At 43.9% G+C, this 72,089-nt stretch overlaps 1 protein-coding gene across 1 annotated transcript; it reads left to right on the top strand.

The window, feature by feature from the left end:
* Positions 1 to 49,877: 49,877 nt before the first annotated feature.
* On the top strand, positions 49,878 to 51,149 carry LOC131952172 (fibrous sheath CABYR-binding protein-like). Its single transcript, XM_059314726.1, has 2 exons — positions 49,878 to 50,037; positions 50,101 to 51,149. The coding sequence occupies exons 1-2, from the start codon at positions 49,878 to 49,880 to the stop codon at positions 51,147 to 51,149; spliced, it is 1,209 nt and encodes a 402-aa protein (XP_059170709.1).
* Positions 51,150 to 72,089: the final 20,940 nt, after the last annotated feature.

The following is a 72,089-nucleotide window of genomic DNA, read 5'->3' as shown; positions in this document are numbered from 1 at the left end:
GAAAGGGACATAATTCAGCTTAACAAGCGTGAAAATGGCGGCAAATTTTCTTTCATTAGACGTTTTATGAGATGTAATTGTAAACATAATTATGTATAATTTAAATAGAGAAATTAATTAGTATACGCGGCGGGTGTTAGGGTGTAATTTCAAATGATATTTTTTTTAAACTGTAGTTTTGGGGACTTTGTTAAAAAAAAGGTATTAGTGGTAAAGATAAAATGGTAAGTAGGATGAAAAGAGTTGAGCCACGCCCACTTCCCGAGGGTGACACTCGTGTCAGCTGCACGGGCCAAGTGATTTGAACCTCGCTAAAGTGGGGGGCGGGGGGGGGGGTAAGGTTGCTGTTGCTGGGACCACCGGCATGGTGGTGTGGCGCTGGACCATCGGACTAGCAGACCACCAGAGTAGCAGACGACCAGCCCACCACAAAGCACCACACAACCACACCACCAGACGCCAGACAAAGAGACCCCCACACCATCACAACACCAGAATACTACACCAACCCACACCACCACACCATCGCACCACTACACCAGACCATCACAACACCAGAATATTACACCACCACACACCACCACACCATCGCACCACTACACTAGACCATCACAACACCAGAATATTACACCACCACACACCACCACACCATCGCACCACTACACCAGACCACCACAACACAAGAATACTACACCAACCCACACCACCACACCATCGCACCACTACACCAGACCATCACAACACCAGAATATTACACCACCACACACCACCACACCATCGCACCACTACACCAGACCATCACAACACCAGAATATTACACCACCACACACCACCACACCATCGCACCACTACACCAGACCATCACAACACCAGAATATTACACCACCACACATCACCACACCATCGCACCACTACACCAGACCATCACAACACCAGAATATTACACCACCACACACCACCACACCAAAACACCACTAGACCACTACGCCACAAAAAAACACCACACCATCACACCACCAAAATACCAATCCACAACACCACCATACCACCACATCACCACATCACCACATCACCACACCTCTAAAGACGACAGCGGCTGGAGACAACACAGCATAAACCTTACCAAAATGGTCAGATAAAGCTATTTCTAATGGACGGCTAGATGACGTTTATATCTAATGGACGGCTAGACGATGTTTTAAATTTCTAATGGACGGCTAGACGATGTTTTAAATTTCTAATGGACGGCTAGACGATGTTTTAAATTTCTAATGGACGGCTAGACGATGTTTTAAATTTCTAATGGACGGTCAGACGTTGTTTTATATCTAATGGACGGCTAGACGATGTTCTATATCTAATGGACGGACAGACGATGTTTTAAATTTCTAATGGACGGCTAGACGTTGTTTTATATCTAATGGACGGCCAGACGATGTATTATATTTCTAATGGACGGTCAGACGTTGTTTTATATTTCTAATGGACGGCTAGACAATGTTTTAAATTTCTAACGGACGGCTAGACGATGTTTTATTTTTTTAATGATGGCCATGTAAAGCTATTCCTAATGGACGGTCAACTGGTTTTTTTTTTCAAATGACAGGCAAGCTTATTTTCTGTTGGATGGTCATGTGATATTGGCTAACTTTATCCAATGGACGGCAGTTCAAAGCAGGCTTATTTTGTAATGGACGGCAGTTCAAAGCAGGCTTATTTTATAATGGACAGCAGTTCAAAGCAGGCTTATTTTGTAATGGACGGCAGTTCAAAGCAGGCTTATTTTGTAATGGACGGCAGTTCAAAGCAGGCTTATTTTGTAATGGACGGCAGTTCAAAGCAAGCTTATTTTGTAATGGACGGCAGTTCAAAGCAGGCTTATTTTGTAATGGACGGCAGTTCAAAGCAGGCTTATTTTGTAATGGACGGCAAAGTAAGGCAGGCTTATTTTGTAATGGACGGCCATTCAAAGCAGCAATGTGACTTTTGAAGTTGCCAATACGCAGGGGCCGTAACCAATGATTAGCTGTCTGTTGTTCTGTGGGGTTTGCGGGCAGGACGAGTGAACACCCCTTGATTTCTGCGCCGTCTGCTAGAATTTTAGCGCCATAGCCATGTAATCAAAGCGTTGGTTAGACTAGTTAACGAAGCTAAAAATTAACGATCACAACAACAAATTTTTTATTTTTTTTTAAATCTTCTAACGCGCTCTGTAATCAAGCTGACGATAGCACCACTCCTTAAGTCTGAAATGGACAAAGAAGCGGAAATCTGCCCCCTCCCCCAACCCTCAGCCCCCCCAACCCCCCCCCCCCCCCATACCACAGGAATGTTACGGTACTTCAAAAATTAATCGACAGTACTGAGTCGTTGCACGTAGCTGCCCCTCCTTATGTTCACCCGAAGCACAACTGATCTTTATACATCTGAAACGTATACACGTTGGATCACATTCGAGCTCCGACTTTTACGATGAATAGTTTTAATTTTTTTTTACTCGTGAAATCAAAACATTTGGTCAAACTTTTGGAGGTGCTGACAGTGAGGGCCCCGGGGTGGAGGGAGATGGGGGGAGATAGTTTATCGATGAGTCACGTGACACAAAAAAATAACGGCCATGTTTGATTGGTGAGTCAGAAATAACTGTTGAAACAGCTTGTTTTTTATGCAACTATTTTCTGAGTTATTTCCCATTATTTGTCAACCTGAGTTATATCCCTTAACAAATGTGATGTTTGGCAGAGGTGAATAAACATTGGTTTTAGAGAGTTAATTTTTCTTACCTTGGAGAGTTGACTGTCCGTGTTGGTTTCAAAGATAAAAACTAAAACAATTGGATTTATTAAAGTTAGGTAAATCTTTAAAAAAAATATAATAGCTCAAAATAAAATATTGTTCTTAATCAAACAGTGAGAGAAATGTCTGTCTTAAGATGTGCTACATAATGTTGTATACAACATACTCAGAGTTTCTTCCAGGCATCTCTTCGGGGGTGGGGGGCGAAGCCCCATTTATATAGAAAATATATACTTTTAACAGTGTCCGCGCCCCCCCCCCCGCCCCGAAGAAAGTTTACCGCCCCTCCCCCCGAAAATTTCAAGTGCCCCCCCCCCCCCCCCCCCCCGAAGAAAAAAGTCTGGAAGAAACACTGAACATAATTCATATATCACCAACGATATCATAGACAGGTTATATCAAACGTGTAGTTTTATACCAGTTGCTGGTCCTACTAGCGACTGTTTGGTCCTGCTATAGACTGTTTAGTCCTGCTATAGACTGTTTGGTCCTGCTATAGACTGTTTAGTCCTGCTATAGACTGTTTGGTTCTGCTGTAGACTGTTTGGTCCTGCTAGCGACTGTTTGGTCTTGCTAGCTAGTATCTATTCAGTTTCTCTATGCTATCATTTATTTTAAAAATTATCAGGAAACATAAAGGAAAAAAATACCTGGCAAGTTTTTAAAATTTTATTTTCAATTCACTGTTTCGTGAATCTAATTTTAGCTGTGTTACGGATACTAAAAAAAACAATTGTAAACTACAGAGCCGCTTGATGAAAAAATATAATCGTGCTCCGCTACGGAACAAAAGACTTAGCCACGCGGCGGATGAATAGGGGGTGTGGCGGGAGGGTGGAGGATGGGGTGGCCAGGGTGAAGGGTCAGCTACAAGACCAACAGATGGGTCATCCGATGACGAAATAAAAGAATGACCACAAACAGGTTTGAAGTTGACCTGTGACCCCTTGAACTTTTTTCACGAGCTGCAACTTGACCCCTTGGTCCATCGGCCGTCTAATCTGTTCCTTGGACGGCCAGCTCATCAGGTCAGCCTGATCCGAGGGTTTTATGGCCGGCCTGTCGTCACCTGCGCACCCGGGTCTGACGTCATCAATAGCCGGAAAGCTGAGCCGGACCCGGCTCTATTGTGGCTGGACTTTTCAGAACAATCCATACAAGTGGTGGCAAAAATAGAAATCATGCGGAAACTGAAATATCTGAAGCAATAAAGAACATGAGCGGAGGGAAGGGGGTGGGGGGGGGGAGGAAGGAATATTTTATTTTCATATCAATAGTTGTATTACTACAAACAAAATGACGAATTCTTTATATAACGTATATATATATACAACCAGCCGTATTGTTTATTTACATGGTATTCACGCCGTTACAAATGATTCTATGACGATTCTGCAGAGTTTTTTCCAAGTTTCTCTGATGTTCTCTTGTCCTCGGTTTAATTAGGGTTAGGCCCCGTCCCTTGTCTGCTTTGGTTAGGGTTAGATTGTGTCTATGAACTGCGCTCAACAAATTTTAAAGCCGCCATCATTTGTTACTCAGCTAGACAGGAAACGTTCTTGCCTTGAGAAGAAAATGATTTTTTTAAATAACTTATTTTTACTTAATTAGCCAACAAACACTATGTTATTTATTAAAAGTGTTTTTTTGGGTTGTTAAAACTAAAATTAACCTACTTACATTTTTAAGTGAAAAGTGGGGCCATATGCAATTATGGCTTCCAAAATTCATATATTTCAAGTGATAACACATTTGTCAACTTTTTTCGCCCCACTTGTTTTATGTATTTATATTTCAGCAGAACGCACAAATCGATGGCTTAAATATCTGTTTCATGCTGTGATCAATAGCCAGAGGCGTAGCTAATGGGGGAGTTGGGGGGTGCACCCCCTTTTACAAAAATTAGGGGAGCGGGCAGATTATTGCTACACTGCCACACTCTTCATAGAATTTGTTATTTATTCTAAAAAAAAACTACACCTAAGTTTGAATTAATATTTAAACTGTATTAGTTTTAGACCTTTCCCTCCCTACCATTAAACACACTCTTTACCTGCTACCATCGCCCTCCATCTGACGATGTGACGCCCCCCCCCCCCCCTACCTCCTTCCATTTTACCCTGATTCCGCCCACGACCACTGCATACTTTCACCCCCAGCCTTAAGCTGGTCATCGTGTAGTCGCAGTCAGTCTATTCAAGGCTTAATTACAAAGGGAATTAACCCATTTTTCTATACACGAGTAATGGCCTCTGACACAAAAATTAGTTTCAGGAAGAAAAAGTGCTTTGTTTTTTGTTGAATATCACGTAGGCTGTAATAAGTAAATGAGTAATTTGGTTGTCTTTCAGATGAGTCATCAAATATCATCTTTGTTTAAAATACAAACCAATTATTTTCTCTTTTAAACGAGAGTTACTTCCCGCTGTCATTTGTCAACTGTATAAAGGGACATAACCTACATGTCTGTTGTCCTTGTGTCCTGTGTCCTGTGTCCTAATTTTTCTATTTGTCGTGTAAGTCCTAGTCTGTTGTCCTTGTGTCCTGTGTTCTAATATTTCTATTTGTCGTGTAAGTCCTAGTCTGTTGTCCTTGTGTCCTGTGTCCCAATTGTTTTATTTGTGATGTAAGTCCTAGTCTGTTGTCCTTGTGTCCTGTGTTCTAATTTTTCTATTTGTCATGTAAGTCCTAGTCTGTTGTCCTTGTGTCCTGTGTCCTGTGTCCTAATTTTTCTATTTGTCGTGTAAGTCCTAGTCTGTTGTCCTTGTGTCCTTGTGTCCTGTGTCCTAATTTTTCTATTTGTCATGTAAGTCCTAGTCTGTTGTCCTTGTGTCCTGTGTCTTGTGTCCTGTGTCCTGTGTTCTAATTTTTCTATTTGTGATGTAAGTCCTAGTCTGTTGTCCTTGTGTCCTGTGTCCTAATTTTTCTATTTGTCATGTAAGTCCTAGTCTGTTGTCCTTGTGTCCTTGTGTCCTGTGTCCTAATTTTTCTATTTGTCATGTAAGTCCTAGTCTGTTGTCCTTGTGTCCTGTGTCCTTGTGTCCTGTGTCCTAATTTTTCTATTTGTCGTGTAAGTCCTAGTCTGTTGTCCTTGTGTCCTGTGTCCTAATTTTTCTATTTGCCATGTAAGTCCTAGTCTGTTGTCCTTGTGTCCTTGTGTCCTGTGTCCTAATTTTTCTATTTGTCATGTAAGTCCTAGTCTGTTGTCCTTGTGTCCTGTGTCCTTGTGTCCTGTGTCCTAATTTTTCTATTTGTCGTGTAAGTCCTAGTCTGTTGTCCTTGTGTCCTGTGTCCTAATTTTTCTATTTGCCATGTAAGTCCTAGTCTGTTGTCCTTGTGTCCTGTGTCCTGTGTCCTGTGTTCTAATTTTTCTATTTGTCATGTAAGTCCTTGTCTGTTGTCCTTGTGTCCTGTGTCCTAATTTTTCTATTTATCATGTAAGTCCTAGTCTGTTGTCCTTGTGTCCTATAACACGATAGCCTCACGCTATACCAGGACATCATAGCTTTAGACAAGAGAGCTCGTCTTGACGAGTTGTCTCCCTTAGCACTAAGTCAAGATCCATTCAGACCAAACAGTCCAGTGGCAGGTAGAGTAGAGTCCACCTGTTTTTTTTTCATTACCTTGGCGTAGAAAAAGAAACCGTAGCCCGAACTTTTTACTTTCACCAACTCGAGTTAGGTACCAATTAAAGCTGGATAGACTCTAGGATGTCATACTGACTAAAACCGGATTAACGGAATTCTAGACTTCCAGGTTTGTGTTCGTGTGCATGTAGTTACAAAATATATAAATAAAGAAATCCCAACAAATCATGTGTAAAAACAACGTGATAAGTTTCAACCATTTTCGTTGATAACAAACACTTTTTACAACAAATTCGACTCTTTAAATCTTATGTTTTAATTTTTTTAAATAAAATAACATTGTTATACGATCTTTATATTGTGTTATTTCTCTCTCCAATATTTCTTAATTAAAATACCTTAATTGAAATGCTATAAATAAGTTCTCTTGTTTGTCTATTATCGAAAGTTCTTAAAAATACAATCAAAGGGAAGTAAGTCGAATAATTATTTTGATGAAAAACTACAAGCAAAATTATATTTTTGTTGTTTTTACATACTTCATTGTAAGTTATTTTTTTTTAAATGTGTTCCATTTTTGTAACACGGTTACAAGTTTATTTCTTTTTGTACAATTACATGTACACATTTGCTAGACATTTAATTGTTGATTTTATATTTTAATTTTATGTATGGAGTTATCTCTATAAATGATGCCTCTAATTCTTGCTTTAGATTTTTTGTAACTTCTACGTCGAGTGTGCTGGCACCATCATCATTTAGGGTCGTGCTGCCCGACGGTAGAGTCCCCAATACCTTGGAACGTGATAGGGGGTGAGTGAGTGTAGGTGGGATAGGGTCATTGACCCTTGAAAAACAAACTACACATGCAAGATTTGTTGACAAAAAATATTTTAAATAATGTGTGTACATGGGATCTTGAAACGTTAAAACGACCAAAGAATTAGTTCCATAAGAAAGCTTCAGCAATAGAATGCATTACACCGAATGCAAATGACTACAAGAACAGCAAATTGAAATTATCATGAAGCAAACTTTTGAAGTATTATTTACTTTTTAATTACCTCAATTGCATGTGTTTTTTTTTTTCTTGTTTTTTTTTTTGTCCACTTGCATTGAACCGTAAACAAACCCTCATCACTTTAATTTGATTCTTGTTTTATTTGGCAACATCCACATGAAGGGTTGACTGAGCTCTGTGTCGCTTAGAGCGTCCATACCTTCTAGAACGTCATTCACGTTGGTGGTCTTAGAATAACGTCGTCGTTAGCGACTAGCGGCCTTCTGTGTTGAAATAGCTCGGGTTAAGATTGTTGTTTGGGTTAGGATTAGTGGGGCATTAAGGTTTTATTTTGGAAGTTTCCGTAATATTTGGGGGGAAAAGGTATAGCGCTGGATGAGGCACGAACTAAGAATAATCCAGAAGACATCGCAGGTATGGCGCTAAACTGGACGCCTCAAGGAAAAAGAAAGCAGGGAATGCCAAGGGGAAGCAGCTGACAGAGGTAGGACTGTCATGGGGGTCTGCCAGAAAAATTGTCAGTGACCGACAAAAGTGGAGGGAGCTTTCTGTGGCGGCCCCATGTGTCTTGGGCACAAAAAGGAAAAGATCATGAAGGTTAAGGTTTAGGTCTAAGCTTAGGGTTATAGTTTAGGTCAAGATTAGTTAAGGATTAGGATTAGAGTCGAAGCTAGAATCGGCACTAAGGTTTGAGTTGTAGCGTTGCTGATATGCTTATGATGGCGTCGTTAGCAACGACAAAACATCTGCCTAGGACGTGTACTGGCCACATGTTTTTTTTAACATCAATTTTTTTTTTCTTCATTCTTTTTTTCTTGAATCTTGTTCAATGAACGCATTAAGTGCGACATTGTCTTTCTAATGGAAATAAAACAACACCTCCGACACATCGCGCACCCATCCCAGGGCCAGAAAATCCAGCCATTACTCAACCAAACACCTCCTCCCCTACCCTGACACTGTAACCCTTGACCCACATCCCGGCATCTAGAGTACTCGGCCCTTAACGTAATCAAAACAACAGCTCACATCATTCTGAACGTCATTTTTTTTATATCTGACTCATCGTTTGATAATCGTTCACCAGCCTTGTCTCCCCTCGTGTTTATTTCCCTTTATATTAAACAAAGCCATTGAACAGCAGAATTAGCTAGCACCAAACGGCCCTACCCTGGTCTTAGCGCGTGCTTCTGGGCGGGAAATCCCATATCCGGGTCAGCGAGACATCAGTCTGGGATCGTTCGAAGGAGTGTTTTATTTTAATTAATTTTAATGAGCATGACGTCATTGTTTTAAATGCAACCAGGATGTAATCATTTTTTCCACTCCCTGACCATGCGCGTGACGCGAGGCATGTAATGAGTAAAGGTTCGGGTCATTTAAACATGATACGGTAGATGCAGTAGAGCTCATCTATTTCTGTTAGAGCATCGTGCTCTTTCCGGTTGATTCCCGTCACTCTTATTTCTTCACATTACCTCAACCCCCCCCCCCCCCCCCACCCACCCACCCAACATTCATCTTACCTACATCCTCTCGTTTTCTTTTCCTAGATCACAACTAGACTACAACTGGACCACAACTACGTCACAACTAGACCACAACAAGACCACAAGAAGACCACAACAACATCACAACTAGACCACAACTAGACCACAACTAGACCACAACAAGACCTCTATAGGACATTAATTAGAACTAAACTAAACCAGAACTCAACTGGATCTCAGCTGATATTAACTACCCATATTCATACACACACACACAAACACACACACACACACACACAAACACACAAGCACACATTCAAACACACACAAACACGAACACACACAAACACACACACACACACAAACACACATGTGCACATAAACTAAATCCACGCCCTTTATCTCTCCCCCCCCACCCCCACCCGTCCATTATAACGCCACCCTGATATGGCTGCCTTCTATCATCAACTGCTTCACGTCATGTAGATTTCTCCTATCACAAAAATTATCTCCCCATTAATACAGTATTAACGTGTTTTTTCTTTACAATTTTTTTCTACGCCAATTGAGCGCGGAAACTCCTACAAAAACATATTTTAACGTCTAGTTATTATGCCGATTGACATACATATAAAACATACACATATTGCTCATAAACATGTCTGCTCTATGAGCACTCGTTGGACTAGTCATCGGGGGTTGTCTGGTCAAGACGGTAGAGCGATAGGCATGAGCGTTCAAACCTTTCTTGATACTTTTTTTTAAACAAATCGCTAAAAAAACATCTGGTCCCATACGCCCCACCAAAATATTTGTACCCCTGATACCCATTTTGCGAAAAAAAAAATTAAAATGTGTCTTAATTATTTTTAGTCATTCTTAAAGACCAATCAATTTTTTGTAATTTGTTTAGTTTTTAATATTAAACACTAGATTTAATACTAATACCTTAAAGACATGTTTGTGAAGTGTATAAAATAAATTAATTTCAATTACTTGGATTGAAATATACAACTCAACTTACGTTTTTAATAGCTTCGTCTTCGGGGTAGTAACAAGGGGATCAGGGGATCAGATATTTTATTTCATATACATACAAATATATTTATACATGCGTATACATCTATATCATATATATATATATATATATATATATATATATATATATATATATATATATATATATATATATATATATATATATATATATATATATATGTGATAAACGGGTATATATATGATTAACGGATATAAATTCGCATACTCATGCATATTTACATATTAACTAGACGTATGCAAATCAGCAAGTATGACATTATCGATGACAAATATAAGTGGGCAAAGGGAGACAACTAGATTAAATAAAAAACCATCATCCAATGATTATGGTGAGCGCTGTAAAATCTGCAGTTAGGAGTGTCCGCTATAAGTAAACTGGTCACGGGAGATAACCAAGTTTTGTAGTTGAATGGCGGGTGATGGAAGGGGAAATAATCTCGTATCACAACACTCTAGTACACGTCATCGCTTTGTCATGGCTGGGAATGGAGACAATTGATATTTAGGTACTTTTTGAGGGGTTTTAAGCACGAAATGAAACAACCATAAAAACAGTTATTGATATGTTCATGTTTTTTTTTCTTCTTGTTTTTTTTAAAGATAAATTTATGGGATGTATTAGTCATGTTGAGTTTTGTTGAGAATTATTCCGCATGAATGTGGTGGTATAGGGTGTAATCAGCTATGTGTGTGTGAGGGGGGGGGGGATATGTTTTTGTGCTGCATTCGTATATGTATTTTGGCGATTTTGTTGTGTATGTGTTACTGTTGAAGGTATTTTAAATGCTGTTTTATTTTTATTTATTTTTATTTTCCTATTTATTCCACGTATGAACTAGAGTGAGTTTCCTTTACTGGGGCGGATGGTTGTCATTTATATATATATATATATATATATATATATATATATATATATATATATATATATATATATATATATATATATATATATATATATATATATATATATATATATATATATATATACCCCACTATTATGTTCCACCTCCATTATGTTTATGTTTGTTAAGCCGAAAAGTCCAGAGTTCGAACCAGAGACAGCAACCTATCTAGGAGAGACAACTCAAAAAACAAACAACTGCTGCCTGGTAGTTTGTTCTTGAATGGACAAGGTCTATGTAAGCAAATCCAAAAAGAAAAAATCAGTCTGAAATCGTATCTAACATCATAGCTGTATCTACACCATATGTCATCTGACATAGCTGTACCTACACCATATGTCATCTGACATCATAGCTGTATCTACACCATATGTCATCTGACATCATAGCTGTATCTACACCATATGTCATCTGACATCATAGCTGTATCTACACCATATGTCATCTGACATCATAGCTGTATCTACACCATATGTCATCTGACATCATAGCTGTATCTACACCATATGTCATCTAACATAGCTGTATCTACACCATATGTCATCTAACATAGCTGTGTCTACACCATATGTCATGTAACATCACAGCTGTACCTACACCATATTTCATCTGACATCATAGCTGTTCCTACACCATATGTCATGTAACATCACAGCTGTACCTACACCATATGTCATGTAACATCATAGCTGTACCTACACCATATGTCATGTAACATCACAGCTGTACCTACACCATAAGTCATCTGACATCATAGCTGTACCTACACCATATGTCATCTGACATCATAGCTGTACCTACACCATACCTCTGTCAAGTAGGCTCACCATAATGCTAGGCGACGAAATTGTCATCTACAGGTCCCAACACTTCTCTGTCTAGCGCTAATTCTAGGGGACGCAACAATTATCAGTTGGACACTAATTTTATGGTCCACAACTGTCCACTAAACAACACTTATTTACCTTTACAAGTGAGCATTACTCAGTTAAAATGTTCTACCCAGCCCTACGATTTGTTTCTTGCTAATGACAGACTTTTTTTACTTGGCAATTGATTTTTTTTCCTACCTTAAGTTAAGTCGAACTGTTTAAAATGTCAAGTGAAGGCAGACGGCCTATCAACCAATCACAAAGTGAGTGATTCATCCAAGCTAATATACCAAGCACTCAACATGATGTATCAACCTTACAACTTCATATACCAACCTCACAATCTGATATATAAAAATCAACCTGATACACCAACCCCTAAATAAGATATACTAACCTCACATCCTGATATACGAATACCACAACCTTGATATACCAACCTCACAATCTGATATATAAAAAAATCAACCTGATACACCAACCACTAAACTTCATATACCAACCCCTAAACAAGATACACCAACCTCATAACCTGATATACCAACCTCACATGCTAATATACCAACCTCACATCCTGATACACCAACTTCACATCCTAATATACCAACCTGACAGCCTGATATACGAATACCACAACCTTGATATACCATCCACCCCCAACTAGATGCACGACAACTGCTACAAGAGAAAAACAATCAACGAATATGTCCTGTACTTTTGGCAATCAGAAATAATTTCTAGAATAAAAACAATTTTCACAATAAATAATGGGGTAAAAACAGCGCGCAAGCAATGTGACCTTTTTATTTTTTGTTGGTTTCTCAATCAAGTTCTGTGAGTTTATGTCAAGTGTGGGAGGATGCAATACAAGATTTTTAGGCCAATATTTTTAGGCCAATATTTTTAGGCCAATTTTTTTAGGCCAATTTTTTAGGCCAATTTTTTAGGCCAATATTTTCAGGACAAAATATTTTAGGCCAATATTTTTATTCTTACGATATGTCTGCGTAGATGTGGTTTGTAAGGCACCGAAGAAAAAATCAATTAAAAATTTAAATAACATTATTAATTAAAAATTAGCATTTCGCTTTGGAACTGCTGACTGTATGAGGCAAAGTGGGAAATATATAGGAACAGTAGGTTAGCATGGACCCAAGCTAACAAGGTGGGCATTTTATTTTATGTGGCTCCTTTAAGTTTGTCTGTCAGTCTGTCTCTGACAAAATCACGAGCCATTTTCTAAAAATTGACAACATTCGTATTAAAGGTGTAGTGGCGATAGATTGAAATGTTCCAAAACTTGTTTTGGAAAATCTTTGAAAATGATATATTAAATTATTAATACAAATGCTTAAAAAGACTTTTAAAAAAAGAAAGAATTATTTGCTCACGATAATATTTGTATACATAGTAAATCGACTGATAATGTTAAAATTCTAATCAATGGAAATATTTCTGTATAGACAACATCCTACTGAATGGATATGTGTCTACGTCCATCGACCACATCCTATTGAGTGGACATTCGTTGAAGGATTCGCTTCTTCAACTGCTTGATAAATCTGGGGGAGGGGGAGGGGGGATGGAAAATGTGTCTCTCCTTGTAAGTTAGAACCAAATTATCAACTCTCCCTCGTGACTATGTGGTTCGCGCGTTCATCAAGTTTGATGACGTCACTCGTCCATCAACCCCGATGACGTCACTCGTCCATCACACATGTTGACGTCACTCGTCCATCAAGTTAGATGACGTCACTCGTCCATCAAATTTTATGACGTCAGTCGTCCGTCAACACGCGATGACCTCACTCGTCCATCAACCCCGATGACGTCACTCGTCCATCACACATGTTGACGTCACTCGTCCATCACCACGATGACATCAGCCACCCACCCACCAACATCCTGTAGTTCCCTAATGACTGACTTGTCAAGCCAGGTTACATGGGTCTGTAGACCAGGAGGCCGTTTTCGTGGCACCGTCTACATCATTTAGTGCCAGCGTGTACATCATTTGTTTCGCCAAGAAATGTTTTCTGACGGCCAACTAATGACGTGCTTTTGTATCCACTCAACCACCCGGTCATTATGACGTAGATGCTAAACTTTTAGGAGCTCGGATAACGGGTCGTTAAATCTATAAATGTACAAGGTTTTTAAAAACACTCGCAATTTTAAAGACAACTAGATCTACTGTTTTGGGCTGCGAATATAAATGGGGTTCTAGGTTTTAAAAAATGTTGGGTGCATTTTTTAGTTTAAACTTGTATCGGGTATTGTGGCAGTAAGATTTGTCTACGCTTTACAAATCAAACTGTTTCCGAGAATTAGATTCAACATTATAAAAATAGAACAATTAAAATACAACATGGCATAGAGCACCTTCGCAGCGCAATACCACGATATTTTTTTCTCATTAAAAAAAAACATTCAGTTTGAATATATATATATATATATATATATATATATATATATATATATATATATATATATATATATATATATATATATATATATATATATATATATATATATATATATATATATATATATAAATATATATATATATATATATATATATATATATATATATATATATATATATATATATATATATATATATATATATATATTAATACTAATAGTTTCGCTGTCTCTCTATGTATCTATCTATCTATCTGTCTGACAAGAACGCTCTAGAGAAAACACAAGCAATTTAAAAACATGCATAGTAATTCGAAAAACGAAGTATGACGTCGACACATTTAGCATAGAGTAGAAAATAATCTCAAGCCCAGAGAGTGCTCACAGTTATATGACGTCATTGATTTTCGCGTTAACATTGTATAAAAAGGAAATGTTGTCTAATCTTAATGGTTTGCGTGAAGAGTTTCTTTCATACAATTCTTCGGGTAGGGGCGAAGCCCCACCCCCACGTAAGAACGTCTGAGCCCCCCCCCCCCCTCGGGGAGTGGGCGGACACTGGAAAAAGTATATAATTATATTTCGTTGAATGGGACGGTAGACATGTTTTTTTAGGGGGGTGGGGGGGGGGGGGTGGGGTGTGTGTGGGGGGGGTGGTTTTAATTTAGACTTTTTCCTCCCCGGAGAGGGGTGGGGGTACTTGAAATTTTCGGTGGCGGGGGTAGAATTTTCGGGGAGGGGGCGGACACTGGAAAAAGTATATAATTATATTTCGTTGAATGGGACGGTATACATGTTTTTTGGGGTGTGGGGGGGTGGGGGGGGGGGGGGGTGTGTGGGGGGTGTGTGTGTGGGTGGGGGGTGGTGTGTGTGGGGGTGTGGGGTGGGTGGGGGGGGTGGGGGGTGGGGGGTGGGGGGTGTGGGGGGTGGTTTTAGTTTAGAGAAAAGAGACAGCACTATCAGCCTAGCGCCCGGTGTATCCTTCCTCAACGGGCCATTTTTCTCGTATATATATATCAGCTGTTCTTTTTTTTTTTTTTACAAATTGTGCGCAAAATAAAAAGAAATCAATTAATGTTAAGAAAAAAAAAAGAGTAGGCCTACGTTAGTTTGAATTCATTTGCTAAATATTGGTTTCTAGTTGCTAAAAACATCAGCTTCGCTGTTGTTGTTTTTGTGTTTAGTTTTTTTAAAACAAATTATTGATCTAGGATATTAATTTGCTTTTGCAAATATATTTCTTCCAAAAATAGATTAGGAGGCGTGTGGGAGGACAGTGATTGGCTAGCCGGAAATGAAGCTTGTTGTGTAAACATATCAGGCATTTTTAGCCGTGTCTGCAGAAGTCTGGAGCCGTGACGTGGTGACGTGTCTTGGATGGAGTCGTGACGTGGTGACGTGTCTTGGATGGAGTCGTGACGTGGTGACGTGTCTTGGATGGAGTCGTGACGTGGTGACGTGTCTTGGATGGAGCCGTGACGTGGTGACGTGTCTTGGGTGGAGCCCTGACGTGGTGACGTGTCTTTGATGGGGCCGTGACGTGGTGACGTGTCTTGGATGGAGCCGTGACGTGGTGACGTGTCTTGGGTGGAGCCCTGACGTGGTGACGTGTCTTTGATGGGGCCGTGACGTGGTGACGTGTCTTGGATGGAGCCGTGACGTGGTGACGTGTCTTTGATGGGGCCGTGACGTGGTGACGTGTCTTGGATGGAGCCGTGACGTGGTGACGTGTCTTGGATGGAGCCGTGACGTGGTGACGTGTCTTGGATGGAGCCGTGACGTGGTGACGTGTCTAGGGTGGAGCCGTGACGTGGTGACGTGTCTTTGATGGGGCCGTGACGTGGTGACGTGTCTTGGATGTAGCCGTGACGTGGTGACGTGTCTTGGATGGAGCCGTGACGTGGTGACGTGTCTTGGATGGAGCCGTGACGTGGTGACGTGTCTTGTATGGAGCCGTGACGTGGTGACGTGTCTTGGATGGAGCCGTGACGTGGTGACGTGTCTTGGATGGAGCCGTGACGTGGTGACGTGTCTTGGATGGAGCCGTGACGTGGTGACGTGTCTTGGATGGAGCCGTGACGTGTCTTGGGTGGAGCCGTGACGTGTCTTGGGTGGAGCCGTGACGTGGTGACGTGTCTTGGGTGGAGACGCGACGTGTCATGGGTGGAGCCGTGACGTGGTGACGTGTCTTGGATGGAGACGCGACGTGTCTTGGGTGGAGCCGTGACGTGGTGACGTGTCTTGGATGGAGCCGTGACGTGGTGGCGTGTCTTGGGTGGAGACGCGACGTGTCATGGGTGGAGCCGTGACGTGGTGACGTGTCTTGGGTGGAGACGCGACGTGTCATGGGTGGAGCCGTGACGTGGTGACGTGTCTTGGATGGAGCCGTGACGTGTCTTGGGTGGAGCCGTGACGTGTCTTGGGTGGAGCCGTGACGTGGTGACGTGTCTTGGGTGGAGACGCGACGTGTCATGGGTGGAGCCGTGACGTGGTGACGTGTCTTGGATGGAGACGCGACGTGTCTTGGGTGGAGCCGTGACGTGGTGACGTGTCTTGGATGGAGCCGTGACGTGGTGACGTGTCTTGGGTGGAGACGCGACGTGTCATGGGTGGAGCCGTGACGTGGTGACGTGTCTTGCATAGAACCGTGACGTGGTGACGTGTCTCAGTGCATCTCTCACTATATGACGCTCTTGTTAAGACACGTGATTCACTTAGTATGACGTCACTTATAGAGATTAACCTTTTTTAATTAGACCTTCATTAGACAGTCTAGACCTGTTGGCTAAATCTCATTAGACCCTAGTTATATTTTTACCACTGAAGGCTATTAGACCTACAAAATGAGCTGTAGTTTTAAAATTTGAAGGAACTATTTTTTACCTATTCCCCCCAAGTTGGAAACTACAAATGTTCTCACCACCTAACCTTACTACCGTGGTCATATATTGTAGGGAATTAGTGAATGTGGGTGAATGTTGTTTATACTTTGTACCTTGTCCCGTTCGTCCCTGTTCAATCCTCGTGCTGTGAGTTGTGACAGTCGGTTTGTACTGCCTATGTGTACGTGTATACAAGGTGTGTGAGAACGTGTGTGATTCAGAGGCGTAGCGAGGGGGGGGGGGGAACATATGTCCCAGGGCGCCGACCTTAGGGGGGCGCCAAAATGGGTTGGAAAAAACAAATTTAAAGTTTGAGGGGGGGGGTGCAAATCAAAAGTTCGAGGGGGGTGCAAATCGAAAGTTTGTCCCCGGGCGCCGGGAAGGGTCGCTACGCCTCTGATGTGATTGCATCAGTTTAGTCCAGTTCTCGCACAAGGTTAGTGTAGGTTAGCATCTTAGTTTGTGTTGGTTAGTTCTGTACTGTTAGATAGCCACTGTATCTTAGTTTGTGTTGGCTAGTTCTGTACTGTTAGATAGCCACTGTATCTTAGTTTGTGTTGGCTAGTTCTGTACTGTTAGATAACCACTGTATCTTAGTTTGTGTTGGCTAGTTCTGTACTGTTAGATAGCCAGTGTATCTTAGTTTGTGTTGGCTAGTTCTGTACTGTTAGATAGCCACTGTATCTTAGTTTGTGTTGGCTAATTCTGTACTGTTAGATAGCCACTGTATCTTAGTTTGTGTTGGCTAGTGCTGTACTGTTAGATAGCCACTGTATCTTAGTTTGTGTTGGCTAGTTCTGTACTGTTAGATAGCCACTGTATCTTAGTTTGTGTTGACGAGTTCTGTACTGTTAGATAGCCACTGTATCTTAGTTTGTGTTGGCTAGTTCTGTACTGTTGGATAGCCACTATATTTTAGTTTGTGTACTTACGTTCCTATTTATGTTTAGAATAGTCTGTGTTATGTAGATAGTGTATAAAGTGTTAAACTCTTTAGTTTTAACGAGCCATTGTTTCATTTAGTCTAGTGTTTGTGGTTGTTTATCTCTCTCTATATTTATATGTATATATATATATATATATATATATATATATATATATATATATATATATATATATATATATATATATATGTATATGTATATATTATGTATATATATATATTTATATTTATATATATATATATTTATATATATGTATATATGTATATATATATATATATATATATATATATATATATATATATATATATATATATATATATATATATATATATATTTATTTATTTATATATATATATATATATATATATATATATATATATATATATATATTTATATATATATATACATATATATATATATATATATATATATATATATATATATATATATATATATATATATATATATATATATATATATATATATATATATATATTCTTTTTAAAAGTATATTTCATATATGGGCCTTGCTAACCCGAGTCCGAATCCGGGTTTAAGCCAGTAGAATGTCCCTGGGTCTATTTAACTCTGATAGGTACCTAACTCACGATAGGGAAAACAAAGGCCGAGGTCAGTAAAACAGATGAACTCTACTTCATTTACACCATGTCCCTTGGGCACGAATGGGTGGAGATGATGCTATTTGTGGAGAGGGGCTATGTTTTAAGACATACTTGTACGATATTTTTGTGGGGTGGGTAGCCAAAATATCACATTACGCTGATAGAGTAAGTAACAAAATACTGGCACTTATTATGCCTTCAAGCTTAATTACTAGCTATATCTTCCAGTGTTACCTGAGGTAACTCACTTCCAAACCACAGGTTTTAGTAAGAGCTTTCTGATGTAAACTTCAGACTTTGATCCAGGGGAGACAACTCATGTTTCATTACATTAAGGCCGAGTTACCTCCCCTTATATAAACAACTTAATCACAGGCACAATAAAAGGAAATCTGCTACAAGCGTAAACTGTTCGCTTAATTTGATGTTTATCAAGTTAAATCGATGTCCATGTAGAGTAGTGGGTTCGGATCCTATCAAACCATACTGTTATGCCTTTAATAGCTAGCCTCTCGGGCAATTATAGTTTATACTTGAGTCAACCCAGCTGCGGCGGGTACCTGTCTGAAGGCAGCTAGGCATAGTGCTGACCAGGCTACCCATTTAAAAACTAGTGTGCAATAGACTGCTGACTTTATAACTTGTCTTTACTGGCATTGAACAGTTCTCCCACGGCAAAAGATTATCTGCTCTTTGATTCATTTTAATCGACCTCTGGTAACTTGATTGGAAATTTACAGGAATGAACATATGAACCCCCCCCCCCCCCCCCCCTCCTGCCATTATACACAATATTATAGTCAAAGAAACAGACTCGAATCGGTGAATATGGTAGAGATATGTATTATTAAAAAAAATATATTGTTGTCCGTGTTCCAAATATTTGAGGACAACTTTCATCTGGGGGTCAAGGTATCAAACTTTTAGGACAACTTTCATCTGCTGCTGTGCCTTGTGTGTCAAACATTTTTTTACCAACAACATGCGGATGATTCTACCACATCTCTTTCCATGCTAATATTCCGGTGTTTTTGTTGTTGTCCCTTTCGTTTTTCCTCCAATAAAATTAAGAAGTTCTATCCCCACCCCCGTTTTTCATCCCCCCCCCCCCCCAATTTCACAAACAGTATAACAGAACTACCACACCAACCAAACACGTGATAACATTCCTCTATTAGCAAACCTGTGTTCCATTATGTCATGTAAGACATCAGGCAACTACGACAGCAGATCATAACAGGCACCATCCTACCTACCACTGGCTAACTATCCACATCATGCAATAGGTGCTATGTTTCCTATATACGCCTGCTATCTCCCAATTTGGGTCACCCTCTGATATACGATCAAAAGAGTTGTATGATATATGGTTCGAAGAAAGCTATGACATACGATCAAAAATTTGATATATGATCAAAAGTTGATGATATACGATCAAAAGTTCATGATATACGATCAGAAGTTGATAACACACAATCAGAAGTTTTACGATACACGATCTGACGATTGTACTCCATCAGAAAAAATAAAACTGCATTCGGTAATAAAACACCACTTCCGGTGTCAAGGTTGTCAAATGGCGGGAAACGGCTGTATCAAGCAATCTAGGTCATCGTCCGGACAGAAGTATTCGTACTCGTCCCCGTTGCACTGGTAGAACCGCACGCCCAGGTGACCCAAAAACCCACAGGTCAAAGCCATCATCAGGTAGGTGGCGTGGAACATGCGCAGTCGACCGAACTTCAGGTAAGGTAGTCTGGCACACAGTTCTAGAAATGCGTCAATGCTGAACAGGCGACCTGCAGGGGACATACAAGAGTCATCTGTATGGGGACATACAAGAGTCATCTGTATGGGGACATACAAGAGTCATCTGTATGGGGACATACAAGAGTCTGGTGTATGGGGACATACAAGAGTCATCTGTATGGGGACATACAAGAGTCATCTGTATGGGGACATACAAGAGTCAGCTGTATGGCGACATACAAGAGTAAGTTGTTAGGGGACATACAAGAGTCAGCTGTATGGGGACATAGCTGTATGGGGACATACAAGAGTCATCTCTATGGGGACATACAAGAGTCATCTGTATGGGGACATACAAGAGTCATCTGTATGGGGACATACAAGAGTCATCTGTATGGGGACATACAAGAGTCAGCTGTATGGCGACATACAAGAGTCAGTTGTAAGGGGACATACAAGAGTCAGCTGTATGGGGACATACAAGAGTCATCTGTATGGGGACATACAAGAGTCATCTGTATGGGGACATACAAGAGTCAGCTGTATGGGGACATACAAGAGTCAGTTGTAAGGGGACATACAAGAGTCATCTGTATGGGGACATACAAGAGTCGTCTGTATGGGGACATACAAGTCTGGTGTATGGGGACATACAAGAGTCAGCTCTATGGGGACATACAAGAGTCAGCTGGGGACATACAAGAGTCAGCTGTATGGGGACATAGTCAGCTGTATGGGGACATACAAGAGTCATCTCTATGGGGACAATACAAATCCACATGAAGGGGACAAAATATCACCTGTAGCGGACAAATAACAGTCATATGTTGGGGACAAAAATTGCTTATTGGGGACAAACTAGATTCCTATGGGGACAAAAGCTGATTCTTTACTTTGCAGATCGTTATGTCGTTGTAACATAGTTACAGTTTTACAAGACTGTATGCTGGTCAAATACTACTTTATCCTCTCCGCCAAACTACACGTGAGATGTCACTCTATACTGTCATATATATGTATCCAGATATATGTCAAATGTCACAATATACTGTTATACATGTGTATCCAGCTTTATGTTAAATGTCACTCTAGTAATGTCATACATGTCAATCCAGCTATTCGTCAATATCATTCCATACTGTTATACATGTCCGTTCAGTTATATGTCAAATGTCACACTATACTGTCATAAAAATGTATCTAGGTATATGTCAAATGTCACTCCATAATGTCATACCTATCCATCCAGGTATATGTCAAATCCCACTCTATAATGTTACACGTGTCGGTCCAACTATATGTCAAATGTCATTCTATAATGACATACATGTCCGTCCAGCTATCTCATAAAAATTATAAACGAAGGAGTTTTTTCTTAAACAAAATATCAACTTTCTAAAATTGATGGCAAATTAGCGTATATAGTTGATTTATTATAAAACATTTTACATTTTTTTTAAATAGCAATTAACATAAACAAAATATTATTTCAAATAGAACTGAAATGTGAAATAATTGAGAAATGTTCATGATACATCACACACAATTAATTGAACTCTTCAAAAACAAGTTTTAGAATATCCGAAATTTGGTCCACCTATTAAATCTGCTTTTTATTACTTTCTCGTATATACGAAGTATAGAGAAAGTCTTGTAATCGTGCAAAAAATAAACCGGTAGTGATCTCCCCTAAACTTTCTCGAATATTCTTATATAAAACAACAGGGGATGGTAACTGGGGATATAGTTATGATTTTTAATCCATTTTAAATACTTAAACTTTTAAAAATAGAATAGAATCTCATAAAAAAAACATTGCGCACCAAGCAAACGCCGAATAAAAACGCGTATAATAGTGCGCAATATTATTAGTACTTTAAAAATTTACATTAGTTTTTTGAGAAATCGGAAGTAGCGTAAATTACTACTTCCAGTCAACGGAAATTACTCAAAATTTAACAGAAGGTAGAGAATTAGATCTTTTACTTACATGTGAAATTTCATTTATCTATCTGAAATAGTACTCAAGTTATAGGCTTTTGAAAAATTCAAAGTAGGAAAAGTACCACTTCCGGTTATCGGAAATCGCTCAAAAGTTGATACGGATCTACGATTTTGATAAAATACTTATATATGAAATTTCATCAACCTAGCTGTAACGGTACTCAAGTTATCGTGTTTACACACGGACAGACAGACAGACAGACACACACACACACAGACATACGGACAAGATTGCAAAATTATGTTTTTCCGTATCAGTGAGGTGTAAAACGTCGAGATTTGTAAAAATCTCGATTTTTTTTTTTTTGCACGATTACAATACTTTCTCTATACTACGTATATACGAGAAAGTAAAAAAATCGAGATTTTTATAAATCTCGACGTTTTACACCTCACTGATACGGAAAAACATAATTTTGCAATCTTGTCCGTATGTCTGTGTGTCTGTCTGTGTGATCCGTAGACGGTAGGAAGTCGACACTGCCCTTACACACGATACAGAGTTTCTTTTCGACATTTTTACCGATGGCGCTTCTGAAACTTTCGGAGGGGGGGGGGGGGGGGGGGGGGGAAGGGGTGTGCAGGTAGGGTGTATATTTTTTTTTAAATTATCAGATGGACGGTGAGCATGCTCCGGGTAGGCAGTACCCCTCCCCCTCCCCGTCCCATCCCACCGACCCGTACACCTCCCTCTCCCCGAAAACATGCCTGAAAGAAACTCAGCTTATTCACTAACACCCAGGTCACCGTCGTGATACATCAATGACTCTAGCGGCGTCACACATCAATGACTCTAGCGGCGTCACACATCAGTGACTTGTATTCCGCATGTCATTGACTCTCCAAATGTCATAAGTTCAATTTTGAATCATATATAAGTAATTGTATGAGTGCTAGCTACTTCGTGTCGTTTTATCAAAGTAACCGTTGATGGGTAAACTTCGGTGTACAAGGTAGATGACTAGCCACGTCAAGTAAACATTTCAACAAACAGACGTGGAATTAACATTCTGGAATACTGTAAGCTGACATTTTTAAACTTAAATTTAATGGTTTATTAAATTATTAATTTAATTATTAATTATTAAATAAATTATTTAGTCAAATAAAATGCATAAATTATTAGTAAACGCTTTTGTGATTTTGTTTTCAACGATTTATTTTAACTGCATTTTTGTAATTATATAGTTATATAAAAGGTAAAAAAAAAATAATAATAAAGGTAATGTAAGTGTAAATGGCTGCCTAGAAATGCAACGTGTATAAAGTACAATATATCAAAATTCTACGTTGTATATCACAAGTATAGCAATATAAAAATGTACGTTATGATGGGGTATAGCAACTACAGTGGCTCAACTTTTGATGCCGACTGTTTCTTTCCCAGCTGTTTCTTTCCCAGCTGTTTCCCTGGCTGTTTCCTTCCCAGAGGAGCCCGCGGACAGCTTCTCCCTCCGCTCCTCAAGCTTCTTCTGTATGGCCAGATCCCACTCTGAGATGCCCGTGACGTCATTGGGCGTGCTGAGGGTACTGTAGCCCGAGTCAGCCCAGTCGTAGACGGGCACCCCCTCGTTCCTGTGCTGGTTGATGTTGGAGTGACTGTAACTAGGGTCCACAGACCAGCCAAACCTGCGGGGCGTCTCCTTCAGGACGCTGGTGTTGAATTCTTTCGGCGTCGAGTACACAGAGGCTGAGGACATAGCATCAAATTAGGTTCTAAACACGTTCTAGCTACTCAACAGAAGTTTACTACAAGCTTAAAAATAAACGTTGAACAAAAATCAGACAGAGGTGAATGACCCTTACCTGCGTGCTGAACGCGGGAAGCGATGGCCGGAGGTTCGCCAGCAGAGTACTGAGACTTGTACAGTTCTGAGCCCAGTGGTACCCGTGATTTGTACACGTCGGAGCCAACCGCCGCCCGCGATTGGAACATTTCTGAGCCGGCTTTCGGTGCCCATGATTGAAGCTTCTCGTTCATGCATTGGTTGGGCACGTTCATGCCTTTTGATGGCGGCTGAACGTGGTGTGTTGTGTCTGGGATATTGAACTGCTCCACCTCGTCAGAGAATCGCACGCGGTATAGCCCGGCCCGGGGACTTTTGCTGCTAGCCAGGCTGCTGTGGGGGGTCCGTCTGGAACTTGGGGAGTCGTACGATGGGCTCAGGCTTCTAGTGCGCTGGATGCTCAGCGATTCTTCCCGGGAGGTGTCGGTGTTTGATTCGATGGAGAATTTCCTCTCCGTGATGGGCGAGGTCTGGCACGAGCTTGTCATCTTGTTGAGTTTTGTGGGCGGGACTTGGTAAGGGGACAAACGTTTCGGTAAACCTTGCACTAACCCCTCCCCGCCGGTCTCATCTTCCTCGCTTTGAGAGGAATAATATTCGCTGTCTGACAGCTGAGAAAACTGGTTCGCTCGAAACTTGCCGGAGTCAAACTCCTTCAGCTGTTTGGGCCGCACCGGCTCTTGTCTTTCAGCCAAGAGGCTGCTCCTGTACGGCACTCGTTCCTCAACCTCCCGCGCCGCTCGAGTGTTCAAAAAACTTCCAAAATTTGTTTGCTCTGAGAACCTGTTGCCCAGACCTCTCGGTTTAAACCGGTCATCTTTCTCCAACTCGTTGTCGACATCCCTGTCTAAAACAAATTTCTCTTTTGTTGCTTCGACAAACGGTTTCTCTTTTCGTGTGTCAGCGTATCGGGACTCAACGCCAAAGTCCCTAGCGACACGCTTGTCGTTGTTCTCAGGGGAGACTTTATCAAACTTGCGGGCGTAAAAAGGTTTTTCAAAATCCGGAACTGGATCTTCACGTCGAGGGGACAAAAATGGCGGCCTGCTTTCGAAAACTTTTTCCGGTTCGAGTATCGGCGAGCGTCTGTCGAATTCTCTGCCAGATAACTTGAGCGACTGGTCGCTGGGATAGAAACTTGGTCTAGTGTGGGAGGTGACACCTCTCGTAAACGAATCAGCTCTGCCCTTTGGATAGTGATTACCACTGCCAACCTCGGGAACAACGTTTTTCTCGATGGGGGTAATCGAACTCAAAGGGTAGGGATTTCGCTTACGATTTCTATTAGGAATCTGTTTGATTGGTTGGAGTTCGTCGTCATAGGAAACATCATCATCGGAAGAATTGCTGTAAGAATTGCTGTCCCCGGAAGATTCGAAAAACTGTCTGGGTCGAGGCACGCCGCGAGTGGGGGCTGTTGAAAGGGCTGCGTCACGTGGTCGCTGTCTGGTGTATGCTTCTGGCATATCTTCTAAAAATAACCCGTCGTATGTAGGCTGGTATTTAGGTCGCGTCGTCAGACCAGCGGTTCTTACTCTAGACAGAGGTAGTGTTCCGCCTCTCCTCATCGTTCTGGGGATTTTCTTTTCTAGCTCAGCCGTCAGATCATCAGAGCTACTTCCTCTGGCATTCAGCGCTGAAGCTTTACGTCGATAATTGTCCACAGGCAATCGTCTTGGGCCGGCCGTGTTAACGTTAAATTTTTCAGCGGTGGGTCTCATTCTCGGGTCCTCAAAATTCGGCCTTTTCCAAAAGTCGTGTTTCGGAACGTTCTGTTGAACGAGATTCTCCGTCGTGTTTCTCTCCGGCAAGCCGTATGTCTGGAAATCAGAATCGTTGGACGACGACTGGTACGGCTCGGCGCAAAGTTCCCGCTGCATATTGATTGCGTCGTTGCGGCTGAGGCTGGCCTTCTGTGACGCCAGGGTCTGCGGAAACCTGGTGCCAGTCTGTCGTTTCCTGAAGCCGTCCTGGTTTTCTGAAAATCCTGCGGCATTCGTGCTGGCAGTGTTGAATTTGCTGACAAAGAATTCTTCATCCTTCTCGGGCTTGATGTTCAGCTGATGGTCAATGGCCTCGAACAGCTTCTCCCTCTCCCTGGAGAAGGAACTCGACATGTGTAACGCTTTCGGTTTGTTTTGTACAGGCTCGACTTCGTCCTCGGCTTCAGAGGAATCCGTTCTTTTCTCGTACATTAAATCGTTTCTCGATCTCATAAAAAACGCGTTGTCATTTTTTAAGGGACGGTTATCAAAATGTTTTTCAGCGTACATTTCCTGATTGGCGTTGTCCCGATAGACATTGGCAGCAGTTTTATCCAGCGTCGAGAATGCTGTGTCGTTTCCAAATCGCCTCTTCATCGTCGAGCTGCCATTTTCAATTTGTTTGTCCCTTGCTCGATCAAAAGAACCAAAGTCATGTTTTTCTTTGTCCTTACTCGCTGTCCTGTCGTTCTGCTTGTCTTGAAAATAATTCTCAAAATCGTAATCATAAAAGACGTTTTTATTCGAAGCAAAATTTGTCTCTTCGGTTCTAGGGCGTTTGCTATTGTCGTCCCGAAATCTTTCAATCATTCGTTTATCTTGTCGAAGTCTTTCAGTCATTTGTTTGTCTTCTCGAAGTCTGTCAGTCATCCGTTTGTTCTCAGACGCCTTACCCGGCGCGAAACTTTCACTGTCTTGTACACTGGCGCTGGCATCCCTGTCTGAGTAGCGAATAGAACTTTTTCTGTCTCTGCCGTCAGAGATGATAATTCTCCCGACCTTCTCAGAGTTGTCAGACTGCTGGTAGTGCAGGTTGTCGTTGGCATCTTCACTGAAGCTTGTCGAGCCACCGTCTTGGGTAAACTCCGAGTCGTCGTCTGCTTGTCTTCGGGAATGCGAGGGCGCATTACGAAACGGATGTGAGAGATACACGCTGGTAGTTGTCTCAACTTTCTCCGACGACTCGCTGGTGTCAAAATGTTTCGGCCGATACACGCCCGCCTCGTCTTCTTCCGATTCTTGACTCATGCTTTCCGTGGATTCTATAACCTTCTCAAAACTAACATGGACATATCCGTTCTCCGCTACGATCTTTGGGGGGCCGTCGTCATCACTGTTGGGCTCGATGGATACTTCATACGGGGGTGCGGAGCCTCTTTGGGGTACGGTTAGCTTGACGCACTTTTTCTCGACGCCGCACTTGGAGAAGGTGTCTAGCGAGACGCTGACGTTGTGTGCCAGCGTGTACAGGGAGCAGGGAGCCTTCAGTTTAAACTCTCTCGGTATATGGCGGTTTGAATTGGGAGAGAGTCTTGGAGAGAGTCTCGTCGACGTGTCTCTCTGGGAGATCAACTGCGGTGAACGGGAAACGACGTTGTGACGCGCCGTACTTGGAGAAGGAATACGGGCAGAATATTCTCCATCAAGCGCCGAGGTTGAAGTCTGTCGCTCTTCGCTTGTGCTTGTTGCGTGTCGCACGCCAGTAGCCCGCTGGCCCTTCATCGCGTCTGTTGACTTTGGGGATGCTGCACGGGAAACCTCCACATGTTTTGAATCAGCAAACTTTGATGTAGGACTTATAGGCGCTTTCCCCGGGTCTACAACAACAGCTGGGGGTCTGGTACTCGGTTGGATGTTCACCTGAGCATTTTCTGTATTCTGGAACGATTTACCACGGTCAAGTTCTGGTTCCTTCTTTGGCGTCCGCTCTTTTGTTAGCTCATTCCCGGCATGTAAAAACATGGGTAAGTCATTCACTAGTGATTTCTTTGGCGACTCATGAGGCAGGGCAGTGGGCGACTGGGTGGACTTTACAGGAGAGCTTACAATCGGGACGATGTTGTCGAAGCAGACAGATTTGTTGCGCGGTGTTGGCAGGTCCATTGGCCCCGATATTGCCTTGTTGACGGGCGAGGTCTTTACGTGGGTGGGGGACATCAAAGGCTTGTCGGTGTGTGTGGGGGACTGACGTAAACGAACTGGCAGGTCAGTGGTCTCCCGGGCTTCAGTTTTTCCAGCGTAAAGGTTGGACAGTGCCGCCATGGAGGCACGCTCCTGGGACAGTGCGTTGTTCCGCAGTCCTAGTAACGTTTTGTTTGGGCTGCTGGGTGTTAGAGAAGGCTCGGGGGGCTTCAGGCTAGTCGCTTCATTTTTTACGTGCTGCTCTTGAAAAGGTACGGCTTTGGGAACTTTAGCGGTGAGGAAGTGCTTGAGCACACGGGTTATTTCTTGAATCTCTTTGAACGTTCTGTTGGAGTAGGCCGAGTTGGGTGAACTCACTGGTATTTCATCTTCGGCACGTTTCATGTCCGTCTGACGCTTCTTGTCTTTCCTGAAGGAATTAGCGATATTGTCTCTCCCTCTTAGACTCTGTATCGGCTCCATCGCGTGGCCCCGTGAAGACATTCTATAACGATTTGATGGCATGTTCTCCAGCCAGGAGTCGTTTTGTTTTGGAACTGCCGTTTGACGGGGTAAAAAGTCCAAGTAAGGCTGAACTGGTTGGCTGTCTAAAGACGAGGTTAGCGTTCGCGACTGGTTGGTTGAAGAGAACCTATAGCGGGTGGACGATGAGAGGGTTGACTGTGAAATCGTGTCCGACAGTTCTAAGGGCATCATTGGCAGGGGATAAGCCGCTCTTGGGCTGCGGAACTCACTCCTCGTTTTGCTGTTGCTCCTTCTTTTACTTCTTGTCTCGGTGGTAATGGGGAGGTAATTCTTCTTAAAGTCATTGACATGTCTCAGGTAAATGTCAGTGTCACTAGTCAGCGTCTGGGGTGACGGTATAAGAGCTTTGGGAACAGGGTGACTCTCCCTAGAATCCCCGGCTATCAGCGAGTCAAAAAATCTCCGACTTGGCTTTGATCTGATCGGGGAACTAAACATTTTGAACAAGGCCCCCTTTTGTTTGATATTGGCATGGCGGTTAACAGATGCTCTTCTGTAGTTCCCTTCTGTTGTACTAATCGGATTTTCAAACATCCTGTGCGGCTTGCAGTTCCTTTGCTTTGATTTGTCCAGTCGTCTTTTACTGCTTTTGGTGCCGCTTCGTGAGATCGGTTCCATGTACGTCTGTATACCTTGAGGACTTGGCTGCTTGACTTTGACGGGTTTATTGGGGCTTTTGTCATGCGGCGTTTTCATGATGTGCTCCACTCTACTGGGCGAGGCAAAGGTCACCATCACTTTACTCTCGTTTCTCGTCAGCTTCTCCAAACAGAAGTCGTGTGGTTTGGTTATGGTCAACATATCAACAGGGAGCTTCCGTACCTGCACCTTGTGCTCTGGTCGTTTCACGGGGGAGTTAACTGCAGATAAAGCAATGAAGGGGATGCTCTCGGCAGGCATGTTGTGCTTCTCCACTGTCTTAGGCCGGGCGTGTTTTCTAGGCTTGCGGGTGTTATTGAACAGGTTGATGCTCTGGTTTCGTGCAGTTTGGGCATCAAGGACTGCACTGTCGCTGTCCGTCTCAGCTGTGCCAGGCTGTGCTCTCACCCTGTGTGGTGCAGCCTCCGTGTCTGCCCGGGGTGTCATGCCGGACAAACGAAGCGCCGAACTGAGTTTCTTCACTCCATGTTTGCTGACGTGTTCTTGGTACGCATTATTTAGTAAATCATTGCCGGGTGATGCCTCACGCTGATGGCTTTTAAACGGAGACATTTCGAACTTACGGTGCCTCGGTGTAAAAGAATCACCTGATGAAATTAACATTTCCTTTGCGGATAATAGTTTTTGGATATTTTTCAGTCTTTGGTGTTTTTTATGAGATCTTGAATGCCTGTGACGTTTCGAGATCAAACTATGTATATGTTTATATGGACTCCCACATTTTGACGTTCGAATGTGTCTTTCTTTTTTCTTAGAATACATCTCCATATTATCAAAAGACTTGTTGTGGTTCTGGTTCATTTTAGTATGACTGTATTCTTTCTTCGAATTAGCTTCTTTGGTGTCACCATCTCCCTTAAGAAGCGCTTCTCGTTTACCTCTCGTGTTCCCGTGTTTTCTCTCCGACTCGTCCCCAAACATCTGGTCAATGACCATGCGAACTTGACACTGGAGCGACTCGTTCTGGTCGATTGATTCACTGGACAGCCGCGAGTTGTTGAACTGCTGCTGCAACCCCGTGACCAGATAGCTGGTGAACTCCTTGGCCGGGATGTCGTTGCCTATGATGATCTCCACATCGCGGGACCGTCTCCGCATCCCTTCTTTACCCTGGGTGGTTTTGGGCGCGTTTCCGTCAGAGATAACGATACAGTTTTTACTATTCGCTTTCGTAGAATGCTGCAGTACCTTACGATTGGATCGATCGTGTTGTTGTCGATTGTTTGCTGCCCTGTTGAGGTGGCAATCTCGGTGCTCGCTGTACGACTTCTCTGTACCCTCGGGACGCAGCGGTGAAGACGAGTGGTGTTTCAACGATCCGACGTTCACACTGTTGTGTTTCTTTACACTGTACATGTTTGTTAACTTGACCCGCTTTGGGCTATTGGGACGGACCGGGTGCGGGTCGTTGTCGTAGACAAATCCCACAGGGAGCGGCATGCTGTTCCCGAACCAACTGTTGGAGCGCTGAGGTGAATTACTGGCTGTCGATACGTACCTATACCCGTCATATCCCATATTCCCATGCCTTGCCTTTATATACTCAAAACTTTTCGTGTGATGTTTCTCATCACGAAATTGCTTGAACGCCTCATTATTTTCTCCAGGCAGTTTAGGCGGGGCAGAGTTTCTGGACGCAGGGTCTGGGATTAACCTGTTCCGTTTAAAATGTTCCATCTTTAACAGGTAATTTTTATAGAAATGTTTAGAACTTCTCTCATAGTTCTCGTCTATTTTCTGAGCATCGATTAATTGATCGATTCTCTCGTTCTGTTTTGGAATTCGAATCAGTTGGATTCTGGGAGACTCGAGAGAGCTTAGCGGCGCCGAGCTCGCCACACAGATGACAGGGGCGACTTTAGCTACGGTGGGTGTTCCGCCCGTAGAGCGCATGGGCTTGTTGGGCGAGGACGCTCTGTTTCGCGCTGGGTAAAATGCAATAGGGGAAACATTCCAGCCGTTGGACTGTCTTGTCGTGTCGGTGTCTGCTGAGATGGAATCCTCGCGATGGGTCCGCAGTTCCAGACGGGCACACGAGACTTTCGGCATTTTGAGGAGAGAATATCCAGTAGAAGACTCGCCTTCAAGAGTGTAGGACCGCGGTGCTGGGCTGTGGTTGAACGGTCCGTGGTCGTAATTGATGAGGACTGACGTGATTTTCTCCTCAGCGTGCATCAGGTGCGGCGCTAGCCTCCTCTGGGATGTGAACTGCTCCCTGTGTGTGTACGGCCCTGCTCCTGACGTTTTACCCAGCAATTGGCTGTGTATAGCGTTGTCGAATGTCGACCCAAATGGGTTTTTCGACTTAAACGGATCTCCGTTCTCGCACTTGGGGTTGGGGTAGATGAGTTGATGTGGGTTGGGGTAGATGAGTTGATGTGGGTTGCTGGGAACCCCCGGGCTATTGTAGCGGACTTTTATAATGTGATACGGGGAAGACTGGGTCGGGCTTAGGTTTAGTTTCCGTTCACCGCTCACTCGGGTCTCGCCGAACTCACCCTCAGCTGTTTTTGAAGATTTGTGTTTGGGTAATTTCTCGGCGATAACGCTTTCAAATGGTAAGCCGAGGTAGGGTTTTTTGCTGGTGGAGATTCCGATCTTGCCGACTCTCTTGTTGTGAAGACCGTGTGCCACCAGGGCGGGCTTGTCTCTCTGATAGCTATGTTTTAGAGGCGGCTCCTCCAGTGTTTTCCCTAACAGAATACTGTTGATGCAGCCCATCTCTGTTTTGCCCTTGGTCTTTAAAATCTTCGCCCCCTGGGTAGGGCTCTCTCCTAACACCGGAGCCCTGACAACTGAATAAAGGGGTCTGCTTTTTGGAGGAATGTACTTTTTCTCTTTAGTCTGGCCTTTCCTCACGTCTATCGAGTGATTGGATCGGTTATGTTCGAGACCTTGCGAGCTTTCTGTCTGGGAGCTGGAAACACATGTCATGATGACCCGATCATGTTTTTTTAAAAGCTTGCTCTGATGGTGTAGTTTTTTGATGGGTGTTTGTAGCTTCTTTAGCTTAAGCCTATCTACGACCGGTGCAGCTTTCGTGTCAGTGTGCTGGTTTCTGACATCCGCTCCCGTGTCGGTGATGGTGGTGGCTTTACAGTATTTTAAATCCTCAGACAGGTTCGACATTTGCCACTCGGCTAAAGACGCTAGAGAGGTTTTAGTAAACTTGGGTCTCTTTTCGTGGACGCTAAGGTCGATCTCACAGGGCAGTGAGGATACAGTGTCCAGCTCGCTGGAGTTGATCTGCCCTTTCGTGTTCTGCACGGACGTCGAGCGCTCGGTAGAGCCGGCCACCTGCTTCTGCGGAGCGACAGACACAATAATCTTGATGTCGCGATAGTCGCGGACACTGGACGAAGTCGATCCCTTGGAGCTGGAATCAGTTCCTTCTCCGACTGCCGCCTCTGCTGTGGCAGGCTTTCCTAGGCGATGGTCCAGCATACTGACGTCATCAGACCACTCGCTGGAGTTGATCGTCAGCAAGTTGATCCCCGCGTCACTTCGCTGTAGCCGCTTCTTATGATTGTCTTTGGAGTAGCAGTCGATTCTGCTGCATGAACTGTTGGACCCCTGCAGATCAGAGCTCTCGGAACTTTCTAGGATGACTTTCATTTTTCTCATCTCTACCGGCGAGGACTTGTTTGAGCTATCAGATTTGTAGTCGAGTCCCGTCGATATAATGTATTCAGCTGAATCTGAAAGATTCCCTGATGCCTTTAACGAGCTATGAGCTCTACGAGAAGATTGAATTTGTTCCGAGTCCTTTTTCTTGAGCGTCGTGCCAGGCGTGATGTAGCGGATGTCTTTGAGCTTGGCCGTGTCTTCTGTTTGTGCCGCCTGCTTCAAGGCAGCGGAGGCGGCATCGTTGAGGCTAATCGACTCCTTGGACAGCATCAAGCCCTTGGTGAGACTTGTGGTGTTGGCGGTGTTGCCTGATCGACAGCTCGGACTGTCCCCAATGGACAATCGTGGTTTGTAAGGAGCCAAAAAGGAGTCACTGCTTTTAGTTTCACTCAGTGGCAGAACCTGAAAATGTTTCTTGTTTTGTCTCCGCGTTGCCACTACTGGAGCGTTGAGATCACGATTCGTGTCTCGCTCTTTCAAACCTTGCTGCTCTGCTGTGTGTTTTTCTTCAAATATGGTTTTAGATGATTTTTTTCTCAAGTGACCTTCTGAATGTTGATAGTTTTCGCTGTCGATATAGCTGTCCCTAACTTTAGAAAAACTCTTTTGCTCGGAAAGATCTTTATTCCTATAATATGAATCATCTTGTGTCTTTTTGATAATGTTCTGAGATCGCGCTAATGCAATATTTGGGTTTTGGAGTGGAGGGTTTAGTCTTTGCTTTCCTTCAAATGTATGTGTGAGGTGGACTTTTGAATCCAAGGTATTCTCCACATTGCTGGGATGTCGTACGGGTGCATCCGATGTCTTTAAACTTTTAGGCCCCTCCCCATTCCTAATGTTGTGTTCCCTTAATTTTTCTCTGATGGATAAACTCACCTCGTTGACAGTCGACGTGAACTTGACAGCCTGGTTGCTTAGATTGGTCCTCACTGTCAAAGATTCGCTCTCTTTTCCCCTGCCATCCGTGTTGACTAATTGTGAGCTTATCCCACTCATGGTGCTCATCTTACTTTCAGGGGCCCTTAAAAAGCCCGTGGAAGCTGGTTCTCTGTTTTTAAAGGAAAGATTTCGTACGTCGTTTTTCTCCTTCAACCTTCGGTTCAATGATCCCACCTGCTCGTTTGTTTTGTCAAGATTTGATTCGTCCAAATGTAAAATCTTGGAGTTTTCCTTTTTGTCGATATCTGATTCATAAGGAAATGGGGACCTGAATTCCTCGGCTTGGTTGTCTACATGAGTTTTCTTTGTTTGTTGAGCTCTCGTTGTTTCGCCTGCTTGATCAACGTAGGGTTGCGATTGATCAGCCGGGTATTGGCTAAACTGTTCTGACAGTTTGCTGGTGTGGTCACCTTCGATAGCTGGGTTATGGCTAAACCGTTCAGACATTTTGGTGTGGTCACCTTCGATAGCTGGGTTATGGCTAAACCGTTCAGACATTTTGGTGTGATCACCTTCGTTAGCTGGGTTATGGCTAAACCGTTCAGACATTTTGGTGTGATCACCTTCGTTAGCTGGGTTATGGCTAAATCGTTCAGGCAATTTGCTGGTGTGGTCACCTTCGATAGCTGGGTTATGGCTAAACCGTTCTGACATCTTCTGTTCCCCTTTAACAGCAGGGTAAGCTGATGCAAGTCTGGAACTCTCTCTGTTGGCCGCCGTGTTGAGATCTGACGCTGCAGTGTCCTCTTGGATACAATTTCTTGACGTCGTCGGGGCACACTTGAGCCTAGAGTTCGCCTCCTGTGGGACATAAGATACCCTTGTTCGACGTCGCACTGCTACTCTGTCTTGGTTGACGTCCTGCAGTCGATTCACGGAGCCGTTGGCTTCAATGTGTACATCTTTCCCCTTTGATAATTTAGGTACATCTTTTGTGTCTTCATTCTCCTCTAAACTATACAGACGGCCGTGTATTGGACATGCTTTTGTATCCTCGACCCAATCGCACATGGTCTGAGCGCAGACCATATCAGCCTTACCATCAGCAGCTTGCAGCTCTAATGAGCCCATTTGGTTTTTTAGACTGGCTAAACTTCCCAGCTTTTCGTTTAAAGCGTGCATGCGCATCCTAAAATCATCGTTTTCCTCTTTCACAACAGCAGGTCTTTCATCTCCAACTTCACTGTTGTCTTTCAGTCTCTTATTGCCTTGAACAAGTAAGGGATAGGCACCTTTAAGTGTGTCCTTATCATGAGCCTCATGCAAAGGGCCTCTGTTATTTGGCCCTTCAGGAGTGTCCGCATCGTGAGCTTCATTCAAAGAGCGTCTCTGGTAATGATCTTCACCCTGATCTGTATCATGAACCTCATTCAAAGGGCGTCTCTTGTAGGGAGTTTCCCCTGTGTCCCTATTGTGAGCATCATTCAAAGAACGTCTTTGGTAGGGACCTTGAAGTGCGCCCTCATCGTGAGCCTCGTTCAAAGGGCGTCTCTGATAAGGACCTTCCCCTGTGTCCCTATTGTGAGCATCATTCAAAGAACGTCTTTGGTAGGGACCTTGAAGTGCGCCCTCATCGTGAGCCTCATTCAAAGGGCGTCTCTGATAAGGACCTTCACCAATGTCCGTATTGTGGGCCTCATTCAAAGGGCGTCTCTTGTAAAAACCTTCAGGTATGTCTGTATCGTGAGCCTCAATCAAAGAGCGCCTTTTGTTAAGTCCTTCAGATATGTCCCTATCGAGAGCCTCATTCAAAGAGCGTCTCCTGGTCTGTTGTATGCTGGAGAAGTCTACTTGAACTCCTGGCAGCGGGCTCGTCTCCCCTTGAGCCAGGTCGTTGACAGAGACGTGGTACGACGTGGAGGAGTCGATCATCCTCTGCGTGTGGCACTGGAGCGTCTCGGTCTGCTGCTCAGTGCTGGTGTACAGCAGTTTACTCACCACCACCTCTTCTTCCCCGTCGTTGGTCATCTGGGTGGCCTTGGACACGACACGCTTCACCACATGTTCTACCAAGACGTTCACATTCCCTACCTCCACATCCGTCTCGGTTGCTATGGAAACATACTTAATAACATCCACTATGTTCGTCTTGCTGCGCTTAGTTCGGACTACGTCTGATACTGTCGTGAAAGCTGAACCGTTCTCCTCAGCCACATGGAGACTTTGCTTAGCCGCAGACTTGATACTGTCTGGTGATGAATGATCTGACATCCGTGGAAAACTGGCTTGATAGTTTGAGGCGTATATACTCGAATCAGTCAAGTTCCTTTTCTTTTTCGACAGATCACAAGGACCTCGCTTTTTGTTGTGTTCTTTTGTATTCAGCCATTCCTCTGGAAACAGATTACACTGTGTTCCTAAGTGTTTGTGATCTAGAGTGTCCCCCTCTACTCCAGGTGTTACATGCTGAGTTTGGGTGAAAGTCGTGCACACGACACATTGATTTTCGGTGATTTTATTTCGTTTTTTATTGGCTTCATGTTTTTCTTTCGTTGGATTTGGGTTTTCGGAAGATCTATGTTTTTCATGGTCTCGTTGGTGTTTATCAGTAGCTCTATAGTTTTTGTCAGTGTTTTCTTGGTGTTTATCCGCGATTTTTGGGCCTTTATCAATGGGTTGTTGGTGTTTATCCTCGGATTTTTGGCTTTTATCAATTGGTTGTTGGTGTATATCCGCGATTTTTTGGCCTTTATCAATGGGTTGTTGGCGTTTATCCGCGGATTTTTGGCTTTTATCAATTGGTTGTTGGTGTATATCCGCGATTTTTTGGCCTTTATCAATGTGTTGTTGGTGTTTATCCGCGGATATTTGGCTTTTATCCATTGGTTGTTGACGTTTATCCGCGGTTTTTTGGTTTTGCATTTTCAACATTCGAACTGACTGTTTAGCGTTTTGATTTGATTTTTCAGCTGTTTGATGTAGTTTCACATCGCTTTGGTTGACCTGTGTAGCTGTTTGATGTAGTTTTACATCGCTTTGGTTGACCTGTGTAGCTGTTTGATGTAGTTTTTCATCGCTTTGGTTGACCTGTGTAGCGGTTTGTCTTTGAGGCCTTGCCTTAACATCGGCGTATCCCGGTAGCACGACAAACGCGGGCCGTGCTGGGGTTGGCTGGGTGACCGACGTGTGCACGGGGTTCCTGACTGCCAGGGTCCTGTGGAGTCGATCACTTCTGGTCCACTCCCTTGAGCTGCCCCCGGTGAAGGGGATAGAGAAGCAGCTCTCGCTCTTTCGGGTCACGACCTCGGCATCCTCCCCAGACTTGTGTGTCCCCACGTTGACGTTATCACTGTAGCTGTAGCATAGCGTGTGCGTCGTACCATGATCTGTACCGATACATTTATCTAAAAACGAAACCAGCTGCTTGTATTTATTTAAATTAAGGCTGTCTTTAGAATTGACCACAACCTTCTTCCCTTCTTTAACTTCTCTGACTGGCTTAGGGCTGTTTTTTAAAACATTCTTTTTCTTTCCTACGTCATCCTCGCTTATCGGCTTCAATTGGCGATCAATGCGCTTTTTTATTCTGGGTATGCCAGTAGTATCGTCAGAGTAAAACTGCGTTAAATCGGATTTGATGTCATTCATCTTTTCTTCCAGAGGCAGACTTGCATCTTGTAAAAGTTTGTCTTCAATGAAACTTAACAGGGTTCTCAGTGTTTTTCTGTACTCTTTCTGTTTACCACTTAGCTGGACTTGGATCCTGTTACCCCGTACCTTTAAAGGGATCAGGTTGTCCTGGTCGATGTACTTCTGCAGCAAGAGGACGTACAGGTCCCGCTCCAGTGAGTCGAGGTTCGGATCCTGGTCGTCTGTGGTGGATAGATCTTCGTGGCACTCGGGAATCGTCTCGTACCGCTGACTGCTCTGATTTAACCTCGTATAACGTTTGGGAGAAACCTTGACACTTTCAAGTGCGTTAACATCACAGCTTTCTGCAGCCACTTTTCGATCTGGGGGTGAAGGGCGGGGGCTATCACATTTTTCAACAAAACGTGTTCTATTTTGTATGGGGTCTTTAACTGGTTCCCTTCTCTTCGAATCTCCAGTTTGAGTTTTTTCAGTTATGACATTCTCAAGGCTGGTTATGGTCTTTGTTTTGAGAATTCTGCGTCCCTCCCGAGTAACTTTTCGTTCTTTAGTTACATTTTCATTAAAATGCGAATCTGGACCACCGCCACTCTCTGCCTGTAACTTTTTAGATTTGAACCTAACACCATCGTGCGAATCTGGACCACCGCCACTCTCTGCCTGTAACTTCTTAGATTTGAACCTAACACCATCGTGCGAATCTGGACCACCGCCACTCTCTGCCTGTAACTTTTTAGATTTGAACCTAACACCATCGTGCGAATCTGGACCACCGCCACTCTCTGCCTGTAACTTCTTAGATTTGAACCCAACACCATCGTGCGAATCTGGACCACCACCACTCTCTGTCTGTAACTTCTTAGATTTGAACCCAACACCAGCCGGCATCCCGTCGCCTTGTTTCTTGGCTTCTATTGCAGTGCTCGCCTGATCGGCGGTGAAAAATGCCGCGAAGAGAAAGTTCCCTATTTGACTGCTTGCAGTTTCTCTGTCAAATTTCTCCCCAACCCTTGGGATATTCTGGAGTGAACTCGTTAGCGTTTTCCTCGATTTCATCCTAAGCTTGTCCGTTTGTATTTGACTTAAATTCTCTATAACCATACGCTCTAGATCCGAGCTGGGGGGCCGCGTTAAGTCAGAGGCAGCTGGGCCTAAAGTGTAAGTCTCCGCATCGAGTTCACGCCGTTTCAAGTTAGGTCTATCCTGAGTGAGAGGTTTAAAGTTTGGTTTATCGTTGATGTCTCCTGGTAGTTGACCATCAACAACGCTAGCTGGGCCGTAATGCTGAAGCTCATGGTCTACACCGTTAATTGAAGCGTGTGTGGACGCTTGCTCCGTCGTTGATTGATTCTTGGCTTGCAGATAGTTTGCGTTGAAGTGAATCTTCGACTCTGTTTCATCTTCATCGTGTAAATCTATCGAGTCCTGATACTTCTCCTTCTGTGTGTTCACTTTGTTTTTCTGTCTCACCGCGTTTGTCTGTTTTCTTCCACATGCTGCGCGTGTTTTAAGATGGCAACCATCCGAGGTGTCAGCATCGGTGGTACCACCATCGCTCTCAAAGAGCCCATCGCTAGAGAACTCCACGCCTGATGACTTTGTGGTGAGCTCCGAGTCAAGCGACGAGTGCTCTTCCTTGATGTTCTTCAACAGACTCCACCAGGATTTACTCCTGGCTACAGGTAGCGCGGAACGTTTTGCTCTGGTGCGTGTCCTCGACTGTTTCACGCGCGCCCCTTTGGGTGGTTTGACTTGAGTGGACAATTCCTTAGGAGAGAAGACACACGAGCGCGACGGTGTGGCAGGCATGATGTAATCGTCTCGCCCTCGCTGGCTTTTGGTTATCCTTGAGCTGTCCTTGTGCTCAGGTTGTGTTGGCAGGATCGGCAGGAGGAGGTCGCAGGTGTGGTTCGGCAGCTGGCACGTCTGGCTTAGCCTCTCTGCCTCCTGCACGCTGTGAAACGTCGTCTCCGTACCGGACTCTAGAGAAGAGAGAATCGAGGACGCGCTGCTCGTCTGCGCTAAGTTGCCAATCATGCAGTGAGCTAGGTTGTCATTCTGGTCACCCGCCTTGCCGTGATTCCCACCCGGATCACCACTACTTTCCTCTATACTTTCAAACTGAACGCCGGGTCCTTTGGTGTATTCCTTTCTTTCCCAAAAATTCAAAACTTTGGAGAATTTTGGAAGGGATCGCGGAGAAAATATCTTCTTATCATCGCACTTGACAACATTCGAAGTTTTCTTTTTCTTGTGACTTCTTTCTCCGCCGTCTCCTTGAGCTAGCTTGCCATCATAGTATGGCAACCGTGTCCGCTTCTTACAGCTGAAAGCCTGGCTTTTGTGGGGGGTGGCGGCCGACATAGGGCTGTACTTGATGTGATGACTGCCCACTCCGAGACTGGACTTCTTCTGAAGGTTTTTGTGAGAGTTCTGAGCTCTAGCCCGGTGGATACGATGTACCACATCCCTGGCCTTGTCCCTGGCAGAATCAGTTAAACATTTTCTGCCTAAGCGGTTACGATGTCTCATATAGCTTAGGTATAATTTATTCAACATATCACGATCAACTGCTTGTTTGATTTCAGCAGAGTTTAACGACTGATATTCGGTCTGTAATTGACCTCCCCATCCCTTGCACATTTTGTTATATATATTTGTAAGACTCTGGCTTGTTGTCGTGTAGCCGAAACTGCTTCTCGTCGTGTGGGTGGTTAAATTGGGCTCGGATGACGAGCGCTGCAGTTTCCGATTGGAGAAATTGTAGTTGGTCATCTCTGTGTTTCTGACAGCCGCTGGGTTTAAAGCTCCCCCTCGCCTGTCTCGCGTGTACTTCTTTGAAAGTGATCGCTTCATGTTCGCACTGGTCGAGGTCATGGTTTTAACTTTGCTTAGTTTTTCATCAGAGCTGGGATAGTTGTAAGGAAGATCTGGAATACTTCTCATCGTGGACAGGGAAGATTGGTACTTATCGGTTCTTGCTTCCCCGCTGGTCGACGTCACGTTGTCGCTCTCGACTGAAAACAAAAGTTGGTTTCCTGCACGGTGGCTCTTCTCGGCCCGAAATCTCGTTCGTGTTTGAGATTCTTTCTTCGGCTCCAGAGAAGAACCTCTTGCAGGAATCTCTTCTTTGGACGTCGTGTCATCCCAGCTGGATGTCGGCGAGGCCTGGGTAGACTTGGATCCGGTTTTTTTATTTGCAGCTTCATTCCTCGAGTGCTTGGCCGTGGTGAAATCTGAGGTGACGGGTGACGACTGGCAGGAGTTGAGGCTGGAGGTCCCCGTGGAGAGCGTGGAGGTGTAGCGCGACTCTGAGGACGAGGCTCTCTCGCCCGAACTGGTGCTGCTCTCGGACAGCTCGTGGCTCCGTCTTTTACGGCATGCTCCACTGACCCGTTTTAAGGATCGACTTTTGAATGGGATGCCCGAGTTGTTTCGCAGCATTGAAGTTTTTGATTTTTTCAAAACTCCTTTAGGGCTAACTTTTAGACTGATGGAACTTTTAGAACGTTTTCCTGAGGAAACGTCTGGTCTTTCTGTTGGACTACTTTTTATTTTTCCCTCCTTGTTGGCGTAGCTTTGGTCGACAGATCTTTCGATGACCTTGCCAGGGCGCGGTGTGCTAAGTGCCAACTTACTGAAGAGTAAAGGCGTGTTCCTGGGTATGGCTGTAGCGGGCTTTCTGCTCTTGTTGACAACTTGCCCCGCCCCTTGGTGCGGCTCTTGCCCAGACTTTTTCTGCTCAGACATCAAACATTTGTCTGTTCTGTTGTTCTGGCAGTTCTGTGCTCTTCTCGCTGAGGGCAGCCATTGTTGTTGACGGATGTAGGGCGAGCTGCGAATGCCAGGCGACATCCGTGACACCGTTTTGTTTTTGCTGAACTCCGAGTCCATGTTTACACATCGCTGACGCTGGGAGGTAAAATCTGGACGTTTTTGCCTGTTTGGCTCTGGTGGTGTTTGCCTTTTTGACCAATGCTGGGTTGACCAGTTCGAAACTGGATGAGTTTGCATGTTGTATCCTTGGCCAAGACCTGTGTGCTTGTTTGTCCCCGGACCTGAAGGTGATTGCTTGTTCGACCATAGACATGTATGTGATTGCTTGTTCGACCATAGACATGTATGTGATTGCCTTTTTGACCCTGGACCTAAAGACGTTTGCCTGTTTGACCCTGGACCAGGTGGTGTTTGCTTGTTTGACCATAGACATGTATGTGATTGCCTAATAGACCCTGGGTTTGTTTTCCTTAATGGCCCGGGTCTTGCCGGTGTTTGCCTAATAGAATCTGGCTGAGTTTTTCTCTTGGTATAATTGTTTACTCTAACAGGAATCCGACTGATTCTGTTCCCCGTCCCTTTGCTCAACGTCTTTCCTTTACTCGCTGTCCTGGTGGTAGTGTGACCGTTCTGCGTGTGTTGGGCCACACGTGCCTCGGACCTCTGACTGACGTCCTCACTCACACCATCTCTGGCATTAACCTCCGTCCCTGTGACCATCGATCCAACCTTAGGGGGTGAAAAAGTTTTCCTCGACATGTTTTGGTGAACAGTGTATCTCTCTTCTTGACCCTGTCGCTTAGCTGCCGTCGTCGACTTGCGTATGACAGGCGAGGATTTTCTCAATTTTTCTGCTGAATTGTAAGTACGATATCCGGACGTCACATTTTCACTTGGGAACGGGTGTACTTTTCTATTTTCAGCGCAGTTGCCCGTCCTACTTATGCTAAAAGTTTGTCTAACCACCTGTGTTTTAGACACGAAGCTCGCAGTTTCTTCACTCTCTATTTCTTTCTTACCGTCATCGTCGATCATCGTTCTCATCCTCCACAATTTGTCGTCATCGAAACTGGTCAGCTCGGATTTAAAGCTTACCGGATGTTGCGCGTGTTGGTCCTGCTCTATTAACAGCTGTCTCCGCTGCCTGTTTTTATCATCTATCAAACAGGTCAAAAAGGCGTTCTCGTGAATTTTCGCCATAACGGCATTGTCCATCTCCCTCTGGAGCTGCCGGAATTCGGAGCTCTCCCGTGACAGCAAGGAGTGCTCACAAAAGTGCTCCGTTTCCTTGCCGGGCGTGTCGAACGGGTTAGAGAGCTCCATGGTGATCTCAGGGGCTAAGACGTTCTCTGAGCTACAGAGGAACGTGTCTTTACTGCCGTCTTTAGTGGTCTCGTCCAGCTCTAGGTTGTGCTGTAGGATCAGCTTGGACGTGCCCGTGTCACCCTGACTGCCGCAGTTGCCCTGGGTCGACACCATCTCGTCGATGGGGAATAAATGGTTGCGGTCCAGCCAGCTGTCTAGCGAGAAGTCGTCCACTTTCATGAAGCCAACACGCGACTGGCATCTCTTCTTCAGCGGGCTGCTGTACGCGTTCAAGGAATTCAGTGGAGTTCGATCTTTACTTTTCGTTTTTTCCAACCTGCTTTTTCGCATAGTTCCAAACTTGCCGTGAGGTTCATTGTAGGGGCTTTTTTTAGACGAGCGCATGCTGTGTAGAGAGGGGGAAAATGTTGTGTTCATAGACAGATGTAGTGCTGGAGCATTTCTAGACATGCTGGTGTCTTCATACAAGAGGGACTGGAGAGGCTTGGACGTGCTGTCGTCGTACTGCATGTTGTCGCCGACTTTTGGCGTGGTGGAGTCCAAGGTCGTCTGGTTGTCCGTGGTATACAAGGCTTGCTGGTCCATTGTATACATGTCCTGGTCGTCGGCGGTATACAGTTCGTGGTTGTCTGTGGTATATAGTTCATGGTTGTCTGTTGTATACAGTTCGTGGTTGTCGGTGGTGTACAGTTCGTGGTTGTCGGTGGTGTACAGTTCGTGGTTGTCGGTGGTATACAGTTCGTGGTTGTCGCTGGTATACATTTCGTGGTGCTGGGTAGTGAAGTCTTGTTTGACCGACAATGTGCTCTGGCTGAGAAAGCCAGTATGCAAGTCGCCACTGTCCACGTAGTTGCTGTTCGCTGCGTCCTCCAAATGTTCCCCCATCATCTCCCTTGTCGTAGAGTCCATTAAAAGATCATTCACGCTCTTCTGTGAGGGATACTCATATGTTTTCTGTTGTAACGAGCCGTTGTTGTTGGTCGGTAGAACGTCATCCTTGGACGTCTTGTTGCGATGCTGCTCAGCCTCTATCTCCAGAAACTCCCTGTACGACTGCACGATGGCTTTGACTTTATTCTGAACCTCCGCCGCCACTTTGGGGTCCATCAAGGCCCGCATGCAATACGCCTTCGCCGCCCGCATTTTCCGGTCCTTGTTGTGGGACTTGGAGCCGGTCGTGTCGTCGTTGTTGGTGGGGGAGGTCCAGCACGTCTCCGTGTCCTCACACCGTGTGGGGGTCGTGCGGACAGAGTTCAGACGTTTCTGGGGCCCGCCGCTCACATGACGGAAGCCGACTTTGTTGTCGTTCGGCTTCATCCAGCTGATTTTCGACCTCGGGCGCGGCTGGTTTTTGATGGCGTGTGGCGGGGCTTGCGGGCAAGGTTTGCTGATGTTGGTTTTACTCGGGTAGTGGGTCTCGTCCACTTCGTGACTCGAATGTTTACTGGGCACCGTCTTGACGGGATGAAGTGGGTACTTTAGGACGGAGCTCTCTTTTCCCATCACGGCTGAGGCGTGTTGGTGAAACGTTTTGTTGCGCAACGATTCAAAATTTGCTTCATAAACATTTTCAGACTTCCCGTCTCTTCGATTCCTGTCGGGGTGGCTTAGAGGGGACGGGATCACGCCACTGTAGCCTAGCAACTCATTTCTGCTCCGGCCACGTGACATGTCTGTCAACATATTGTTACTCCCGTCCATCAACTTTGACACATGACTTTTGAACCTACCAGATTCGGAGTGCAGAAACCCAAAATCGTTGTCGAAAATACCGTCGTCAAAGTGTTTGTTCTCGTTTTTCACTTTCCCGGCGTGGAGGCACAGGTCAATTTCGCTGGAGGCGTGGCTGTCGTCCCCGGTCACGTGATGTGGGATCGCTGGCTCCTCCCGGGCCGTCTTCCAGGGTTTGGGGCGTTGTTTTCTCATGACGCGTCGTTTGAGCAGGGTGGGGTTCCCGTCCTGCAGCAGACCGCTGGTGTCCACGGCGCTCAGCTGCTCGTCCTCGGCCGACTGGAAGTCCTCGGGGCTGACCGCCCGCGGGTTGTGGGCAGACGGCGCCTGGTCCGCCTGACTGGGCCACCGGGAGGACAGCACCCTGGTGCTGACCAGCTCGCTGTCCACCGACGTCTCCCCCCGCCGCCGGCTGTTGTTGTTTCTCCCAAACAGTGGTGACGTCAGCGACCAACTCCAGCGAGTTGGGCTTTCAGTTGAATCGGACGTGATCTCCGTGCGGACGCCGTCCGTACAAATGACGTCATTGTTTACGCCATGACGTCTGTCTGCGTGTACTCCGACACCTCCTGTTTGAGTGCTGCCATACTTCCCGTCCCCACGGGTGTGATGGATATCTTCATCCCGTGTTGCCACATTCTGTCTACCATCTTTCAACAACTCCAACAAACTGTTTATTACCTGCCATTTTCGCTGCCCAAATTTTCGTCGTTTTCGTCTTTTCAAGACCTTTGATTTCGATACAAACCTTACATTAGCACATCGTACCTTATACCGTCTGGACGACAATGATACACAATGGTCCCCCATTTTTAAGTTAAAAGTAACGTGACTATGTTCCGCCCAATAGCTATTGACTTCCACTGCGTCAATTCTAGCCCACGCGAACGTACACCGCGATGAATTGTTGTTTTCATCATAATCTGTTAAACACACACCATCGCCCCAATGGTTGTGTCTGTCTGTCCACCTGTCAAACCGCTCACAACACGCAACTATCATTAGTATCAACTCGTCACACGCCATCAAGACTCCCGCCATAGTCTCCGCCACGCCCCGAAACACACAACACAAGTGAACACAGCTCAGCATCGAACACACATTTAAACTCTCACTCCGGCTGTGCGCAGCGAGCCAGTCTAGACTACCAAACGTCCGCGTCAAAAGAACAGCAAGATGACGGGAAATGGCGGTAACACCTTGCGTGTATTTCAAGAGGGGGGTGTCTGTTGGTTCTAGTTTACTTTTCAACATCTGACATCGTGTGGTCTCATTCCACACGTTAGACATCTTTAAATTCTCGCTTGTGACATCAACATTATCTCGTAGGTCACAGGCTAAAAAACACAAACTGTCGTGTTGGGAGGCGGAAGCCGATGTTAAAATGCCCTGTTGGTTAACTTTAGCCGAATGTATGCTGCTCTGTTGGTTAACTTTAGCCGAATGTATGCTGCTCTGTTGGTTAACTTTAGCCGAATGTATGCTGCTCTGTTGGTTAACTTTAGCCGAATGTATGCTGCTCTGTTGGTTAACTTTAGCCGAATGTATGCTGCTCTGTTGGTTAACTTTAGCCGAATGTATGCTGCCCTGTACGAGAAAGCCTGTTGATGTCTCTAGCCTTTGGTTAACTTTAGCCAAATGTATGCTGCCCTGTACGAGAAAGCCTGTTAATGTTTCTAGCCTTTGGTTGCTCCCCCTGCGATCTACACCAGCTGTTTGACCCACTGGGGTAATCTCAATACTCCAAATGTGAACGGTACTTAAAACCAGAATGTTTGAAGTGTGAACTGAACTTATGTTTTGTTCATCAACAAAATGACTATCGTCTTCACAACCATCCAGCACAGGACGCATATGACAAGAGCCAAGTTCTGCGGCCCCAACACAACACTCTACATCCAATCGTGTCGCTCCACTGACGAGTTCCTCATTGCCAACTCGACACTCCCAGAGTTTTCCCATCACCCATTTGTTGGTTACAACAGAAATAACTGTCTTTGTCGCGGTAGTTTCAGTGAACTCGTCCTGAATGCGATGAAACGATTGGCTGTAGGCAATAATTCTTCGAGACGTGTAGCCAATCACAGCACATTCAGCTTGCCTTGACCCGAGCACTGAAATAGAGAGTGCATCCTATGCACATCAATGTGGTGCACAAAAAAACGAAGCGAAAACCGGCATTTGCAACGAAACGCAAATTTTTCTTAAAAAAATTAATCTACTTTTGAGACGGTTTTTTTTCTTTGCGATTTAGTTATAACACATTTTAACGTGATGTCCGGGGTCATAATAATCTATTATTGCTATTTATTTAATTTACGTTCAACTAACTGTTTAAACGTAGATAACTAACTAAAAACATAAAAGGGAATTTTTATTTACGGTTTGAGGAATTCAGGATTAAAAGATTATTTTTGAACGAATAACAATTGAATCCGACAATTCGCCCGGTATTTATATCTACAGTAACAAAGTCTGCGCCGATTGTCAAAAATCATGTCCAGTGAGTGTTGTTTGGGGGGAGGGCTTGGAGATGTGGGTGGGGATGTCATCAAGTGAAGAAAAAAGTATGTTGACCAAATTAAAAACACAAACAACGTTAGACAAGGTGAACGAAACAAAAGAAACTGTGTACTTCAGGGTACGTGTGCTCATAAAACCAACCAATCGAAAACAACGGGCGCTCCTTACCGTCACCGATCAGCGACCCGGCCAGGGGTTTGTCACCCCCGGGCATCCACCAGTTCTCCGGGGGTTCGAGCTGCACATCCGTCGGGGGGATCCAGCCGTGCATGGCCCACTCCTCTACCACTGCCGAGTCGAGGGACTGTCTAGAGCAAACAGACGACACGGGGGTTAGCTCCAGTTTAGTGGGGGGGGGGGGGGGGTAAGGGAGGGACTGTCTAGAGCAACCAGACGACACGGGGGTTAGATCCAGTTTACTGGGTGGGGGGAGGGGGGGGGGCAGGAAATAACTTCCCTCTGTCAATAACCCCACCCAATGTTATTTCTACCCTGTCATTTCCCCCCCCCCACAGCGTCAATCACCACACCTCCATCATTGACAACCCTGTCAGGTAACTACATTACAGGTGGACATGATCCCCTGTCAGTTACAATCTGGTCATGTAAAGATGGTCGCGGATAGGGGTGGGTTAAGGTTATTTTATGTTACGGTTAGGGAAATGGTAGGGACATGTATAGGGATAGGGTTATAGTTATGGCTGGGGTTAGGCATAGAGTTAGGGTAAAGGTTAGGGCTAGGGAAATGTTAGGAATATAGATGGCAATAAGGATATAGTTTGGGGTTAGGGTAGTGACGGATTGTGAGAGTTACGGGGTTAATGGTCGGGTTAGGGATAGGGATACTTAATGGTATTAAGGTATGATATGTATTGTAAAAAGGGGGCGGGGCTAACTAACAAGAGGGGGGGGGGGGTGATTAATCCGAGTGATAGGGCAATGACCGGGTGTTAAAATTTAAGAGGGGGTAATGACCAAGTCACAATAGAGATATAGTTGAATGGGGGTTGGATATATACTAAAAACGTTGATGTGAAGCAGCACCAGACAGACTAAACCGACTCAACACCTGACTGACTAAACTGACACAACACCTGACTGACTAAACTGACACAACACCTGACTGACTAAACTGACACAACACCTGACTGACTAAACTGACACAACACCTGACTGACTAAACTAACACAACACCTGACTGACTAAACTGACACAACACCTGACTGACTAAACTGACACAACACCTGACTGACTAAACTGACACAACACCTGACTGACTAAACTAACACAACACCTGACTGACTAAACTGACACAACACCTGCCTGACTAAACTGACACAACACCTGACTGACTAAACTTACACAACACCTGACTGACTAAACTGACACAACACCTGACTGACTAAACTGACACAACACCTGACTAAACTTACCTGAACCTGACGGAGAGCGGGATTCTGCTAGGGCGCACCCCTTCCATCAAATCCTCGCGCCATCTCCGGTACCGCATGAGAATGTCATGCCGTTTTCTCGGGGTCGCCCGGGTGTCGGTCTTTAGAGGGATGCTAGAGCGGATGTTCCAGTTCTGGGTAGGCTTGCATGAGAGGGGCTTGACGGGGCGGATCTCCGGCAGGCTCAGGAGTACCTGGTCCCAGAGGGAGGACGCCTCTTTCTCTACAGTCTCCTTGCTGCTCCTGTGTGAGAGGTTGGATATGTGAGGGACACCTCGATACTGAGGAAGACATCTGTGGGACGTATCGATACTCAACTATGGCGCAGGTTAATGTATAACATATCTGTTGGGGGTATCGATACTTGGTTATGGGTGAGGTCAATGTATCCGTAAGATATGAGGACGTATCGATACTGAGCTATGGGTGAGGTCAATGTATGTGTAAGATTTCTGGTGACGTATCGTTCCTGTGCTATGGTATAAGGTTAAGATCTCACTGACAAACTTTCAATATATTTGACACTGTTCTATGTTTATTTACAGATGTTAATATAAACCATTATTACTTTTAAATAATTACTATTTAAATTTTGAACTAATATAACAAAGAGCGCCTGGGAAACATGATTTAACAAAGAGCGTCTGGGAAACATAATTTTACAAAAACGTCTGGGAAACATAATTTAACAAAGAGCGTCTGGGAAACATAATTTTACAAAAACGTCTGGGAAACATAATTTAACAAAGAGCGTCTGGGAAACATAATTTTACAAAAACGTCTGGGAAACATAATTTAACAAAGAGCGTCTGGGAAACATAATTTTACAAAAACGTCTGGGAAACATAATTTTACAAAAACGTCTGGGAAACATAATTTAACAAAGAACGTCTGGGAAACATAAAATAATAAAGAACTTACAGCATTGTTTCCTCTCGCTTCAAGTTGCTCCAGTTCTGGAAATATTGAAAGAATCAGTCACGGGGTTGCGAGCACAAGGTTTTGGAACTATTTGCCGTTAAACTGTATGTCACAGTCATGTATAAACAAAATGTGTACAATTATGTGTACAAGAAAATGTGTGCAATAATGTGTAAAACAAGATATGTACAACTTACTGTTAAAGTGTTGGTCCTGGAAGGAATCTGCATGTGAGGCTGAAAAATAATAAGACAGTTTGTAAAGACAGTTTGTGAAGACAGTGAAGACAGTTGGTGAAGACACTTTGTGAAGGCACTTTATGAAGACAGTTGGTGAAGACAGTTGGTGAAGACAGATGGTGAAGACAGTTGGTGAAGACAGTTTGTGAAGACAGTTTGTGAAGACAGTTGGTGAAGACAGTTGGTGAAGACAGTTTGTGAAGACAGTTTGTGAAGACAGTTGGTGAAGACAGTTTGTGAAGACAGTTGGCAAAGACAGTTAGTGAAGACAGTTGGTGAAGACAGTTTGTGAAGACAGTTTGTGAAGACAGTAAAGACAGTTTGTGAAGACGGTTGGCAAAGACAGTTGGTGAAGACACTTTGTGAAGACAGTTGGCAAAGACAGTTGGTGAAGAAACTTTGTAAAGACAGTTTGTAAAGACAGTTGGAAAAGACAGTTAGTGAAGATAGTTTGTGAAGACAGTTGATGAAGACACTTTGTGGAGACACTTTGTAACCATATGACTGCATTATACGACAATGCGTGACTATTACCAAGTCAACCTTAACCTGCCACCAAGTCAACCTGAACCTGCCACCAAGTCAACCTGCCACCAAGTCAACCTTCCACCAAGTCAACCTTCCACCAAGTCAACCTGCCACCAAGTCAACCTGCCCCACCAAGTCAACCTGCCACCAAGTCAACCTGCCCCACCAAGTCAACCTTAACCTGCCACCAAGTCAACCTTAACCTGCCACCAAGTCAACCTACCACCAAGTCAAGCTGCCACCAAGTCAACCAGCCACCAAGTCAACCTGCCACCAAGTCAAGCTGCCACCAAGTCAACCAGCCACCAAGTCAAGCTGCCCCACCAAGTCAACCAGCCACCAAGTCAACCTGCCACCAAGTCAAGCTGCCACCAAGTCAACCAGCCACCAAGTCAACCTGCCACCAAGTCAAGCTGCCACCAAGTCAACCAGCCACCAAGTCAACCTGCCACCAAGTCAAGCTGCCACCAAGTCAACCAGCCACCAAGTCAAGCTGCCCCACCAAGTCAACCAGCCACCAAGTCAACCTGCCACCAAGTCAAGCTGCCACCAAGTCAACCAGCCACCAAGTCAACCTGCCACCAAGTCAAGCTGCCACCAAGTCAACCAGCCACCAAGTCAACCAGCCACCAAGTCAACCAGCCACCAAGTCAACCAGCCACCAAGTCAAGCTGCCCCACCAAGTCAACCAGCCACCAAGTCAACCTGCCACCAAGTCAAGCTGCCACCAAGTCAACCAGCCACCAAGTCAACCTGCCACCAAGTCAAGCTGCCACCAAGTCAACCAGCCACCAAGTCAACCAGCCACCAAGTCAACCTGCCACCAAGTCAAGCTGCCACCAAGTCAACCAGCCACCAAGTCAACCAGCCACCAAGTCAACCAGCCACCAAGTCAACCAGCCACCAAGTCAACCTGCCACCAAGTCAAGCTGCCACCAAGTCAACCAGCCACCAAGTCAACCAGCCACCAAGTCAACCTGCCACCAAGTCAAGCTGCCACCAATTCAAGCTGCCACCAAGTCAACCTGCCACCAAGTCAACCAGCCACCAAGTCAACCAGCCACCAAGTCAACCAGCCACCAAGTCAACCTGCCACCAATTCAAGCTGCCACCAAGTCAACCTGCCACCAATTCAAGCTGCCACCAAGTCAACCTGCCACCAAGTCAACCAGCCACCAAGTCAACCAGCCACCAAGTCAACCAGCCACCAAGTCAACCTGCCACCAAGTCAACCTGCCCCACTACGCACCAACCAACACATAAAACAAAAGCGACTTACTTGACTAGTTAAAGTTTCTCTGGAAGCTTCTCTCTGTAAAAGACACAATAATTAACTGTCACTGTGACACCTAGCAATTTACTGTGACAGTGACACGTAGCCATTAGTCACAATGACACATAGCAATTACAGTTACACCGACACACATGACATTCAACTGTTACAATGACACATCATATAACTGGCACTGTGGCATATGCCATTTCGTTGTCTGCTTATCTAGTTGTTAATTTTAATGTGTCTACTACTGATTACATAATTATTTAAACAGGTTTTTTTAAATGATTTCAAGTTCATTTAGAAATTCTCGAGACATAATAGAAACATATCGTCATAGTAGGTCGATATAAAAATCTGTTATTCAGGAATGTCAATTGCTTACTGGGGAGGTAAAAAAAAAACGAACTAAATCGGCACTTACGGGGGGGGGGGAGGAGAGAGATATTTTTAAAAAGCAACTTAAAATTGGGGAGTGGAATATTTTTTTAAAAATGGGTAAACTTTATATGACGTCACGCTTATGTGACCATATTTACCTCCCCCTCCCATCCGTCACAAAAAAAAGCCCCCCAACCCTAAAAATGACGTCACACATCAGCTTAACCCCCCCCCCCCCTCAAATTAGCAGCTTAAACTATTTTTTAACCGTCGATTTATTTCTCAAATGTTGTCTAAGGTCAGTTAACTTAGAGTAATTGTCACAAAGTTACGGACCCCTCCCCTTCCCCTTACGAGTGTGACGTCATGTATGGACGACCCCCCCCCCCCCTAACTTACCTGGGCCGATGCTTGTACAGTAGGTAGAGCTGCAACAGAAAGTGTTGGGCCTATTGAGCTCGCTTTCCTCGGCAGCTGTAAGACATCAAATTCAGTTGAGGGCAGGGTCAAGGTTAGGGTTAGGGTCAAGGTTAGGGTTACGGTCAAGGTTGGGGGTTAGGGTCAAGGTTGGGGTTAGGGTCAAGGTTGGGGGTTAGTGTCAAGGTTGGGGGTTAGGGTCAAGGTTGGGGGTTAGGATTTTAGACCAGACGGTCCATGGGGGAGATGAAGTAGATGAAGTAGAGCTGATGTAACACTGAGCTCGGCATTTGAAGAAATAACGTACTCGTAGTTGTGCCCAACCGCCTTTACACGCACCAAATAAGCCAGGTACCAATCAGAGCTGAGTTAACTCAGATACGTCTAATTCTTAGAAAAGGGATTGTTGACATCTGGTGTGGACCAGTGTTTGGGTATTTTGTTAGTTAGCCAGAGGGGAAGTTGTTGTAAAGTGTGTATCACTTCAACAAGAGGACAATCAAGGACTAAAAGCAGTATGTGGTCTGTTCTGGACCCAGTTCAAATGGACTTGCACACAGACATCACGAGATAGAACTAGAAACGTGGACAGACCTTAGCTATCTTAAGAGACTGCTGGGAAATGACCGCCCAAAACAGAGTCCTTTATGTAAGATTGCTTGATTACCTCGCATGTATATATGCTAAATCACTTGGCATAGATATGTTTGCTAGACATAAAACAAAATACACGCATACAAATTTACAAACGAATTGTCTTACCGATTCAGCCGTAGATTTTTTTTGACTCTGAAAGTAAATACAAATAAAGTTTTTCCTTAAAGGGGGAGGTTGGATATTACGAACAAAAATTGACGCCACCTGACACCACATGACACCACATGACACTACATGACACCACTTGACACCACATGACACCGCATGACACTACCTGACACCACATGACACCACATGACACTACCTGACACCACTTGACACCACATGACACAACCTGACACTACCTGACACTACCTGACACCACATGACACCACATCAGAGGCGTAGCGAGGGGGGGGGGACGGGGGGTGCGGACCGCACCGGGTGACACCAATTAGGGGGGTGACAACAAGGCAAAAAATTGCAAAATATATAGAGAAAATATTGAGGGGGGGTGCAAATCGAAAACTTGAGGGGGGGGGGGGGTGCAAATCGAAAGTTTGAGGGGGGTGCAAATCGAAAGTTTGAGGGGGGGGGGGTGCAAATCGAAAATTTGTCCCCGGGAAGTCCCTACACCTTTCGGGGGTGACACCATTAAGTGCCGCACCGGGTGACACCCGACCTCGCTACGCCACTGCACCCAATGACACCTATTGACACCACCTGACATCACCAGACACCACTAACATATCTCACCTTGACCGTGCTGTGTTTTTCTCGACGTTTCTCTTTCGCGACCCATTTCTCTTTTTGTGATTTCTGTGGACGGCAAGCAAGAAATGTGGTTACGTCACGGCAAGCAAGAAATGTGGTTACGTCACGGCAAGTAAGAAATGTGGTTACGTCACGGCAAGCAAGAAATGTGGTTACGTCACGGCAAGCAAGAAATGTGGTTACGTCACGGCAAGCAAGAAATGTGGTTACGTCACGGCAAGTAAGAAATGTGGTTACGTCACGGCAAGCAAGAAATGTGGTTACGTCACGGCAAGTAAGAAATGTGGTTACGTCACGGCAAGTAAGAAATGTGGTTACGTCACGGCAAGCAAGAAATGTGGTTACGTCACGGCAAGTAAGAAATGTGGTTACATCTCATTCTACCTTCCAGAACAGAAACAAACTTTTATAAACTCACTAATCCTTAATTTAAACATATAAAACCTGTTAACACCTGCATTGACTGCCTCCAACTTACCGTTTTAACACCTGCACTGACTTCCTCCAACTTACCGAACTTTTTACCACCTGCATTGACTGCCTCCAACTTACCGAACTTTTTACCACCTGCAGTGACTTCCTCCAACTTACCGAACTTTTTACCACCTACATTGACTGCCTTCAACTTACCGAACTTTTTACCACCTGCATTGACTGCCTCTAACGAACTTTTTACCACCTGCATTGACTGCCTCCAACTTACCGAACTTTTTACCACCTGCATTGACTACCTCCAACTTACCGAACTTTTTACCACCTGCATTGACTGCCTCCAACTTACCGAACATTTTACCACCTGCATTGACTGCCTCCAACTTACCGAACTTTTTACCACCTGCATTGACTGCCTCCAACTTACCGAACTTTTTACCACCTGCAGTGACTGCCTCCAACTTACCGAACTTTTTACCACCTGCATTGACTGCCTCCAACTTACCGTTTTAACACCTGCATTGACTACCTCCAACTTACCGTTTTAACACCTGCATTGACTGCCTCCAACTTACCGAACTTTTTACCACCTGCATTGACTGCCTCCAACTTACCGTTTTAACACCTGCATTGACTACCTCCACCTTACCGTTTTAACACCTGCATTGACTACCTCCAACTTACCGAACTTTTTACCACCTGCATTGACTGCCTCCAACTTACCGAACTTTTTACCACCTGCAGTGACTGCCTCCAACTTACCGAACTTTTACCACCTACATTGACTGCCTCCAACTTACCGAACTTTTTACCACCTGCATTGACTGCCTCCAACTTACCGAACTTTTTACCACCTGCAGTGACTGCCTCCAACTTACCGAACTTTTTACCACCTGCATTGACTGCCTCCAACTTACCGTTTTAACACCTGCATTGACTACCTCCAACTTACCGTTTTAACACCTGCATTGACTGCCTCCAACTTACCAAACTTTTTACCACCTGCAGTGACTACCTCCAACTTACCGAACTTTTTACCACCTGCATTGACTGCCTCCAACTTACCGAACTTTTTACCACCTGCAGTGACTGCCTCCAACTTACCGAACTTTTTACCACCTGCAGTGACTGCCTCCAACTTACCGAACTTTTTACCACCTGCAGTGACTGCCTCCAACTTACCGAACTTTTTACCACCTGCATTGACTACCTCCAACTTACCGTTTTACCACCTGCATTGACTACCTCCAACTAACCGAACTTTTTACCACCTGCAGTGACTGCCTCCAACTTACCGAACTTTTTACCACCTACATTGACTGCCTCCAACTTACCGAACTTTTTACCACCTGCAGTGACTACCTCCAACTTACCGAACTTTTTACCACCTGCATTGACTACCTCCAACTTACCGAACTTTTTACCACCTGCATTGACTACCTCCAACTTACCGAACTTTTTACCACCTGCATTGACTACCTCCAACTTACCGAACTTTTTACCACCTGCATTGACTGCCTCCAACTTACAGAACTTTTTACCACCTGCAGTGACTGCCTCCAACTTACCGTTTTAACACCTGCAGTGACTGCCTCCAACTTACCGAACTTTTTAACACCTGCACTGACTGCCTCCAACTTACCGAACTTTTTACCACCTGCAGTGACTGCCTCCAACTTACAGAACTTTTTACCACCTGCATTGACTGCCTCCAACTTACCGAACTTTTTACCACCTGCAGTGACTGCCTCCAACTTACCGTTTTACCACCTGCAGTGACTGCCTCCAACTTACCGAACTTTTTACCACCTGCAGTGACTTCCTCCAACTTACCGAACTTTTTACCACCTACATTGACTGCCTCCAACTTACCGAACTTTTTACCACCTGCAGTGACTGCCTCCAACTTACCGAACTTTTTACCACCTGCATTGACTACCTCCAACTTACCGAACTTTTTACCACCTGCATTGACTACCTCCAACTTACCGAACTTTTTACCACCTACATTGACTACCTCCAACTTACCGAACTTTTTACCACCTACATTGACTACCTCCAACTTACCGAACTTTTTACCACCTGCAGTGACTTCCTCCAACTTACCGAACTTTTTACCACCTGCATTGACTGCCTCCAACTTACCGAACTTTTTACCACCTGCATTGACTGCCTCCAACTTACCATTTTAACACCTGCACTGACTGCCTCCAACTTACCGAACTTTTTACCACCTGCAGTGACTGCCTCCAACTTACCGAACTTTTTACCACCTGCATTGACTACCTCCAACTTACCGAACTTTTTACCACCTACATTGACTGCCTCCAACTTACCGAACTTTTTACCACCTGCATTGACTTCCTCCAACTTACCGAACTTTTTACCACCTGCAGTGACTGCCTCCAACTTACCGAACTTTTTACCACCTACATTGACTGCCTCCAACTTACCGTTTTAACACCTGCATTGACTGCCTCCAACTTACCGTTTTAACACCTGCATTGACTGCCTCCAACTTACCGAACTTTTTACCACCTGCATTGACTGCCTCCAACTTACCGAACTTTTTACCACCTGCATTGACTACCTCCAACTTACCGAACTTTTTACCACCTGCAGTGACTGCCTCCAACTTACCGAACTTTTTACCACCTGCATTGACTGCCTCCAACTTACCGAACTTTTTACCACCTGCATTGACTGCCTCCAACTTACCGAACTTTTTACCACCTACATTGACTACCTCCAACTTACCGTTTTAACACCTGCATTGACTGCCTCCAACTTACCGAACTTTTTACCACCTGCAGTGACTGCCTCCAACTTACCGAACTTTTTACCACCTACATTGACTGCCTTCAACTTACCGAACTTTTTACCACCTGCATTGACTACCTCCAACTTACCGAACTTTTTAACACCTGCACTGACTGCCTCCAACTTACCGAACTTTTTACCACCTGCAGTGACTACCTCCAACTTACCGAACTTTTTACCACCTGCAGTGACTACCTCCAACTTACCGAACTTTTTACCACCTGCAGTGACTGCCTCCAACTTACCGAACTTTTTACCACCTACATTGACTGCCTCCAACTTACCGAACTTTTTACCACCTGCAGTGACTGCCTTCAACTTACCGAACTTTTTACCACCTGCAGTGACTGCCTCCAACTTACCATTTTAACACCTGCATTGACTGCCTCCAACTTACCGAACTTTTTACCACCTGCATTGACTACCTCCAACTTACCGAACTTTTTACCACCTGCAGTGACTGCCTCCAACTTACCGAACTTTTTACCACCTGCATTGACTGCCTCCAACTTACCGTTTTACCACCTGCATTGACTGCCTCCAACTTACCGAACTTTTTACCACCTGCAGTGACTGCCTCCAACTTACCGAACTTTTTACCACCTGCATTGACTGCCTCCAACTTACCGTTTTACCACCTGCATTGACTGCCTCCAACTTACCGAACTTTTTACCACCTGCAGTGACTGCCTCCAACTTACCATTTTAACACCTGCATTGACTGCCTCCAACTTACCGAACTTTTTACCACCTGCATTGACTACCTCCAACTTACCGAACTTTTTACCACCTGCAGTGACTGCCTCCAACTTACCGAACTTTTTACCACCTGCATTGACTACCTCCAACTTACCGAACTTTTTACCACCTGCAGTGACTGCCTCCAACTTACCGAACTTTTTACCACCTGCATTGACTGCCTCCAACTTACCGTTTTAACACCTGCATTGACTACCTCCAACTTACCGAACTTTTTACCACCTGCAGTGACTACCTCCAACTTACCGAACTTTTTACCACCTGCATTGACTGCCTCCAACTTACCGAACTTTTTACCACCTGCAGTGACTGCCTCCAACTTACCGAACTTTTTACCACCTGCATTGACTGCCTCCAACTTACCGTTTTACCACCTGCATTGACTGCCTCCAACTTACCGAACTTTTTACCACCTGCAGTGACTGCCTCCAACTTACCATTTTAACACCTGCAGTGACTGCCTCCAACTTACCGAACTTTTTACCACCTGCATTGACTGTCTCCAACTTACCGAACTTTTTACCACCTGCAGTGACTGCCTCCAACTTACCGAACTTTTTACCACCTGCATTGACTGCCTCCAACTTACCGAACTTTTTACCACCTGCACTGACTGCCTCCAACTTACAGAACTTTTTACCACCTGCAGTGACTGCCTCCAACTTACCGAACTTTTTACCACCTACATTGACTGCCTCCAACTTACCGTTTTAACACCTGCAGTGACTGCCTCCAACTTACCGAACTTTTTACCACCTACATTGACTGCCTCCAACTTACCGAACTTTTTACCACCTACATTGACTGCCTCCAACTTACCGAACTTTTTACCACCTGCAGTGACTGCCTCCAACTTACCGAACTTTTTACCACCTGCAGTGACTGCCTCCAACTTACCGAACTTTTTACCACCTGCATTGACTACCTCCAACTTACCGAACTTTTTACCACCTGCATTGACTGCCTCCAACTTACCGTTTTAACACCTGCATTGACTACCTCCAACTTACCGTTTTAACACCTGCATTGACTGCCTCCAACTTACCAAACTTTTTACCACCTGCAGTGACTACCTCCAACTTACCGAACTTTTTACCACCTGCATTGACTGCCTCCAACTTACCGAACTTTTTACCACCTGCAGTGACTGCCTCCAACTTACCGAACTTTTTACCACCTGCAGTGACTGCCTCCAACTTACCGAACTTTTTACCACCTGCAGTGACTGCCTCCAACTTACCGAACTTTTTACCACCTGCATTGACTACCTCCAACTTACCGTTTTACCACCTGCATTGACTACCTCCAACTAACCGAACTTTTTACCACCTGCAGTGACTGCCTCCAACTTACCGAACTTTTTACCACCTACATTGACTGCCTCCAACTTACCGAACTTTTTACCACCTACATTGACTGCCTCCAACTTACCGTTTTAACACCTGCAGTGACTGCCTCCAACTTACCGAACTTTTTACCACCTGCAGTGACTGCCTCCAACTTACCGAACTTTTTACCACCTGCATTGACTACCTCCAACTTACCGAACTTTTTACCACCTGCATTGACTGCCTCCAACTTACCGAACTTTTTACCACCTACATTGACTACCTCCAACTTACCGAACTTTTTACCACCTGCATTGACTGCCTCCAACTTACCGAACTTTTTACCACCTGCATTGACTACCTCCAACTTACCGAACTTTTTACCACCTGCATTGACTGCCTCCAACTTACCGAACTTTTTACCACCTACATTGACTACCTCCAACTTACCGAACTTTTTACCACCTACATTGACTACCTCCAACTTACCGAACTTTTTACCACCTGCATTGACTGCCTCCAACTTACCGAACTTTTTACCACCTACATTGACTACCTCCAACTTACCGAACTTTTTACCACCTACATTGACTACCTCCAACTTACCGAACTTTTTACCACCTGCAGTGACTGCGTCTTGTCTGTGTCATCATCATCCACCTCCTTTTTCTTTTTCTTCTTTTTCTTCAACTTTTTAGTTTTCTCCACCTTCCTCTTCTTGATTTCAGGCGAGTTTTCTATTTTAATTTCACATTCAGAAGACTCGTCCAGGCGTGATTCGGCGTCGCCAAAGTGAAATAAATGCTACAGAAAAAATAATTGTAGCTAAACAAGTTTCTGAAGAGGAGTGTTAATTATTTGATGAGAACAATAATTAAACAAAACTTATAAGGACAAACATTTGAATTTTAAAAATGCGAATTGACACGGCTGTAGAAATAAACTTTTTGGGGTGTGTGTGTCTTTATTAGCTAACCGATATTAGAATAGACAAACACAAGCTAATATGTTGATAGATAAGACATAAAGGGGTCATCTATAAATGACGTCACGCTTTTTAAAAAGATTTTTTTCTCTCTCAGACATCGTCACAAAAAGCCACACCCACCCTACAGCTAAAATGACATTACACTTGAGGCCACACCCCCCCTCTCTCCCTCCAAAATCGCAGTTTAATTACTTATGTAAACATCGATTTCTTTCTAAAATATTGAGTGAGTTCGGTCAACATAGAGCATAATTATCAATTTCTATTAGAATTTTTTTTTAAAAAAAAGCTTTCTGAAGCGTGAAATAACGGCTAAAATTGCATTTTAACCCTTTTTTTTTTAAATTCCAAAGTAGAGTCACATATCTGAAACCCTTAAGTTCCCCCCCCCTCATCACACATCGTTAACAAATTAAACCACCTCCTCCTAGGAGTGTGACGTCAATTATGGACGGCCCTTAAATTTTAAAATAATAGGAACAGGAAAAAGCTTCAGCGGCCACCTATGGCGTATCACTAGACAGCAACCTACAGACAGGGATATTAAAGCATCCTCGTGGGGGTGGGGGGGGGCATGTCCAGAGAACAGAAGATGAAAACATCGCGAGTAAAGCGCTGGGCTGGACCACACACGGTAAGAGAAACGTAGACAGGTCTAAAATATCCTGGAGAAGAGCTGTCTAAGTAATGTCTGAAGGGATTACATGAGCTTAACCCAAGAGGGCTGCCCAAACTAAGTGCTATCGTGCAGAAGGGCTGAAGGACTTACATGAGCTTACCCCAAGAGAGCTGCCCAAACTAAGTGTTATCGTGCAGAAGAGAAGCACTGTCTCAAGCTAAACAAGGGCTGAAGGGATTACATGAGCTTAACGGGCTAAAAGACTTACAGAGCTTTATGGGCTGTAGGACTTACATGAGCTTAACGGGCTGCAGGGCTTACATGAGCTTAACGGGCTGCATGGCTTACATGAGCTTAACGGGCTGCAGGACTTACAAGAACTTAACTCAAGAGTGCGACCCAAAACAGATGTAGCTGCAGTCATTTGTTCTTTAGGATTTTATAGGACAAAGTCAGGTGTCAGGACAAAGTCAAGTACGTCAGGACACAGTCAAGTAAGTCAGGACACAGTCAAGTAAGTCAGGACACAGTCTAGTAAGTCAGGACACACTCAAGTATGTCAGGACACAGTCATGTAAGTCAGGACACAGTTAAGTAAGTCAGGACACAGTCTAGTAAGTCAGGACACACTCAAGTATGTCAGGACACAGTCAAGTAAGTCAGGATAAAGTCAAGTAAGTCAGGGCACAGTCAAGTAAGTCAGGACACAGTCTAGTAAGTCAGGACACACTCAAGTATGTCAGGACACAGTCATGTAAGTCAGGACACAGTTAAGTAAGTCAGGACACAGTCTAGTAAGTCAGGACACACTCAAGTATGTCAGGACACAGTCAAGTAAGTCAGGATAAAGTCAAGTAAGTCAGGACACAGTCAAGTAAGTCAGGACAAAGTCAAGTGTCAGGACAAAGTCAAGTATGTCAGGACACAGATCTACTCTAAAACTAAAGCCAACAGGAAAGTGTGTAGACTTAAGTAGACATCACGGTTCCTGAAAGGCTGAGATGTCATGGAACCAATAGCACAAACTCACGTCCCGTCTAAAGACGGGTGCCAGCCAACCTTGAAAGACCTAGCTGTTTCAACTCAATGCAGATGAGAGGGGGATCCCCAAAGAAAAGACGAAGCTATTTTTAGATACGTACCAAAGGCGTCTCTGCTTTTTTGTTAGATACAGTAGGGTGGTCCTCCTCGTTATTTGCTACATGGGTCGAATCATCTTTACCCTTCTCGTTGGTTAAGCTGTTAGGTAACAAGGTGTGTATATACACACTCATTTATATATATATATATATATATATATATATATATAATTCATTATAACTAGTCTCTAGTAGGTCGTGTAACCAATCAATAGTCATTATATTGTGCCAAAATCTAAGCGTGAAGATGACGTAGATCTTTATCTTTTAATCTTTATCTTTTAAAATCTAGTATTAACTGTACTAAACTTCAGTAACATCTCTAATATATACTTGTATATTCCATGAAGGTTATAAGTACGTAAAGTTGTGTATATTGGAAAAAAATAATATAAAAATAGATTCATAAAAACGAAACAAGACGTTGAGACTGTGATTATCTGCCCCATGAATACAGACAGCCCCAGTTACCTGAAACCTTCAGAGTTATCTGCCCCAGGAATACAGACAGCCAGAGTTACCTGTTGCCTTCAGGGTTATACTTGGATGCAGAATGTGATCGATGCTCCCTCCGCATCTTGTGTCGGCTGCTCTTCTTTAGTGAACGGTGTGGTGAGGATGTTGTTCGCTGTTAGAAATTAGAATGTTATAGGTGGTGAGGATGTTCTATGTTAGAAATTAGAATGTTATATGTGGTGAAGATGTTGTTCTCTGTTAGAAATTAGAATGTTATATGTGGTGAGGATGTTCTCTGTTATTAGAATGTTATAGGTGGTGAGGATGTTGTTTTCTTTTAGAAATTAGAATGTTATAGCTGGTGAACATGTTGTTCTCTGCTAGAAATTAGAATGTTATAGGTGGTGAGGGTGTTGTTGTCTGTTATAAATTAGAATGTTATAGGTGCTGAGGATGTTCTCTGTTAGAAATTAGAATGTTATAGGTGCTGAGGATGTTCTCTGTTAGAAATTAGAATGTTATAGGTGGTGAGAATGTTGTTCTCTGTTAGAAATTAGAATGTTATAGGTGGTGAGAATGTTGTTCTCTGTTAGAAATTAGAATGTTATAGGTGGTGAGGATGTTCTATGTTAGAAATTAGAATGTTATAGGTGGTGAGGATGTTGTTGTCTGCTAGAAATTAGAATGTTATAGGTGCTGAGGATGTTCTCTGTTAGAAATTAGAATGTTATAGGTGCTGAGGATGTTGTTCTCTGTTAGAAATTAGAATGTTATAGGTGGTGAGGATGTTCTATATTAGAAATTAGAATGTTATAGGTGGTAATGATGTTGTTCTCTGTTGGAAATTAGAATGTTATAGGTGTTTATGTTAAGATGATACTCTCTGCTAGAAATTAGAATGTTATTGATCAGAAAATAGTTAGTGAGGTAATATATTATTGTTTGAATAAGACATGTTTGTGAATGATCACTTTATGACTGTTTAAAATCTATTGAGTTATATTCCCAGATGTAGCAATGGTGAATGTTGATGCAATAAACACGCACGGGTCGTATTCCCAGATGGCGCAATAGTGAATGTTGATGCAATAAACACACACGGGTCGTATTCACAGATGGCGCTGAGCGTTGCTAGAATTTACCCACTTGCAGGAACGTATTGAGTTTTGAAGGTTAGTAGAAGAGGAGTTACCCATAGTTTCTTTCAGACATTTTTCTACTGGGATATTTAAACTTTACGGGGGAGGATACTGGTAATAGAATAAAATTTTATATAAATTGTACATTTTTTATATCCCCACCAGGGGCGGTGGACGTGTTCCGGTTGGTGGGGGTGGAACAGTGCTTCCCTCCAATGCAGTATTTCTTCCAGACTTTTTTCTCCGGGGGGGGGGTATTTGATATTTTTGGGGGGGTCAACATTTTCCGGGGGGGGGGGGCGGACACTGGTAAAAGTATATGTTTTCTATATAAATTGCATTTTGTTCGGGGGGGGGTGGCTGTAGATTTTCTTCGGGGGGGGGGGGGGGGGGGGTCCTGGAAGGAAGAAACTCTGCTCCAATGAGATATCTGAAAGAAAAACTAGTTACCTTCTCCTGGGATTCCTGGTGGTTCAATCCTTCGCCACGTGGGCCTGAGTACTCCGAAAAGTGCGACATTTTACTTCCGCCTCGCTCCATGTCCATGGCAGGCAGGGCCGACTCACGGCTCTCGACAGGATGGCTCTCGACAGGATGGTGCTTGTCAGGATGGTGCTTGTCAGGATGGTGCTTGTCGGGGGAGTGCCTGGTTGCCCTGTCAGCTAGAGCAGACTTGCGATGGCCAGATTTCTCTGTGTGGTGCTCTACGTGTGCAGCAGTGGCGTACATGTCGTCTGCAGATTTGTGCGGCGGTTTGCAAGATTTCTCATTCTTGTCCGATGAGATAGAGTGGGGCCTTGATCTCCGCTTCTCGCAGGAAGACATCGGTTCGTCATCCGCCGTGGTGGCCCGCCGCCCGTCGAAAAAAAAGTAGGGGGAGCTAACTCCACATTTGGTTTGCTCCACAGGGGAAATAATTCGTAGCTTCTTCTCGGGGGAGAAGTTTGGGGGAGACTGTTGGTGGTAGCTGGTAGGATGCTCATCGCGTGCAACTTTGTGGTGCAGCTCATCGTGTGCAACTTTGTGGTGCAGCTTATCCTGTGCGTCTCGCGAGTGGACGAAGTGGTCGTCTGACCTAAATTGAGGACTGGCCCTCAGGCCAACTGCCCGTCTGTCCCTCAAGTGGCAGGGAATTAAACTATTGTCGGCCAACTCGTCTTCCGTCAGAATCTGCTCGCCCAAGTCGGAAGAAACTCGGTGCGTTTTTCCCCCAAACCTTTCATTCGCGTCTTTACATGGCGAGACGCCCCCACGACGTGGCTGCTTCATGGTTGGTACTGGGCTTGGTGCCGGAGTCAACCTGCTCCTAGACTCCACGCCTTCTGACACCAGACCCCACGAGTTCAGGAGCTCTGGCGAGGCGTTGTTGTCACTTTTTGAGGAAGAATACAGCGTGGAGCAGGGAAATTTTCTTTCTCTTACTGTAAGGCCCAATGTCGGGGAGCTCTGCAGGATGTGTGAGATGTAGCCTTGAATTTGTTTACTTCTGGTGCTGTCCCGTTTATCGTCTATCAAAGACTGGTAGTTGCTGGACACGGCACTTATTGTTCTAGAAGAAGTCTGCGAGCTTAATTCCTGCCTGACCTTGTGTCTAGACTTGACCAGCTTAGACAAAGCTGCTTCCGTCTTGATGCGAGACAAACAAGGAGTCAGTGATCGGGAGATGTCATAGTTAGAGGAGACGACACTGACAGACGAAGAGAAGGCCAGAGACGTACTCTTCTCTCTCCGGCCCTCTGTTTTGCTTTGTTTTTTAACACTCGAAAACGTAGGCTCGCTCCGTTTCAAGATGGACGACGTGGTTTTTTTCTTTACAATTTTGTCCTTATCAATCAAAGAAATCGATGACTCCTTTTGCAAATTTTTCTTGTTTTCCTTGATTTCTTTCAACAAAGAGGCGGTTGATTTAGGGAGGGGTTTCTTGACTGTGCTGCCGGGTCGGGTCGTTCGGTGAGGGGTCGGGGGTCGGCTGGATTCCGGTCGACGGTTCTTCTCAGCGGGATGATCAGTCGCCCTCGGCGAGATGTGTCGCTGTAGGAACTTCATGTACCTCTCCATAGCGTTGCTGCCTCCTTTCTTGTTGTCTTTCCCTTTCTGCTCATCCGGGTCACCCAAGGGAAGTTTGGAATCTTTCTTATCCGAGGATTCGTTGCTCGCCTTTAATAAACCACCATCGGTTCTAACTGTAGACAAGAGGTCCTGCATCTGTTGCTGGTGAGAAACGGTGGTGTCGTTCGGCGCTAATTTAGCCTGGTATCTGTTTCCCCAATCTTTCTTATGCACAACATATTTCTGATTCGCCGACGCGCCGGTTTTTTGCATTTGAGCTATCCCTCTTAGACTAACCCGCAATGGCGATGGATTCAAACTAACCGAATCTTTCACCGCTGGAGCCGCTTCCTCTGCTTGCCCGGCGTCCTCGGCCAGTTTCTCCCCAGTTTTCTGCGCTTCATGCAAGCCTCCATTTTCACCTAGTGACGTTTTTTGGTTCCCCTCAGCGCGAGGGGGTGACTCGGCTTCCTTCTTTAAGCCGCTACCCTCGAGAAAATTAGACGCAGGGAATTGCTCATTTTGTTTCTGACTCGCCGTGTCCATAGAAGATGAATTGTTCTCCCTTCGCTCAGGTTCAACCTTCATGTCGCCGCCCTCGCTCCCCGCCTCTTGTTTAGCCGGAGACGCCATCAGCTTCTCCTTGTATTTCCCCTGCGTCTTGCTGTGTCCCCCACCTAACTTCAGCTGACCCACTGTGGCGGATCTGTTCTCAAATTTAGAAATCAACAATTTCATCGATGGTTTAGAAAATTCATTAGGCTTGTACAAGCTTGACCTTGACCTCCCAACTTGCGCCAAGAGTTTCCTGTCCGCGGGATCTTGGTTGGCATCCAGAGGGACCAACTTCTTCATCTGTTCATCCAGCTGCTCGGCAGAGACAAGACTCGGGGCGTGGCCTATGACGTCATCTGTACCTGCGCCATCGATAGAAAAATGACACGTTTTAATTTCCTAGATTATTTGTAACGATCCACTATTCTAAAGTACTATGGGACAGCATGACCTAGCGGTGAGAGCTAGAGTACTAACCCGACAACCTCGAGTTCGAATCCTGGTTCAATCAGTAGAATGTCCTTGAGACCACCCAACTCTGATGGGAAACAAAAGCGGCTGAGCATTGTTCTGACCACACTATCCCTTCATATGCCGAGGTCTCTGAAGCAGATGAACTCTACTTTATCTGCCCCATGTGCCTTTGGCACGAACGGGAAAAGATTATGATGATTCTAGAGTACTAAGTACTGTATGCAACTATTCTACTGTACAAAGTACTATTTTACAGTACTAACTAAGTGCTGTAGGTAAGTGTCCCCTATATACATACTGGAGAGTGGGATAATTTGACTTACTAGCAATGTTACATCTAAGCTGCGCGGTTGCACGGCCGCGCAGTAGTTTTGAGCTGCCGCGCAGTGATTTTGTAAAAAAAATATATATCCTAATAGACTTTTAAAACAGCGCGCAGAGAAAATACATTTTGCACACTAATTTTCCCCCTTAGAGGGAATATTGCTTACTGGAGAGTGCGAATCCCATGGACATACGTTCCCTGTATCTTGCAGCCATTTGACCTTTGAAGGACATGCTCTCGTCCTGTTCGGTCGACGTGGTAGTCTCAATCATCTCAGCCTCCTTCAATCTGTCAGATGGCAAGAAACAATAACATTCCCCACACTAAATCTGGGAAACAACAACATTCCCCACACTCAATCTGAGAAACAACATTCCCCACACTAAATCTGAGAAACAACAACATTCCCCACACTAAATCTGAGAAACAACAACATTCCCCTCACTAAATCTGAGAAACAACAACATTCCCCACACTAAATCTGAGAAACAACATTCCCCACACTAAATCTGAGAAACAACAACATTCCCCACACTAAATCTGAGAAACAACAACATTCCCCACACTAAATCTGAGAAACAACAACACTCCCCACACTAAATCTGAGAAACAACAACATTCCCCACACTAAATCTGAGAAACAACAACATGCCCCTCACTAAATCTGAGAAACAACAACATTCCCCACACTAAATCTGAGAAACAACAACATTCCCCTCACTAAATCTGAGAAACAACAACATTCCCCACACTAAATCTGAGAAACAACAACATTCCCCACACTAAATCTGAGAAACAACAACATTCCCCACACTAAATCTGAGAAACAACAACATTCCCCACATTAATCTGAGAAACAACAACATTCCCCTCACTAAATCTGAGAAACAAAAATCCCCACACTAAATCTGAGAAACAACAACATTCCCCACACTAAATCTGAGAAACAACAACATTCCCCACACTAAATCTGAAAACAATAACATTCCCCACACTAAATCTGAGAAACAACAACATTCCCCACACTAAATCTGAGAAACAACAACATTCCCCTCACTAAATCTGAGAAACAACAACATTCCCCACACTAAATCTGAGAAACAACAACATTCCCCACACTAAATCTGAGAAACAACAACATTCCCCACACTAAATCTGAGAAACAACAACATTCCCCACATTAATCTGAGAAACAACAACATTCCCCTCACTAAATCTGAGAAACAAAATTCCCCACACTAAATCTGAGAAACAACAACATTCCCCACACTAAATCTGAGAAACAACAACATTCCCCACACTAAATCTGAGAAACAACAACATTCCCCACACTAAATCTGAGAAACAACAACATTCCCCACACTAAATCTGAGAAACAACAACATTCCCCTCACTAAATCTGAGAAACAATAACATTCCCCACACTAAATCTGAGAAACAACAACATTCCCCACACTAAATCTGAGAAATAATAACATTCCCAACACTAAATCTGAGAAACAATAACATTCCCCACATTAAATCTGAGAAACAATAACATTCCCCACACTAAAACTGAGAAATAATAACATTCCCCACACTAAATCTGAGAAACAATAACATTCCCCACACTAAATCTGAGAAACAACAACATTCCCCACACTAAATCTGAGAAATAATAACATTCCCAACACTAAATCTGAGAAACAATAACATTCCCCACATTAAATCTGAGAAACAATAACATTCCCCACACTAAAACTGAGAAATAATAACATTCCCCACACTAAATCTGAGAAACAATAACATTCCCCACACTAAATATGAGAAACAACAACATTCCTCACACTAAATATGAGAAACAACAACATTCCCCACACTAAATCTGAGAAACAATAACATTCCCCACACTAAATCTGAGAAACAACAACATTCCCCACACTAAATCTGAGAAACAACATTCCCCACACTAAATCTGAGAAACAAAAACATTCCCCACACTAAATCTGAGAAACAATAACATTCCCCACACTAAATCTGAGAAACAACAACATTCCCCACACTAAATCTGAGAAACAATAACATTCCCCACGCTAAATCTGAGAAACAACAACATCCCCCACACTAAATCTGAGAAACAACAACATTCCCCACACTAAATCTGAGAAACAACAACATTCCCCACACTAAATCTGAGAAACAACATTCCCCGCACTAAATCTGAGAAACAACAGCATTCCCCACACTAAATCTGAGAAACAACAACATTCCCCACACTAAATCTGAGAAACAACATTCCCCACACTAAATCTGAGAAACAACATTCCCCACACTAAATCTGAGAAACAACAATATTTACCCACACTAAATCTGAGAAACAATAACATTCCCCACACTAAATCTGAGAAACAACATTTCCCACACTAAATATGAGAAACAATAACGTTCCCCACACTAAATCTGAGAAACAATAACATTCCCCACACTAAATCTGAGGAAACAATAACATTCCCCACACTAAAACTGAGAAATAATAACATTCCCCACACTAAATCTGAGAAACAACAACATTCCCCACACTAAATCTGAGAAACAATAACATTCCCAACACTAAATCTGAGAAACAATAACATTCCCCACATTAAATCTGAGAAACAATAACATTCCCCACACTAAAACTGAGAAATAATAACATTCCCCACACTAAATCTGAGAAACAATAACATTCCCCACACTAAATATGAGAAACAACAACATTCCTCACACTAAATATGAGAAACAACAACATTCCCCACACTAAATCTGAGAAACAATAACATTCCCCACACTAAATCTGAGAAACAACAACATTCCCCACACTAAATCTGAGAAACAACATTTCCCACACTAAATCTGAGAAACAAAAACATTCCCCACACTAAATCTGAGAAACAATAACATTCCCCACACTAAATCTGAGAAACAACAACATTCCCCACACTAAATCTGAGAAACAATAACATTCCCCACGCTAAATCTGAGAAACAACAACATCCCCCACACTAAATCTGAGAAACAACAACATTCCCCACACTAAATCTGGGAAACAACAACATTCCCCACACTCAATCTGAGAAACAACATTCCCCACACTAAATCTGAGAAACAACAACATTCCCCACACTAAATCTGAGAAACAACAACATTCCCCTCACTAAATCTGAGAAACAACAACATTCCCCACACTAAATCTGAGAAACAACATTCCCCACACTAAATCTGAGAAACAACAACATTCCCCACACTAAATCTGAGAAACAACAACATTCCCCTCACTAAATCTGAGAAACAACAACATTCCCCACACTAAATCTGAGAAACAACAACATTCCCCACACTAAATCTGAGAAACAACAACATGCCCCTCACTAAATCTGAGAAACAACAACATTCCCCACACTAAATCTGAGAAACAACAACATTCCCCTCACTAAATCTGAGAAACAACAACATTCCCCACACTAAATCTGAGAAACAACAACATTCCCCACACTAAATCTGAGAAACAACAACATTCCCCACACTAAATCTGAGAAACAACAACATTCCCCACATTAATCTGAGAAACAACAACATTCCCCTCACTAAATCTGAGAAACAAAAATCCCCACACTAAATCTGAGAAACAACAACATTCCCCACACTAAATCTGAGAAACAACAACATTCCCCACACTAAATCTGAAAACAATAACATTCCCCACACTAAATCTGAGAAACAACAACATTCCCCACACTAAATCTGAGAAACAACAACATTCCCCTCACTAAATCTGAGAAACAACAACATTCCCCACACTAAATCTGAGAAACAACAACATTCCCCACACTAAATCTGAGAAACAACAACATTCCCCACACTAAATCTGAGAAACAACAACATTCCCCACATTAATCTGAGAAACAACAACATTCCCCTCACTAAATCTGAGAAACAAAATTCCCCACACTAAATCTGAGAAACAACAACATTCCCCACACTAAATCTGAGAAACAACAACATTCCCCACACTAAATCTGAGAAACAACAACATTCCCCACACTAAATCTGAGAAACAACAACATTCCCCACACTAAATCTGAGAAACAACAACATTCCCCTCACTAAATCTGAGAAACAACATTCCCCACACTAAATCTGAGAAACAACAACATTCCCCACACTAAATCTGAGAAATAATAACATTCCCAACACTAAATCTGAGAAACAATAACATTCCCCACATTAAATCTGAGAAACAATAACATTCCCCACACTAAAACTGAGAAATAATAACATTCCCCACACTAAATCTGAGAAACAATAACATTCCCCACACTAAATCTGAGAAACAACAACATTCCCCACACTAAATCTGAGAAATAATAACATTCCCAACACTAAATCTGAGAAACAATAACATTCCCCACATTAAATCTGAGAAACAATAACATTCCCCACACTAAAACTGAGAAATAATAACATTCCCCACACTAAATCTGAGAAACAATAACATTCCCCACACTAAATATGAGAAACAACAACATTCCTCACACTAAATATGAGAAACAACAACATTCCCCACACTAAATCTGAGAAACAATAACATTCCCCACACTAAATCTGAGAAACAACAACATTCCCCACACTAAATCTGAGAAACAACATTCCCCACACTAAATCTGAGAAACAAAAACATTCCCCACACTAAATCTGAGAAACAATAACATTCCCCACACTAAATCTGAGAAACAACAACATTCCCCACACTAAATCTGAGAAACAATAACATTCCCCACGCTAAATCTGAGAAACAACAACATCCCCCACACTAAATCTGAGAAACAACAACATTCCCCACACTAAATCTGAGAAACAACAACATTCCCCACACTAAATCTGAGAAACAACATTCCCCGCACTAAATCTGAGAAACAACAGCATTCCCCACACTAAATCTGAGAAACAACAACATTCCCCACACTAAATCTGAGAAACAACATTCCCCACACTAAATCTGAGAAACAACATTCCCCACACTAAATCTGAGAAACAACAATATTTACCCACACTAAATCTGAGAAACAATAACATTCCCCACACTAAATCTGAGAAACAACATTTCCCACACTAAATATGAGAAACAATAACGTTCCCCACACTAAATCTGAGAAACAATAACATTCCCCACACTAAATCTGAGGAAACAATAACATTCCCCACACTAAAACTGAGAAATAATAACATTCCCCACACTAAATCTGAGAAACAACAACATTCCCCACACTAAATCTGAGAAACAATAACATTCCCAACACTAAATCTGAGAAACAATAACATTCCCCACATTAAATCTGAGAAACAATAACATTCCCCACACTAAAACTGAGAAATAATAACATTCCCCACACTAAATCTGAGAAACAATAACATTCCCCACACTAAATATGAGAAACAACAACATTCCTCACACTAAATATGAGAAACAACAACATTCCCCACACTAAATCTGAGAAACAATAACATTCCCCACACTAAATCTGAGAAACAACAACATTCCCCACACTAAATCTGAGAAACAACATTCCCCACACTAAATCTGAGAAACAAAAACATTCCCCACACTAAATCTGAGAAAC

This window comes from Physella acuta, unplaced genomic scaffold (assembly GCF_028476545.2).
Source record: "Physella acuta isolate Inbredline_101_S28 unplaced genomic scaffold, ASM2847654v3 ptg000856l, whole genome shotgun sequence".
Taxonomy (NCBI): Eukaryota; Metazoa; Mollusca; class Gastropoda; family Physidae; genus Physella; species Physella acuta.
This window is presented reverse-complemented; position numbering and strand designations above follow the sequence as displayed.

What these genes read in the sequence shown, in the direction of transcription:
- LOC131952172 (XM_059314726.1), top strand. Translation starts at nt 49,878, where the DNA reads ATGCGTGACTATTACCAAGTCAACCTTAACCTGCCACCAAGTCAACCT. An exon ending in CCAAGTCAACCTGCCACCAA is followed by an intron (nt 50,038 to 50,100) that starts GTCAACCTGCCC and finishes CCTGCCACCAAG; the next exon opens with TCAACCTACCACCAAGTCAA.